This window comes from Bombina bombina, chromosome 2, assembly GCF_027579735.1.
Source record: "Bombina bombina isolate aBomBom1 chromosome 2, aBomBom1.pri, whole genome shotgun sequence".
NCBI lineage: Eukaryota > Metazoa > Chordata > Amphibia > Anura > Bombinatoridae > Bombina > Bombina bombina.
The window spans coordinates 384,147,240-384,219,328 of NC_069500.1; positions in this window are offsets into that span (position 1 = coordinate 384,147,240).

Here is a 72,089-nt window from a genome sequence, read left to right on the forward strand (position 1 = left end):
CATTACAACTCACACACAAGCTTCTAACATGACCAGATCACTAACACCCCTAGAATCCCTCTGCCATAAAAATACTCCGACCAGGCACGCACTGTCCATCACACACACAATCTTGTCACAACAACCACATGGTTCGCTCCCATATTATATAGATAGATGGAATTCCGAATTAGGAACAGAGATCACATACACAGAAGCCCTGCAAATCTTTAACAATATTAAAAAGACTTCAATTTCCTGTAAATTCATCGAACTCAATATCAAAATCCTGCAGTGATGGTATCTGACCCCAGAGAGATGCAAAAAGATTTACAAACTCAAATCAGCACAGTGCTGGAGATGTGGTTCAGCTGAGTGCCACATGTCCCACATATGGTGGCAATGTGACAAATTATCCCCCGCGTGGGCACTGATTGCGAAGGAATCTAGCTCAATCTTAGGTATACCCACCCCCCCCGATCCATGTATGTGGCTTTTTAATAAGATCCCAAACAAACTCCCCACCCCCTCCAAAAAACTATTCCATATTTTAAGCAATAGCTTTAAAATCATACTAGCTAGAAATTGGAAATCAAATAAAGTCCCTTCCCTAGCACAATGGCACCGCACCCTTTCCCTAGAAGAATACCATTACATGAAAAACAAAACTATGGACACATATGCCCAAATGACCTTTATGTGGGAAACTTACATACAGACTAAAACTCCAACTACTCAGGAGGTCCAAAATTAATCGGTTCTTGTAAAATTATGTTAATGTAACATAGAACTGCTTTTTGACCCAGATAATATGCTTATCCTTGTAACCATTGTAACCTTAATTGTTTATTCTCCCATTTCTCCTCCCCCCCCTTCCCTTATACCCCTATATTACTTCAACTGTGAAACGAGTCAACAATGTAACTCATTTTTTATTTCTTACATTTTGAATGTATGTACTTGTTTTACTCTCAATAAACTTTTTGAAAACTAAAAAAAAAAAAAAAAAAATGTTCTCATCATCAATGTAAATTGCAAAAGAAAGCAATTTTTTTTAACTGGAAGTAGCTAATAGTAATAGGTCATTGTCAATTGGATGATAACATTTACAGCTTTGGAAAATCCATTTTTTTTCTCTTAGTTTTTTATTCAAAATCAAAAAAAAAAAAAAATAAATAAAAAAAAAAAATAGCTATATTATTTTTTGCATGTCACCGCCAATATACAAATAGCAGTCTTTGATTTCATGAGTCAATTTATCCACAAATAAATTTGATTTGTTAAATCCAGCTAACTCTGCTGCTTAAGTCGATGATTGCAGGTGACGTATTTTCCACCTTCCAATATGTTATATTAAAAATCTAATTGTAGCATGTCTCAGATGTAAATATATATTAGATGCATCTGTACAAAATTAAAATTTATATAAAAAAGTGCATTGATTAAATGAAAAAACCTCTTTATTCTTTATAAATATGCATTTAATTTATTAAGTCAGATTTTTTTTTAAATCTAATCAGTCGATTTGTTAATTCAACAAACTCTACTGTTAAAGTGGATGATCCCCACTACCTGATGACATGTAACTAATAAATTAGTTATAGCATGTCTCAGGTGTAAATATTTATTAGATACATCTGTACAAGTTACAATGGACATGGAAAAATAAATAATGCATTGATAAAATAAAAAACCCGCCTCTTTTTTTTAAATGGATAGGAAAGTAAAATTAAAACTTGCATGACTCAGATAGAGCATACACATTTAAGATACTTTAACATTTACTTCTATTTTCAAATGTGCTTTGTTCTCGTGGTATCCCTTGTTGAAAAAGAATATGCATATATTCTACACTAGTGGGAGCTAACTGCTGATTGGTGCCTGCACGCATTTGTCTCTTGTGATTGGCTAACTAGGGGCGCGATCCGATATAGATCGCAGTTTGCGGCGCAAGCGAGGGAACCGGCGTCGCCCGCAGTTTCAGCTCGCAACTCGAGCTATCCCATATAAGTCGCCGTCAGATGCTAACGTGCCGTAAGTCTGACAAACCAGCGATGTCCAGAAATCTGCGTAAGTACAAATTTCTGGCGTCGCCAGTGACTTGCGGCACGTTAGAAACTGCCGTCGCCTATAAAACCTGACTAAAGTCTAAAACACCCGCACTGTCTAACACGCCTCCTAAACATAGCCCGACAAGTCTAACACACCTCCCTAACATAGCCCGCACTGTCTAACCCTCTATCCGCTATCCCCCCTCACTATCCTAACAATAAAAAAGCTATTAACCCCTAAACCGCCGCTCCCGTACCCCGCCGCAACCTAATAAAGTTATTAACCCCTAAACTGCCGCTCCCATACCCCGCCGCCAGCTATATTATATCTATAACCCCCTAAAGTGAGCCCCTAACACCGCCGCCATCTATATTAAAATTATTAACCCCCAATGTAAGCCCCTTACACCGCCGCCATCTCTATTAAAATGATTAACTCCTTATTTAATCTACCTACCCCGCCGCCAGCTATATTATCTATATTAACCCTAAGTATATTATAGTTAATATAGGTATTACATTATATATATTAACTATATTAACCCTAATTATATTAGGGTTAATATAGTTAATATAGTTACTATAGTATTTATATTAACTATATTAACTCTATCTAACCCTAACACCCCTAACTAAATTTATATTAAATTAATCTAATTAATTTATAAACTAAAATATTCCTATTTAAATCTAAATACTTACCTATAAAATAAACCCTAAGATAGCTACAATATAATTAATAATTACATTGTAGCTATGTTAGGGTTAATATTTATTTTACAGGTAAATTGTTAATTATTTTAACTAGGTATAATAGCTATTAAATAGTTATTAACTATTTAATATCTACCTAGTTAAAATAATTACCCAATTACCTGTAAAATAAATCCTAACCTAAGTTACAAATACACCTACACTATCAATAAATTAAATAAACTACAAACATCTATCTAAAAATACAATTAAATTAACTAAACTAAATTACAAAAAAAAAAACACTAAATTACAAAAAATAAAAAAAGATTACAAGATTTTTAAGCTAATTACACCTATTCTAAGCCCCCTAATAAAATAATAAACCCCCAAAATAAAAAAAATTCCCTGCCCTATTCTAAATTAAACAAATTTCAAAGCTCTTTACCTTACCAGCCCTTAAAAGGGCCTTTTGTGGGGCATGCCCCAAAGAATTCAGCTCTTTTGCATACAAATACAATACCCCCCCCCATTACAACCCACCACCCACATACCCCTATTCTAAAACCACCCAAACCCCCCTTAAAAAAGCCTAACACTACCCCCCTGAAGATCTCCCTACCTTGTCTTCACCACACCGGGCCGAACTCCTGATCCGATCCGGGCGATGTCTTCCTCCAAGCGGCAAAGAAGAATTCTTCCTCCGGCGATGTCTTCCTCCAAGCGGCAAAGAAGAATTCTTCCTCCGGCGACGTCTTCCTCCAAGCGGCAGCAAAGTCTTCATTCTTCCGGCGGCATCTTCAATCTTCTTTCTTCGCTCCGCCGCTGCGGAGCATCCATCCCGGCCGACTACTGAACTTGGAATGAGGTACCTTTAAATGACGTCATACAAGATGGCGTCCGCCGAATTCCGATTGGCTGATAGGATTCTATCAGCCAATCGGAATTAATTTAAAAAAATCTGATTGGCTGATTGAATCAGCCAATCAGATTCAAGTTCAATCCGATTGGCTGATCCAATCAGCCAATCAGATTGAGCTCGCATTCTATTGGCTGATCGGAACAGCCAATAGAATGCGAGCTCAATCTGATTGGAGGAAGACGTCGCCGGAGGAAGAATTCTTCTTTGCCGCTTGGAGGAAGACATCTCCGGAGGAAGAATTCTTCTTTGCCGCTTGGAGGAAGACATCGCCCGGATCGGATCAGGAGTTCGGCCCGGTGTGGTGAAGACAAGGTAGGGAGATCTTCAGGGGGGTAGTGTTAGGCTTTTTTAAGGGGGGTTTGGGTGGTTTTAGAATAGGGGTATGTGGGTGGTGGGTTGTAATGGGGGGGGTATTGTATTTGTATGCAAAAGAGCTGAATTCTTTGGGGCTGGTAAGGTAAAGAGCTTTGAAATTTGTTTAATTTAGAATAGGGCAGGGAATTTTTTTTATTTTGGGGGTTTATTATTTTATTAGGGGGCTTAGAATAGGTGTAATTAGCTTAAAAATCTTGTAATCTTTTTTTATTTTTTGTAATTTAGTGTTTTGTTTTTTTTGTAATTTAGTTTAGTTAATTTAATTGTATTTTTAGATAGATGTTTGTAGTTTATTTAATTTATTGATAGTGTAGGTGTATTTGTAACTTAGGTTAGGATTTATTTTACAGGTAATTGGGTAATTATTTTAACTAGGTAGATATTAAATAGTTAATAACTATTTAATAGCTATTATACCTAGTTAAAATAATTAACAATTTACCTGTAAAATAAATATTAACCCTAACATAGCTACAATGTAATTATTAATTATATTGTAGCTATCTTAGGGTTTATTTTATAGGTAAGTATTTAGATTTAAATAGGAATATTTTAGTTTATAAATGAATTAGATTAATTTAATATAAATTTAGTTAGGGGTGTTAGGGTTAGATAGAGTTAATATAGTTAATATAAATACTATAGTAACTATATTAACCCTAATATAATTAGGGTTAATATAGTTAATATATATAATGTAATACCTATATTAACTATAATATACTTAGGGTTAACATAGATAATATAGCTGGCGGCGGGGTAGGTAGATTAAATTAGGGGTTAATCATTTTAATAGAGATGGCGGCGGTGTAAGGGGCTTACATTAGGGGTTAATAATATTAATATAGCTGGCGGCGGTATAGGGGGATTAGATTAGGGGTTAATAATTTTTATATAGGTGGCGGCGGTGTAAGGGGTCAGATTAGGGGATAGATAAGGTAGATGACAGCGGTGTAAGGGGTTCTAATTAGGGGATAGATAAGGTAGATGGCGGCGGTTTTAGGGGCTCACAGTAGGGGGTTAGTTTATGTAGATGGCGGCGGGGTCCGGGAGCGGCGGTTTAGGGGTTAATAACTTTATTAGGGATTTCGGGGGGGGGGATCGCGGTTGACAGGTAGATAGACATTGCGCATGCGTTAGGTGTTAGGTTTAGGTTTATTTTTTAGGTTTATTTTAGCAGATCGCGGTTGACAGGGAGATAGACATTGCGCATGCGTTAGGTGTTAGGTTTATTTTAGATGGTCGCGGTTGACAGGGAGATAGACATTGCGCATGCGTTAGGTGTTAGTTTTTTTTTTAGAAGATCGCGGTTGACAGGGAGATAGACATTGCGCATGCGTTAGGTGTTAGGTTTATTTTAGCTGCCAGTTTAGGGAGTTACGGGGCTCCAATAGTCAGCGTAAGGCTTCTTACGGCTGCTTTTAGTGGCGAGGTGAAAATGGAGTAAGTTTTCTCCATTTTCGCCACGTAAGTCCTTACGCTGCATATTGGATACCAAACTGCGCGGGTTTGGTATACCTGCCTATGGCCCAAAAAACTACGGGCGACGGCAGAAATATACGCGCGTAACTTCTAGGTTACGCCGTATATAGGATACCAAACCCGCGCAAATATTGGCGTTGCCGGCTTTTGCGGGCGACGATTTTTATCGGATCGACCCCCAGATGTGTTCAGCCAGTAGTGCAATGTTGTTACTTCAGAAATCGATAACAAGAGAATGAAGCAAGTTCAATAATAGAAGAAAAATGGAAAGTTGTTTGAAATTGCATGCTTTATCCGAATCATTAAATATTTTTGGGGGGTTTCCTGCCCCTTTAATCATGGTTTGAATTTAAATGTATTCAGTCAGCCACTTTTAAAAAAATATAACTGAAAATTAATTTAAAATTTTATCTAGTAGTTTTGAAAACAAAGTCTTCAACATCTAAAATGAACTGACTTTGTACTGCATAAAGTCATTTTAACCAAATTTGCATTGTTTCCAGTAAAGTACAATGTCACTAAAAATGTTCCAGCCAATCAGATCTCATTTTTTGTGATGTATCATAACAAACTGATTAAACCTGCCTTATTGTCCTTTAGTTAATATTAATGGTAGTGTACTCTTAGCAATGATGCATGATATACAGTCTCTCCAATGGTACATTTGATCCCCTAATAAATAATGGTTATTTCTATTACTTGAGAGCTGTCAATAAACACCTATCATTATATTTTTGAGTGGCAGCTGCTAAAGTCGTGAGAACCACACATTTTTGTGGCAGGGTAGTCACTGTGCAGTGATATTGATATCTGCTCCATTGGTATGGTTATTGTGTTGATGACTACCTTACAGAGACACAATTAGGTATTACTGTCATGACCATACCTGGGGTCTCTGCTCACAGCCAAATGTTCTGCCTGCAAGACACTGATGGGCTTTAGCTGCATTTAGGAAATTCTGGTTGCAATCATCCTCTACAGTCTGGCTTGTGTTTCATACCTGATTCTTCAGGTGTGTGCTCTTAGCAAATAGACTTCAAATGGTTGCTTCAGCTTCTGTTCTTTGCTCTGGCATTGTTGTTCAAATAGAGTCTGTTAATGCCTCTGTTCCCTTAATCTGACTTTGAAGATTTCCTATTGCTGACCTAGACTGTGTTTTTGAAATCTATTCTTGCTCATTCCCTGGTACTATTCATGACTGTCTTGTCATGCTGAACTTTTGCCCACCCTTGACCAAGTACTTGAATTCTGATTTTGTTCTTAGTTGTCATTGTTGACCTGTCTGGCCTGCCCCAGCCTGTTCTAGAGGTGCAAGTCTCTGTTGAGCCCAGAAATATAAGTTTCTGCCAAGTTCCAGTGTTCCCAGTCTGTAATTAGTTCTAGTGTTTCAGTCTTTGTCAAGCTCCAATGTTTCCTGCCTCTGCCAAGAGCTCCAGCAATCTCTGTTTCGGCCAAGCTCCAATGCTCTCTGTCTCTGCTGAGCAATGGCATCAGCGCTCCCTGTCTCTACCGAGAACCAGTGATCCCTGACTGTCTCTGATGAGCAACAATGCAAATTATCTTCAACTAGTCTTTGTGTAACCAGCCAATTCTTTCTGTTGCGATTTGTTAAAGTAATCTTTGTCTTCCAATGCCTAAGAAGAGTAAGCCTGTAAACAAGATGTCTATCCCATACCCTCTAAATTTCTTGAACTCTGAAACATCAGTAACCTCAGCACCACAGCTCCTTACACCAGACACCACTCAGCCGAGCATGACAATTACGGAATTTACTCATGTATGGCACTACTATTTACATCCTGAAACTGCTTATGATTTTCTTATTAACATTACATTAAACTAGACATGATGCTGACATTTACGTAAAACATTCTAAAAAATTTCAAATACTCATGCAAAGAGTGTTGTTAATAAGGACCATGATAAGCAATAATTGGGGGCGAGAGTCAATACATCCTGAAGAATAAATGTTTCAATTACATCCAATTCAAGGGCACAAGATTTCTACATAGACTTGTAGGGCAAATAAGGCAGATCATTGTGGTCCAGTACAGAGCCAAAAATGTGGAAATGTAATAAAATAGGCTTCATACAAGTAAGATAAAATCTAGTTAAATTATAGTAATGGTGCTTTTATATATACATTCATGTTTATGGACATATGATTTTATGATTGCAAAATTAATACTTAGTAAATTGGAAATATTAGTAAATACAGTGAATAAAAACTATTGTTAAATGCAAAACTACAAAAAATAAAATTGCCACTAAGTATGCTTATTCCAATCAACAGACCACATTTTCAGATTTCTACACAATTAGGGTTAGATAACAAGTGCAGCTTTAAATTATTACGCTCCCGCAAATGGATCAGCCAATAGGATTGATCTTCAATTCTATTGGCTGATCCAATCAGCCAATAGGATTTTTCCTACCTTAATACCGATTGACTGATAGGATTCTATCAGCCAATCAGAATTGAAGGGGCGCCATCTTGGATGACGTCACTTAAAGAAAGCTTTATTCTTCAGTCGCCGTCCGATGGAAGAGGATGCTCCGCGTCAGATGTCTCCAAGATGGACTCGCTCCGCTCCGGATGGAAGAAGATAGAAGATGCCGCCTGGATGAAGACTTCTGCCAGTCTGGATGTCCTCTTCTGGCCGGATCGGATGAAGACTTCTGCCGGTCTAGAGGAGGTCCACTTGTGCCCGGCTGGATGAAGACGGCTCAAGGTAGGGAGATCTTCAAGGGGTTAGTGTTAGGTTTTATTAAGGGGGGATTGGGTGGGTTTAAGAGTAGGGTTGGGTGTGTGGGTTGTGGATTGTAATGTTGGGGGGGTATTGTATTTTTTTTTACAAGTAAAAGAGCTGATTACTTTGGGGCAATGCCCTGCAAAAGACCCTTTTAAGGGCTATTTGTAATTTAGTATAGGGTAGGGAATTTTTTTATTTTGAGGGGGCTTTTTTATTTTGTTAGGGGGATTAGATTAGGTGTAATTAGTTTCAAATATCTGTAATTTTATTTTTATTTTCTGTAATTTAGTGTTTGTTGTTTTTCGTAATTTAGTTTATTTAATTGTAATTAATTGTATGTATTTTATGTAATTAATTTAATGATAGTGTAGTGTTAGGTGTAATTGTAACTTAGGTTAGGATTTATTTTACAGGTAAATTTGTACTTATTTTAGCTAGGTAGTTATAAAATAGTTAATAACTATTTAACCCCTTAATGACCAACGACGTGCAGGGTACGTCCTCCAAAAAAATGTCCTTAACGACCAAGGACGTACCCTGCACGCCGTTGGTCTTTGAAAGCAGTGGAAGCGATCCTGATCACTTCCAGCTGCTTTCATGTTATTGCAGTGATGCCTCGATATAGAGGCATCCTGCAATAACTTTTTTAAGCAGTCCGATGCAGAGAGAGCCACTCTGTGGCCCTCTCTGCATCGGCTATGATCGTTGGTGGGTGGGAGCGTGTCCAGGGAGGCCATCAGTAGAGGAGGGGGGCGGGATCGCGTGTGCGCGCGCGTGCGCGTGCACGGGCGCGTGTGCGCGCGTGCACGGGCGCGTGTGCGCGTGCACAGGAGCGTGCACGGGAGCGTGCGCGCGTGTGCACGTGTGAAACTGCCAAAAAAATAAATTGAAGTGGAAGAGGCACAAGGTGGGACTCAGTGGGAGAGAGGGTGGGAATAAAAAATATTAATGATCTGGGAGAGGGTGGGGGGTTGGGTGTTAAGGGGGGTAAGCTACACTACAGAAAATCTTAAAATAAACTTTTGATTTCAAACTGGGTACTGGCAGACAGCTGCCAGTACCCACAATGGTGCACAATAAGGCAGAGGAGGGGGGTAGAGAGCTGTTTGGGTGGGATCAGGGAGGTTGGGGCTAAGGGGGGGGGGGTCCTACACAGCAGAATTATTTTATTTTTTTAAACAAAAAAAAAACAAAACTTTTATTTTAGTACTGGCAGACTTTCTGCCAGTACTTAAGATGGCGGGGACAATTGTGGGGTGGGGGAGGGAAGACAGCTGTTTGGGAGGGATCAGGGGGTGTGATGTGTCAGGTGGGAGGCTGATCTCTACACTAAAGCTAAAATTAACCCTGCAAGCTCCTTATAAGCTACCTAATTAACCCCTTCACTGCTAGCCATAATACACGTGTGATGCGCAGCAGCATTTAGCGGCCTTCTAATTACCAAAAAGCAACGCCAAAGTCATATATGTCTGCTATTTCTGAACAAAGGGGATCCTAGAGAAGCATTTACAACCATGTGTGCCATAATTGCACAAGCTGTTAGTAAATAATTTCAGTGAGAAACATATAATTGTGAAAAATGTAGCTTTTTTTTCAATTTGATCGCATTTGGCGGTGAAATGGTGGCATGAAATATACCAAAATGTGCCTAGATCAATACTTGGGGTTGTCTACTGCACTACACTAAAGCTAAAATTAACCCTACAAGCTCCCTACATGCTCCCTAACTAACCCCTTCACTGCTGGGCATAATACACGTGTGGTGCACAGTGGCATTCAGCGGCCTTCTAATTACCAAAAAGCAACGCCAAAGCCATATATGTCTGCTATTTCTGAACAAAGGGGATCCCAGAGAAGCATTTACAACCATTTATGCCATAATTGCACAAGTTGTTTGTAAATAATTTCAGTGAGAAACCTAAAGTTTGTGAAAAAATTTGTGAAAAAGTGAACGATTTTTTTTATTTGATGGCATTTGGCGGTGAAATGGTGGCATCAAATATACCAAAATGGGCCTAGATCAATACTTTGGGATGTCTTCTAAAAAAAAATATATACATGTCAAGGGATATTCAGGGATTCCTGAAAGATATCAGTGTCCCAATGTAACTAGCGCTAATTTTGAAAAAAAGTGGTTTGGAAATAGCAAAGTGCTACTTGTATTTATTGCCCTATAACTTGCAAAAAAAGCAAAGAAGATGTAAACATTGGGTATTTCTAAACTCTGGCCAAAATTTAGAAACTATTTAGCATGGAAGTTTTTTGGTGGTTGTAGATGTGTAACAGATTTTGGGGATCAATGTTAGAAAAAGTGTGTTTTTTCCATTTTTTTCCTCATATTTTATAATTTTTTTATAGTAAATTATAAGATATGATGAAAATAATGGTATCTTTAGAAAGTCCATTTAATGGCGAGAAAAACGATATATAATATGTGTGGGTACAGTAAATAAGTAAGAGGAAAATTACAGCTAAACACAAACACCGCAAAAATGTAAAAATAGCCTTGGTCCCAAACGGACAGAAAATGGAAAAGTGCTGTGGTCATTAAGGGGTTAATAACTATTGTACATAGCTAAAATAAATACAAACTTGCCTGTAAAATAAAAATAAACCCTGAGTTAGCTACAATGTAACTATTAGTTATATTGTAGCTATCTTAGGGTTTATTTTACAGGTAAGTATTTAGTTTTAAATAGGAATAATTTATTTAGATGTATTTAAATTATATTTCAGTTAGGGGGGGTTAGGTTTAGACTTAGGTTTAGGGGTTAATAATACATTTAATATAGTAGCGGCGACATTGGGGGAGGCAGATTAGGGGTTAATAAATGTAGTTAGGTGTCAGCGATGTTAGAGACGGCAGATTAGGGGTTAATAAAATGTAACTAGTGTTTGCGAGGCGGGAGTGTGGCGGTTTACGGGTTAATACATTTATTACAGTGGCGACGATGTCCGGTCGGCAGATTAGGGGGTTAAATAATTTTATTATAGTGTTTGCGATGTGGGCTGGGGGCTCGGTTTAGGGGTTAATAGGTAGATTATGGGTGTTAGTGTACTTTTTAGCACTTTAGTTAAGAGTTTTATGTTACGGCGTTAGCCCATAAAACTCTTAACTACTGACTTTAAAATGCGGTAGGAGTCTTGGAGGTAGAGGCTGTACCGCTCACTTTTTCAAGCGATCGTAATAGGAAAATCCCATTAAAAAGATAGGATACGCAATTGACGTAAGGGGATTTGTGGTATGCTAAAATCGCGGAAAAAAAGTGAGCGGTACACCTGTACCTGCCAGACTCGTAATACCAGCGGGCATTAAAAAGCAGCATTGGGACCCCTCAACACTGCTTTTTAAGGTTAACGCAAGACTCATAATCTAGGTGTATGTAAATCCAATCTCCGTACTTGTGATGAAAAAGATAGCAATGTGTGTATCCTATGAGATTTGTTGCAGGATCCTAACAGATGGGACAGAGTAACTGTACAACACTGTATATACATATTAGTACACTTTTTAACTCTATGATTACCTGTATCTAAGCCCCTACAGACTGCCCCTTATCTTATTGCTTTGCAGAAACTTGAATTTTAGCCAATTAGTGTTGGTTCTTATATAACCATTATTATTCTCCAAGGGAGATAGAGACATATATGGCACACATGAACTAGCACTGCCTGAATGTTTTGAAAGATACCAAGAGAACAATGAAAAATTGATAATAGGAGTAAATTAGAAAATTGCATGAATCTATATGAATCATGAAAGAAAAAATTGGAGAAGAAAGAAAAATTTACCCTGCATGGTTATAATGACCCAACCTGTTTATTATAGTCATTTTTTGTTTTACTTGAATAAAAGAAAGAGCAATTTGCTTACTAGCAATGATACAGAAGCATGCAAGGTAAGACACAAGGTAAAAAGCATGAATGACATTGGTACAAACCAAACATCTATCCTTAATGGCATTAATTTGCCTCAAACCTGTCAAAAGTAAAAGAGTGACAGAGGATATATGTCATGAGCCCTTACAAGGAATGCTGAATAAACATTTATTATGCCCATGAACCATTGAGTAGGAGGAATAGTTTCCAGTAAAGATGTTTATTTGGGCTGATTTTGCTGATTCGTCAAGTTCTCCAACAGCCAAATGCATTATTGAGCCAAATAGACAAATGATTGTTTGATGAAATTGATTTGTTCATTCGTTTGTGCCATTTGGTGTCAAAAAAAGTGCAGGAAGGGGGCGGGGGAACCTCTTTGTTTGTAATGATGCACAGAGGGTCTAGCCATTCATATGTCTTATCCTTCCATAGTAATACTAATGACTGATGTTAGGGACAGCCAGTCAGGCTGAATGTTGAATTTTTGTCCAGTCAAGCTTTAAGCTAGCATAGAGTTTTGGGAGAATAGAGGAGGATCAGACATTTGTAAACACTTTGATTAGAGCTATTGGGACATGCAGCTGTGTGACTTCTGTGACTTCTGTGCCTCTGTGATCTAGTCATTGACTCAAATTCAATCAGAGAGTTGTATGTTCTGTTTATAGCCCGTGCACATGTCAAGTTTGTAGTTTCTGTAATGAGCTTCCATAGCAACATCATACTTTCATTAGACCTCATATCAAAACCCTAGACCAGAGCTTTCCAAACTTTTCATGTTGGTGACACACTTGTTAGACCTACATCATTTCGTGACACAGTAATTTAGTTGTACCAGCAAACAGGACGTTAAACTAACTTGCTTTTAGAGATATGGACACATACATAAATTTTATAATAATGAAATGTATTTACAAGTAACAGTATGTATGCGCAAGAATGGGAAAAAAGTTTAATAACACCAATAACTACTTACTATTTTAATGGGATGTATGAGGTTAATGGGATGAACAGTTTCTGAATATTTGGTGGAATATTATATAAAGACACTCGCATTTCATCATCAAGCATTTTTAAGCTTCCACTTCCTATCCATATATCAAGAGCAGGAGCAGCATTGCACTACTGGGAGCTAGCTGCAAAAAACCCCCACTGACTTCAGCTCAGCGTTTAAGCTGTCGCCCTCAGAGCTCGGTGAGTCCGATTAACTACTGCCCGCACTGCATACACACTGCTGTCCCACTCACTGACTACACATGCAGTCACGAGCCGATTAAGGAGGCTACACATGCAGTCAGGAGCCAATGTGCTGCCAATGGGAATAGTTTCAGTTCCCACTGAGCTGCGCCAATAGGTTAAGATGATCTGTGTCCCCCTAGGTATCAATCACGTGTCAACCATGTGATATGCGTAGCAGGCAGGTGGAAAGTCAGAAACCCAAAAAAATTTAAAAAACAAATTTGTGCTGAAGCAGGGACACACCTACACACTGCTGCCGACACACAGTTTGGAAAGCACTGCCCTAGACCAACTGTTCTATAAACATATCAGTCCTTAGATCAGACATCTGGCTCTGCATCCAATCTGCCAGCCCAATACACACAACAGACCTCAGACCAGAACCCTGGACCTGTAGCCTCAAACCCACATTAAGTCTCAGTTCAAACAACTTACCCACAACCTCATATTTAAAGTGGCATTCCAGTCAAAACTGGAATCTACATGGGTTAATTTCAGTTTTGAATAGAAGCATTTTTGTTATATACATGTATTAGCAAAAATGCTTCTAATTAAAGCTATAGCTGTTTCAAAAGTGTATTTAAGTATGCACCGTGTACCAGCATTTTAAACACAACAGTTGCTCAGAGAGCCTAAGGTGCTTGTACCAACTGGTAATGACTCAATTGGTTAACTGCTGACTTGATACAAGCCCCACTGATGCTCTAAACAACTGCTATATTTGAAATGATGTCACTGTAAATATCTAGCTATGCTTCCTTCACATGCATGTACAGAAACATTTTTTAACACTTAAAAAGTAATAACTTTTACTGCAGGCATTTTTGTCAATACATGTATAATGCAAATATGTTTCTAGTCAAAGATGTAGTCAATCTATGTGCATTTAAATTTTGACTGGAATACCCCTTTAATTGAGAACTCAAATTAGAACTCTGTCCTGTAACCTTATACCCACATTGGTTCTCATATATCAAATCAGAGCTCAGAAGAGACCACTCTGTCAGCGCTTTAAATAAATATGAATTGCATGAAAAGCTTGACTCTGCAACTCTTCTGTCTGCCCCATATACAAATCAGAGATGATAACAGACCCTGGGGTCAGACCTTGTAACAGATTAGCAATTCTGCAAAATAAAGGTAAGTCTTTTAATACAGAACCTCAACTGCTGAGTATATAAATTATGGTTTGTTGCAGTCTGAATCCTGAAGCTTAACATCAATTACTCCCATGAGTAATGTTAAACTTCCAGGGCTCAGGGAGCGGTTGTATTTTGGTATTGATTTATGTTATGATAAGCACTAAAAGTCACAACAGTAATTAACATAAACGATAACCACAGATAATAGGACATGCTAGAGGTAAGAGGTGATCACAACATAAAGTATACCTTAGGTCCTGCTTATGTTATCTTATAGGAACATAGAAACAAATCTGCAGGTTGGAGTATAAGCTGAAGGTCAAGACCGTAATGTCTTAGAGGCTCCATTTACCTTCCATATACCATTAAACTATGACCCACTCCTCGACTGCCCACCATTTACCTTGCCCTTGCCATTATGGCAACCTGAAATAATGACACTAACACAGGAGTTTGGCTAAATATGGAAACGTCAAATTTAATAATTTAATTAAATTTCTCATTGGGTAATAACTTACCCCAAAATCAACACAACAACTCAAAATGCACCAGCATTTGCACAACCTGAACTTGGATCCCACATGTCAGGGGGGGGAGACCACAAACCCCCCCCTGTGGCAGGACAGGAGGGGGAGGAGAGAACCTGCAGCATATACCAGCCATTAGCTAGACCACCGAATCACGACTTAGGATGGGTATGCTACAGGATCCCCTCCACCCCTCGCATGCCCCGCCTACATGCCAGATCCCAATTTCACCGCAACATCTACAAAACTTTTTTAGCATTTATAGCTGCCTGTTTCATCTTAACGCCTTCGACTAGCTTAGACCACTCGAGTCACCCACTAGCTTCCAGCAGGAGCTTCTTTCATTCCCTTTATTAGGGGGCACGGGCGGTCTTACTGCAATCCAACTAAGTAGCTAACATCGTGCACATAACCGTGCCAAATTTCTTCAACATCTCTGGTTGTGACCTCTCCGCGTAGTTGTCTCTACTTGCTTGTTTGAATCTAGGGAGGGTGGGAGGGAAACAAAAAAGATTAGTAATGATCCATTTCCTGTTGTCCTAACTATATATACCCTTTCCCCACCCCCTCTTATCTGCTATCCTTGTAACCCTCCTCCAACTCTTATCTATCTCTTTCCCTATTCTTTTTCTAAATCCTAACCCCCTTTTCTCCCCCCCCCCCCCCATTCCGGTTAGGAGCCCAGCCCTTAGGCCACTCCAGTCATAGGCATTCCTTTTGCTCATTTAGTTTTCAATGTGAAAAGGTAGGAACTAGTGTACCTAGCAAGCAGTATAACTGACAGGTTGAACACACACAAATCTGACTTGTTAAGAAAGATTATGATTATGCAGGCAAGTAATGTAAACTTAAGTGTAGAACACGGTATATCTTACTGTGAGTGTGAGAGCCGGGGAAGATTCCTCTAACAGCGAGATGAGCATGTGGAGCTGGAGCGGCTTGAACTGATGCTTCAGCGTGTGACGTCACCACTGCGTGGAGGAGCTCTGAGTAAACAGCTGTTCGTCAGAGACTTGGACGGAGGATTCCTTCGGTTAGTGGAAGGCACTGCAGAGGATCCGAATGGAGGCTACTTGGAAGTGGTTAGAAGGCGATATCAGACTGATATCCCTGGAAAGGTAGTTAGGCTTAGGAACTCCAGAAGTAGTTTCAGGCACAATACCAAGTATTGATGTGAGAAACTGGACAAGCTTTATACGGGAACTTGTATGGAGGGACCTGCCCATTTAAAGGGGAAGCGTATGAATAGTGATTACAGGATCTGACATGACAGCCCTATACACAAATCACACATCTTGCCTTGCAACCCCAATGTCAGTCCCATATCCACATCTGGCCTCAACCTGATACCCAATACAGATTTCAGGTTAAACTGCTTGAACTACAGCCCCATACCCTTATCAAGCTCTCAGATCCGACTCATGAGCCTGCAGGTAATAGACACATCAGATCTTACAACAGACCCTTGACCCCACAAACGCCTACAAAAATAAGACCACAGATCAGTACCCAGGCCCTAAAACCATTTTTCAAACCTTATACCCTAGGGTCAGCCTCATACCCAAATCCAACCGCCTGACAAAGCAGCCCTGTATCCAAATAAGATCTCAAATCAGACCATTGACCCTGCCAAATCATACACACATGTACTCATACTTCCCATCCTACAAGCTCATGCCAAAATGAGGCCTAAGGTCAATTTCCTGACTTTGCAGTCCCTCAGCCCCATAAACAAATAAGATATCACACCAGAACTCTGCCCATGCAACTTCTTGGACTTCCCCATACCCAAATCATATCTCAGATCATTCCACAGGGAAATAACCATAGGGGTCTCAGAGCAGAGGTCTCAGCTGAAACCAGACCCCAAAACAGGAGTAACTCCCCTGCAAAACAAGTTCACAGTGTAAGGAAAGTGTATGGATTGCCTTTACAAATATGATGGCAGAGTCTTCAACATGGCCACCACTGTATTGCTGTAGAGAAAAAAAACTGCCACCACATTTGTGCACAAAGGCTGTGCTAGTGCATATCATCTGGCACAGGCTTACCTACAGGATGACTCACAGTAACGGAGAAAAATCTCCAATCTGTGGAATATCCTATTAGGAGTTTGTGTTGCTTTGGGAAAGGTATGCTGTTCAAATGAGGGGCCATATAACAGATTTTGCCCTAGGGCCAAATAAGATCCAGTTAAGGCCTGGTAAACCCTATAACCAAGTTATACCCCTCTTGCCTTCAAACCACTGTGTCAGCCCCATACTTCATCAGACCCCTGATCCTGCAACATCATAACTGCAATAGGCCTCAAAATGGATTAGCCAAGAACAAAATGTAGCTTGAGGTGTTCACCTTCCCGTTTCCTTTCTTTCTCCCACATTAATAATACTCTTTTTTTTCATTTTCATCTTGTTTTTAGGATCTTACTCATAGAAATAAAAAATGAAGGACCAGATTACAAGTGGAGCAGTATTTACCAATCCTGCTCTCACTCTAACTCCACTAGAAGTAAGCTTTGTGTGTGCATCAGGTAGCTCTCATTTTGCAAGTGGAAAGTAAAAAGTTTTCGCTTGCATGCTAGGCTGATGCACGCAAAAAACCTGTTAGAATCTCACGACCAGATTAATGTATTACCCCATAGAAGTCAATTGAGCAATAAAAGTGGTAAATAAAAACCCTTAGCCCGATTGCATGTTCTCAAGTACCCTAACCCAAGATGAAATTATTATTTCACATTCCAATGTTTTTCACATAGCAGAAAAAGTTATATTTATTCATATAAAGATTTCACTACAATGCTCCTTTTTCTCTTATTACTTTTGCACCTCACACAATGTTCCTGGCCCTCAAATCCCTCAGTCTGCCCCATACCCAAATCAGACCACAGATCAGATACCAGGGTAAGCCCTATCTAAATCACAGTTCCTAGTTTTGCAACCCTCAATCAGAGAGGTTATCTTTGTTCCTTTGCCAATTAGAGACAGATATAAATTATCCCTAGCATATATCAAATAATCATTGTGCAATATGTAAGAAGGTCAAGATTATGAAGGTATACGCTGTTTAGATTTCAAATACAGGAGAAACTGGAATAATTAATTAAAAAAATTCAATTACAAAGTTTATTTTTAACTATACACAATTAAGGATATAAAACAATGATGCTGAGGATACAAGTAAAGTAGGTTCCCTAGAATGCTCCTCAGGGCCACACCCGTCATCATCATCCAACACAGGAGACAGAGGAGGAAGACTTTGAAGAGGGAAAGGATTTGGAGACCAAGGGGCCGATTTATCATCCTCCGAATGCTGCCTAATGCAACATGAGTTAAGAAGCATCGGTCTTAAGACCGCTGCTCCTTAACTCATACACCACCTCTGAGGCGGCGTACAGCAATCAGCCCGATCGGATACGATCGGTTGATTAACACCCCCTTCTAGCTGCCGATTGGCTGGGAATCTGCAGGGGGAGGCATTGCACAAGCAGTTCACCAGAACTGTTTATGCAATGTTAAATGCCGACAGCATATGCTGTCGGCATTCAGCAAAATTGGGCAGACATGATTGCTACAGCGGATCATGTCCGTCCGACACTTAATAAATCAGCCACCTAGGCTTAAGAAGTTAAAGGGACAGTCAACACAAAAATTGTTATTGTTTAAAAAAGATAGATAATGGCTTTATTACCCATTACCCAGCTTTGCACAAAAAAACATGGTTATATTTACATACTTTATAACCTTTAAACATCTAAATTTCTGTCTGTTTCTAAGTCCCAAAAGACAGCCCCATGATCACATGCCTTTGTATTTGTTTTTCACATCAGGGGAAGCGAGTTCATGTGAGCCATATAGATAACATTGCGCTGACGCCCGTAGATTCTTATAACACAGCACTAATTGGCTTAAATCCAAGTCAATAGATAAAGTCATGTGATCAGGGGGCAGTCAGAAGATGCTTAAATACAAGGTAATACTAATCACAGAGGTAAAAAGTTTATTAATATATAACCATGTTTTCTTTGCAAAACTGGGGAATGGGTAATAAAGGGATTATCTATCTTTTAAAAAAATAATAAAAAAAATGACTGTCCCTTTAAGTATGCAATACTGGAGGAATCTTGAGAGATAAAGGAAGAGCAAGATGAACTAGTCCAGGATTAACTGTGTGATGCAATAAAGGCCAAATCTTCACAGAAGGACAGGGCAAGTGTAAATATGTTGTAGACAGCTAGGCCTTATCACCACAAGCATAGACAGGATCAACAGTACTTATCAGATTGAGTCTTCTAGCAATCCATAGCTGATTTGCTCAGACGATGTCATACCAAAGAGTAGACGCAACTTCTACAGAAGCAATGCTTGCAGAAAAGGCCTTTCAATGAAAGGTTACCGATTTCATGCCCATGTGGTTTCTAAAAAATGTACTATACTCTCAGGGAATAGTAGTGTATTTGGCTATAGCGAATATCATCATCTGCCACTGTAAAAGTTTCCAAAAGCTCTATATCAAAAGTAGGGATGAGCGAATGTTTCGCAACATTCGAAAAACGGCATGAATTTTAACTCATTCGTTCGTTTAAATCGAATTTTGAATGTATACATAACATTCTAACATTCGATTTTCGAATGTTCGGTTTCGAATTTTATGATTACATTCGAAAATATTATTTTCGAAAAATTTGAATTTAGATTGTAATAGTATTTCTAATGTTTTTTCTTTAAATGTAATATTCGAATTATGCAATATTCGAATTCGAAAAATTCAAATTTATATGTTTGTAATAGTATTTCTAATGCTTTCTTTAAATGTAATATTCAAATTATGCAATATTCTATATAGAAACATTCAAAGTGATATATTTGTATCTACTATTAATCAATTTACTAGATTCCCGCCCTACAACATGAACTATTGAACTTCTAAATAGTATTTATTAAATAGAATGTTAAATTCGAAATTTCGTATGTGGACATTCGATATAATTATAAACATTAGAATTTGAAAGTGACATTCGAAAACTGTAAATAAGATTAGATTATAGAATTTTTAAGAATATTCGTTCTTATCAACATTCGGATTTATAATTTGAATTTCGGTAATAACATTCGTTCTACATTCGAAATTCGAAAATTTACACATTCGCCCATCCCTAATCAAAAGTCTGTAAAGGAAACATCTTTTTAAGTTTAGAGGACAGTATAAAAGAGAAAATCAGGCTTGTTTCACTCTCTGAAAATTATTTTATTAAGAGCCTCAGAAAAAAGGGAAAAAACACCTTTTAAAAAATTTAAAAATCAAATCTAATTGTTTGGAAGCTTTTCCTCAGAGTATTTAGGGACAACTTTCAGTATGCTCCATTAAACAATACGCAAACAAACAAATAAAATAAAGGCAAATACAATTTGTTGTGCATTTTTTTTACTGTAAATACATGTAAAAACTGTAAATAAAATGTTTTAAAACAATGTAACTGGGACCTTATAGATAAAGTCAGAGACATATGAGACAGGCAGCCTTGGACAATAAGTATTAAAGGGAAACCCTTCTTGTGTAATAAAACAAATAATAATAAAGCACAGCATAAACAACATTTTATATGACCATAGATTTATTAAGGCCAGAGCTTCATATAGTCTATATGATCTAGATAAAAGGTACCAAAATCTTGGTCCATCTATAGGAGTGCCAATTGTCATCTATTTTTAGCATGTTTAAAATTAAGAACATTTATCAGCTACTTTATTGACAGCCCTAAAGATAGACAGTCTTGTACTTCAATATCTTATATTTTTAATACAATAAATATTAACCTTAATAACCAGCCCCATGGTGCTAACCATTTGCCCATAAGGTAGATAGTCATCTTGGTTGAACAAAACAGCAGGAATCTAAGAAATGAAAGTGCCATTCTCCCCTCAACTGCACATTTAAAAGATACTCAGAATTCTAAGTGGGTATAGAATTTGCTTTTTCAGTCTAGGCCATAGTGTCAGCATAAAGGCCTCTTGTTTCTTCATGAAGGAGGCCGTTCTGTCTTGTATATCACGTGGGACATCAATTTGTTCATAAAGTAATTGTTGCAACAATGAATGTTTTACCTTTGCTAAAATTGGGACTCTCCTATCTAACCATACTTGAAAAATGAGTCTTATAGCTAACAACACAATATTTTGGATGAAAAGTTTTTTAAATTTTGGCACATGCTCTATCTGAAGGCGCACAATCACTTTAGGTGAGAGCATCACCCGAGAATAATATACACTCATTCCCAAAAATGTATACAGTCTAGACCATCCCTAGATATGGAGAATATCTGCCTCTGCTGAAGAACATTTTGGGTACCTCCCTGAGGATATGAGACTCCACTTATAAAAAAGCTTAGGCATAATGTATGCGTTCTGGAGAAGTTTAGTATGAGCTTCTCTAATGTCTGTAAATAGAGTAGCCTTTCTAGCCTTTTGTATATATTTTCATACAGCTTTTCTGTCCATATTTGGCTAATGTGTTAATATTAGGCCATTAGTTACTTCTAAAAGAAATTAAAACAATGATGCTGAGGATACAAGTAAAGTAGGTTCCCTAGAATGCTCCTCAGGGCCACACCCGTCATCATCATCCAACACAGGAGACAGAGGAGGAAGACTTTGAAGAGGGAAAGGATTTGGAGACCAAGGGGCCGATTTATCATCCTCCGAATGCTGCCTAATGCAACATGAGTTAAGAAGCATCGGTCTTAAGACCGCTGCTCCTTAACTCATACACCACCTCTGAGGCGGCGTACAGCAATCAGCCCGATCGGATACGATCGGTTGATTAACACCCCCTTCTAGCTGCCGATTGGCTGGGAATCTGCAGGGGGAGGCATTGCACAAGCAGTTCACCAGAACTGTTTATGCAATGTTAAATGCCGACAGCATATGCTGTCGGCATTCAGCAAAATTGGGCAGACATGATTGCTACAGCGGATCATGTCCGTCCGACACTTAATAAATCAGCCACCTAGGCTTAAGAAGTTAAAGGGACAGTCAACACAAAAATTGTTATTGTTTAAAAAAGATAGATAATGGCTTTATTACCCATTACCCAGCTTTGCACAAAAAAACATGGTTATATTTACATACTTTATAACCTTTAAACATCTAAATTTCTGTCTGTTTCTAAGTCCCAAAAGACAGCCCCATGATCACATGCCTTTGTATTTGTTTTTCACATCAGGGGAAGCGAGTTCATGTGAGCCATATAGATAACATTGCGCTGACGCCCGTAGATTCTTATAACACAGCACTAATTGGCTTAAATCCGAGTCAATAGATAAAGTCATATGATCAGGGGGCAGTCAGAAGATGCTTAAATACAAGGTAATACTAATCACAGAGGTAAAAAGTTTATTAATATATAACCATGTTTTCTTTGCAAAACTGGGGAATGGGTAATAAAGGGATTATCTATCTTTTAAAATAATAATAAAAAAAATGACTGTCCCTTTAAGTATGCAATACTGGAGGAATCTTGAGAGATAAAGGAAGAGCAAGATGAACTAGTCTAGGATTAACTGTGTGATGCAATAAAGGCCAAATCTTCACAGAAGGACAGGGCAAGTGTAAATATGTTGTAGACAGCTAGGCCTTATCACCACAAGCATAGACAGGATCAACAGTACTTATCAGATTGAGTCTTCTAGCAATCCATAGCTGATTTGCTCAGACGATGTCATACCAAAGAGTAGACGCAACTTCTACAGAAGCAATGCTTGCAGAAAAGGCCTTTCAATGAAAGGTTACCGATTTCATGCCCATGTGGTTTCTAAAAAATGTACTATGCTCTCAGGGAATAGTAGTGTATTTGGCTATAGCGAATATCATCATCTGCCACTGTAAAAGTTTCCAAAAGCTCTATATCAAAAGTAGGGATGAGCGAATGTTTCGCAACATTCGAAAAACGGCATGAATTTTAACTCATTCGTTCGTTTAAATCGAATTTTGAATGTATACATAACATTCTAACATTCGATTTTCGAATGTTCGGTTTCGAATTTTATGATTACATTCGAAAATATTATTTTCGAAAAATTTGAATTTAGATTGTAATAGTATTTCTAATGTTTTTTCTTTAAATGTAATATTCGAATTATGCAATATTCGAATTCGAAAAATTCAAATTTATATGTTTGTAATAGTATTTCTAATGCTTTCTTTAAATGTAATATTCAAATTATGCAATATTCTATATAGAAACATTCAAAGTGATATATTTGTATCTACTATTAATCAATTTACTAGATTCCCGCCCTACAACATGAACTATTGAACTTCTAAATAGTATTTATTAAATAGAATGTTAAATTCGAAATTTCGTATGTGGACATTCGATATAATTATAAACATTAGAATTTGAAAGTGACATTCGAAAACTGTAAATAAGATTAGATTATAGAATTTTTAAGAATATTCGTTCTTATCAACATTCGGATTTATAATTTGAATTTCGGTAATAACATTCGTTCTACATTCGAAATTCGAAAATTTACACATTCGCCCATCCCTAATCAAAAGTCTGTAAAGGAAACATCTTTTTAAGTTTAGAGGACAGTATAAAAGAGAAAATCAGGCTTGTTTCACTCTCTGAAAATTATTTTATTAAGAGCCTCAGAAAAAAGGGAAAAAACACCTTTTAAAAAATTTAAAAATCAAATCTAATTGTTTGGAAGCTTTTCCTCAGAGTATTTAGGGACAACTTTCAGTATGCTCCATTAAACAATACGCAAACAAACAAATAAAATAAAGGCAAATACAATTTGTTGTGCATTTTTTTTACTGTAAATACATGTAAAAACTGTAAATAAAATGTTTTAAAACAATGTAACTGGGACCTTATAGATAAAGTCAGAGACATATGAGACAGGCAGCCTTGGACAATAAGTATTAAAGGGAAACCCTTCTTGTGTAATAAAACAAATAATAATAAAGCACAGCATAAACATCTAGCCCAGCATAATATTTAATTTAAAAATATCTTACCCTTCAGTAATAAGATATTTGAAAAATGGCCGGTGCACTAAAAAAAAAAAAAGGTGCATTTAAGGAATTAAATTTATAAAAAAAGAAGGCAATAGCCCAGTTACTAACTATAGCTACTGTGCTAAGTCAGTATACAAAAAACATACAATACTCAAAGAACCCCCCCCCCCCAACATTGCCAAACAGTTAAATCCAAGGTTACATTGAGATGTAACCAGGTGAATTAGATGTATAGTAAATAGCAGCTACATAATAAAGTTTCCACAACTACTAGACTAATTACAAAAACTCCAAGTAATAATGACGGAATTAGCATGTTATATGTGTATGTCTCCTGGATACCTCTAAATTGATGTACCAAATAATAGCCTTTGGGCTATGTGAGTGCAAGAAATGGCTTCACTTATCTCAGATCCATCCACTCTACCGTGCATACTGGCTGCAGAAAAGGCTGCTTCCAGTAGAGAGTCAAAGCTGTGTGCAGGTAACTCCAAAGGATCTATGTGGGGATTATATTGACGACCCAACAGAAGGAGGCTAAGGGACTGGACCCCTCAACATCTGTGGCATGCCTGTGAACGCATCACTGGGTGTAATTGTGCCACTGCCCAATACTCCAATATCCCACCTGTCTCTCAGGAGCAGCTCTCTGATGGCAAAATGTACCCCAAATTGAAGATTCTGAAGCACATACATTCTTCCCCTTCCTCCTGTGGAGGAAAAGAAAAGACTAGAATACCAGAGAGTTGTGAGGGATTAAGTGCTCTTAGAGGTCTGAGAGTCTTTGCCTCCTTCTAGTGGCCAGTAGTTGAATCCCAGGAGTAATGACTCATGGACTCTTACCACCTTAGGAAGAAATATTGTTAAGGAAATGTTGAAAAGTGTCCGGGTCATTAAACATAGTCAAATACTCAAAATGTACAATGGGACCATAAAGCAATTTTTCATTCATCCACTTTTTTTTAAAACTTAATTTATACAGTTGACATTACAAATGATTAACAAATAGGTAACATAACAATGAGTGGACTGCAGATTATTTTATATGACCATAGATTTATTAAGGCCAGAGCTTCATATAGTCTATATGATCTAGATAAAAGGTACCAAAATCTTGGTCCATCTATAGGAGTGCCAATTGTCATCTATTTTTAGCATGTTTAAAATTAAGAACATTTATCAGCTACTTTATTGACAGCCCTAAAGATAGACAGTCTTGTACTTCAATATCTTATATTTTTAATACAATAAATATTAACCTTAATAACCAGCCCCATGGTGCTAACCATTTGCCCATAAGGTAGATAGTCATCTTGGTTGAACAAAACAGCAGGAATCTAAGAAATGAAAGTGCCATTCTCCCCTCAACTGCACATTTAAAAGATACTCAGAATTCTAAGTGGGTATAGAATTTGCTTTTTCAGTCTAGGCCATAGTGTCAGCATAAAGGCCTCTTGTTTCTTCATGAAGGAGGCCGTTCTGTCTTGTATATCACGTGGGACATCAATTTGTTCATAAAGTAATTGTTGCAACAATGAATGTTTTACCTTTGCTAAAATTGGGACTCTCCTATCTAACCATACTTGAAAAATGAGTCTTATAGCTAACAACACAATATTTTGGATGAAAAGTTTTTTAAATTTTGGCACATGCTCTATCTGAAGGCGCACAATCACTTTAGGTGAGAGCATCACCCGAGAATAATATACACTCATTCCCAAAAATGTATACAGTCTAGACCATCCCTAGATATGGAGAATATCTGCCTCTGCTGAAGAACATTTTGGGTACCTCCCTGAGGATATGAGACTCCACTTATAAAAAAGCTTAGGCATAATGTATGCGTTCTGGAGAAGTTTAGTATGAGCTTCTCTAATGTCTGTAAATAGAGTAGCCTTTCTAGCCTTTTGTATATATTTTCATACAGCTTTTCTGTCCATATTTGGCTAATGTGTTAATATTAGGCCATTAGTTACTTCTAAAAGAAATTTGTATATTGGAGAAATTGAGGTTAAACCATTTTTAGCCAGGACAATCATTCTGTAGATACTATTTTTAGCTGCCGGTAAAGACTGTGTTCTAATTAACCTATTAACATAATGCCTCATTTGAAGATACACAAAATGATGTGAATGTGGTATGCCAAATTGCTCTTGTAAATCCCTAAATGTACATATTGAGGTGTTATCCTCTGTCAAGACCTGTGAAACAAAGCATAATCCTAACCTTTTCCATATTCTAAATACCTTAGTAGTGAATCCTGCTAGGAAGTCTGTATTCCCTTAGAGATGGAGATATTTAGTAACCTCACTTGTGACTCCCACCCTTCTGTAGATATTGTGCCAAGCTTGCAATGGCGTACTCAGTAATGATTACCTCCTGACCTTGGATTCAGCCTGTAGTGATGCCACTTGCATCCATTCATCTACTTTTAAAATCTGAACTAGATGATAAGCCATATAAAGATCAAGTTTAGTAAATATTATAGCATGCTTCACTCAATCAAAAAGTATGGGAATTAAACACAGGAAACAGGAATGTCAGGTAACTGTTACAGGGAACCATAATAGTCAAGGAAACAAGTTTCACCAACTCAAACAAGTGAGAAGTATTGGATCCAGATGAACACAAATACAACAGTGCATACATAATCCAGACTACATAAGAATCCAAATAGCACAATAGGTAAAGCAGTAGCCTACAAACTCAAATACTGTAGTTCCACTGTTCAAATCCACCCAAAGCTATCATGATTGACCTTAGTGAGTAGTCTGTGTTTGCCTTCTAACAGCTTGCATATGCCTATAAAAAGCTCTATGCAATGGAAGAGTAAGACCTGTAAGTATACCATGCTTAGATAGTACAGTAAGAAAATGTTAGACACGCCCAAGAAATCCCCCTGTGAAACTTGTTTTCCAACAGAAAAAAAAAACTAAGGATTGCATTAACCTACTGATATAAAGGTGCTTTATAGCTTAAAGTGACTCACGGGCAGGGCCCTCTACCTTTATGATTTATGTAAGTGTCTTCTGATTATTATACGCCACAAATGTATAAAAAAATGTTATAGCCCTTTAAAATATGTCAGCATTTTATATATTAACAAAAATAATGAAATATTTGCATATAAAATATTGTTATTAAATTATGCATTGTTCTGCAGGCATAGGACACGCCTCTTGAAAAGTCTCTAAAATGTTGATTATCTTACTTATATTGCTGTGGCAAATTCGGAACAGAAATAAACGAGCTCATGCTAAAAACTGTGCAACACGTAGAAGTTTCAGGATTCTGCATGCCACAGAATGCACTTCCGCGTCTCTAGGTTAGTAGAAACACTACAATATTCCAAGTAAAATTACAGAACAATCAATCACTTTAATAATGAATTTCACTGCAAAGTTATTTCATTATGTATATTTAGCACTTTTTTAGACCTAAAATTAACTATTATTAATAGTATAGCACAGGACTACATGAAGAACTCCAATATATAACTTTCATTTTAATAATAACTTTGTGCTTGTAATAATATGAATAGTAAAATTGAAGCGTAATTGACTGCACGCAGGAATATTAATGCATAATAGAGCTAATATTTATTTTTATGATCCAATTTTAACGTACATATTTATGGTGAATAATATATTAAGTCTAATATCCCTTTTAAATATTATTTTTACTGTGTACATTGGAGACAGGGGCAGAACTACCGGTGGAGCAAGCAGTGCCACCGCACCAAGTCCCGAGGACTGGGGGGGGGCAACCACACAGGGGTTTTTTAAGGAGTGAAAGCTGAAGAGGATTCTGTCAAGGAAAGAAGCTTCACAGGCACGCTAAACAGGATGTACCATGTGTGTTGCTGGAGCACAGGGCCAGCTAGGAGGCATCGGGTTAATGCACTGGTAAATAAAGAGCGCTAAACTAATACCTCTTAGCGCAGCCCCATCTCTGGCACCACACAGTACATCCAGTTTAGCATGCCTATGAAGCTTCCCTGCTTGACTCAAGCTTAGCGCGCCCAGCCTTTTTATATTTACCACCTCACAAAGGGGAAGGAAGGACTTCTGCAGGTCCTCACATGGTGTCAGGAGCTGAGGAGCACAGTAAGCTGAGGAGTGGTCATTTTGTGTGACAGCAGGCTCCAAGCCACAAGAGGGATGAGGTAAGGGGGGCTGTCATCATTAGGTCCACCACTGCTTAACACATTTTGCTTCTAAATGTGATTTGGGGACAATGTGTAGAGATATAAGGACATCCTTATGTATATGTATAAATTAATTTTATATATGATTCTTATATAGCACTATTTTTTAACATTTTCTTTTTGCCTCTCATATTTGTAGGTTGGCTCTTTCTAACATTTTTTTCTTCTAATTAGAAGCGCTATAGGGATGCGCTCACATTCTCAGGGTAGGACTAAGCTTTTGCTTAGAGCAGATGGCTGCTACATATTGCGCTGGCAGTGCATTCATTTTTTTTTAACTCTGTGCTCTTCCTGCCTTTTCTGCCCTGCATTTATTTTTTTGGCAGCCATTTTATTAATTACTTCTATGTCGCTTCAGCTGCTACTTAAGTGGGCGTATATAATGTATATAACAACACAATGCAGAAGTTACTGGGCAGTGTGACTATGTAAGCTTATGCTAAACTACTCTGTATATAATGTATATGTGTATAACAACACAATGCAGAAGTTACTGGGCAGTGTGACTATGTAGGCTTGTGCTAAAGTACTCCGTATATAATGTATTTGTATATAACAACACAATGCAGAAGTTACTGGGCAGTGTGACTATGTAGGCTTGTGCTAAAGTACTCCATATATAATGTATATGTATATAACAACACAATGCAGGAGTTACTAGGTAGTGTGGCTATGTAGGCTTGTGCTAAACTACTCCGTATATAATGTATATGTGTATAACAACACAATGCAGAAGTTACTGGGCAGTGTGACTATGTAGGCTTGTGCTAAACTGCTCAGTATATAATGCATTTGTATATAACAACACAATGCAGAAGTTACTGGGCAGTGTGACTATGTAGGCTTGTGCTAAACTGCTCAGTATATAATGTATAACAACACAATGCAGGAGTTACTGGGTAGTGTGACTATGTAGGCTTGTGCTAAACTGCTCAGTATATAATGTATATGCATAACAACACAATGCAGGAGTTACTGGGTAGTGTGACTATATAGGATTGTGCTAAACTACTCCGTATATAATGTATATGTATATAACAACACAATGCAGGAGTTACTGGGTAGTGTGACTATGTAGGCTCGTGCTAAACTGCTCAGTATATAATGTATATGTGTATAACAACACAATGCAGGAGTTACTGGGTAGTGTAACTATGTAGGCTCGTGCTAAACTGCTCAGTATATAATATATATGTGTATAACAACACAATGCAGAAGTTACTGGGTAGTGTGACTATGTAGGCTCGTGCTAAACTGCTCAGTATATAATGTATATGTGTATAACAACACAATGCAGGTTACTGGGTAGTGTGACTATGTAAGCTTGTGCTAAACCTCTCAGTATATAATGTATATGTGTATAGCAACACAATGCAGGAGTTACTGTGTAGTGTGGCTATGTAGGCTTGTGCTAAACTGCTCAGTATATAATGTATATGTGTATAGCAACACAATGCAGGAGTTACTGGGTAGTGTGGCTATGTAGGCTTGTGCTAGACTGCTCAGTATATAATGTATATAACAACACAATGCAGGAGTTACTAGGTAGTGTGGCTATGTAGGCTTGTGCTAAACTACTCCGTATATAATGTATATGTATATAACAACACAATGCAGAAGATACTGGGCAGTGTGACTATGTATAAGCACTATAAATGATTGAAGCAGCACCAGGATCCAATTGCTTGTAAAAACTGCTTTATTTTCAGTAGTGTGCAATCTTCAAACAAAGCAGGAGAACTTTCGTGACAAACAGTGCCTAGACGAACTCACATGAAGTGACAACTTGCTGACATGTTTCGGCCCTTATGGCCGTAATCTTAGCTAAAGTGTCTATCCTCCCTTTACCTTTTAAACACCTGTGCTCATTGTGATTGGTTTAAAATTTAATTCAGTGGGTTGATCTATTGTGGCACCTGCATTAACTGTTTCCTTACTCTACTCAAGACCGTCAGCTTCGTATTGCTTGAACCTCAATGAACCATAAACCATAAACATGTAACTCTATTAGGAGAACAGGGAAAGATACACACAAAAGTGTATAGAAAACCAATTACAGGGAACACACTTCTTCACGCGAAGAGTAGTCACCCCAAAAGGGTATTCTATTCCGTGATGAAGGGTCAGTTCATACGCTTAAAGCGCAACTGCTCAACCCAGATAGAATACGAAAGACAATCTTTGGATCTAGAGAACCGCCTCTGCAGTAGGGGTTATGAGAGAAAGGAGGTTGCAAGAGTAAGAGAAACCATCTCTAGAAGGGAAAGGAAAGAGTTCCTTACCCATAAAGATTCAGATTTGAAGAAATCAAATTTTGGAGAAATAACTTTTGTAACGAAGTATAGTGCACAGTACCATCAGGTTTGCAATATTATACGCAAACATTTTCGCAGATGAGGGACTCGTAAAAATAGTGTCCAAAGGGTGCAGGTTTGCATATAGGAAGGGCATGACCATTGGCAACATGGTTGCGCCGACACAACTGAGGGCGAACCAAAGTTCCAGTTCATCTTGGCTAAGACACACTGGTGTCTATAGATGTAACTATGGCCCATGCATAGCATGTGGCTGTTTACAAGCAGGTGAGGGTTTCACCAGCACAGCCACAGGAGAACATTTCAGACACCATTCTTGTCTGAATTGCAGGTCAACGTATGTAATTTACTTACTAACATGCGAATCCTGTAAAATTCAATACACAGGTCTTACTACCAGGGAAGCAAGAGAGAGGATTCGGGAGCACATTACCCACATAAAAGCAGGCAAGCTCACAACCCCCCTAGTACAACACTTCAAAATCAAACATAACAAAAATGTAAGTTCATTAAAATGGACGGTTATTGAACAAGTGAGGTGCAAAAAAAGAGGGGGCAATAGAGATAATTTGCTAGCTAAGAGAGAGGTGTTCTGGATACACAGGCTGAAAACCAGGGTTCCCTTAGGGTTGAATTCTGAATTTGATTTGATAAACTTTTGGGAATAAGCCAAATGGTTCCTGTGTGTCCAGAGCGCCTCTCTCATTTTTCTCTTTTTTCTTTTTTCTTTTGTCTTTTGTCTCTCTACTTTTTGTGTTCAATACAAATATTACTACATCCTCTGTATACTTTGTTTGGATTGAACTTGTAGAATGAAATAGAATATTGTAATAGAAACTGTTACTCATCTTACCAATATAGCAACTTTTATTATCTATTCCAGTTTTAAGTTCAACATAGGATCCAAACTCTCTTTTTGTCACATCATTTAATTATAAATATAAATGAAGTTACTTTAGACTATTAGTGATGTAACAGAGGAAAAGTATGTTTATGGTTTATGGTTCATTGAGGTTCAAGCAATACGAAGCTGACGGTCTTGAGTAGAGTAAGGAAACAGTTAATGCAGGTGCCACAATAGATCAACCCACTGAATTAAATTTTAAACCAATCACAATGAGCACAGGTGTTTAAAAGGTAAAGGGAGGATAGACACTTTAGCTAAGATTACGGCCATAAGGGCCGAAACATGTCAGCAAGTTGTCACTTCATGTGAGTTCGTCTAGGCACTGTTTGTCACGAAAGTTCTCCTGCTTTGTTTGAAGATTGCACACTACTGAAAATAAAGCAGTTTTTACAAGCAATTGGATCCTGGTGCTGCTTCAATCATTTATAGTGCTTATTTATCTGGAGATCGAGCAGGCACAGAGTATCCGGTTGAAAGTTAACCGCAATCACACTCACCTACACTGCAGTAACAGCCGTGGGGAGATCCGACTCACAGCAGAGGGCTAACCGGAAGCGGAGTCCCGGGTGACGTCAGACGCTACACAGCCGCAACTGGAGAGAGCCCAGGAGGGGAGCGGACACTCGACGGAGGCCATGAAAGGAGTTAAAGGGGTTACCCACAATGCTTAACTGTTGGCAACAAGCAGGAGTGCTCCCTGTGGACGGGCCAATACAGTATTACAGGCAGAGGAGAACCGGATAGCCCTCAGGAGTCGGTGAGTAAAGCGGGATAAAATCCCTATATGCAAGATATTTATCCAGCACAGAAGTATATTTTGTTACATATCTCTACTCTGGTGCTCACACACAAGTGACTATTTAGTGTGACTATGTAGGCTTGTGCTAAAGTACTCCATATATAATGTATATGTATATAACACCACAATGCAGGAGTTACTGGGTAGTGTGACTATATAGGATTGTGCTAACCTACTCCGTATATAATGTATATGTATATAACAACACAATGCAGGAGTTACTGGGTAGTGTGACTATGTAGGCTCGTGCTAATCTGCTCAGTATATAATGTATATGTGTATAGCAACACAATGCAGGAGTTACTGGGTAGTGTGGCTATGTAGGCTCGTGCTAATCTGCTCAGTATATAATGTATATGTGTATAGCAACACAATGCAGGAGTTACTGGGTAGTGTGGCTATGTAGGCTCGTGCTAAACTGCTCAGTATATAATGTATATGTGTATAGCAACACAATGCAGGAGCTACTGGGTAGTGTGGCTATGTAGGCTCGTGCTAAACTGCTTAGTATATAATGTATATGTATAACAAAACAATGCAGGAGTTACTGGGTAGTGTGACTATGCAGGCTAGTGCTAAACTGCTTAGTATATAATGTATATGTGTATAGCAACACAATGCAGAAGTTACTGGGTAGTGTGACTATGTAGGCTTGTGCTAAACTGCTCGGTTTATATTATGTATATGTAATAAGAACACAATGCAGAAGTTACTGGGTAGTGTGACTATGCAGGCTAGTGCTAAACTGCTTAGTATATAATGTATATGTGTATAGCAACACAATGCAGGAGTTACTGTGTAGTGTGACTATGTAGGCTTGTGCTAAAGTACTCCATATATAATGTATATGTATATAACACCACAATGCAGGAGTTACTGGGTAGTGTGAATATATAGGATTGTGCTAAACTACTCCGTATATAATGTATATGTATATAACAACACAATGCAGGAGTTACTGGGTAGTGTGACTATGTAGGCTTGTGCTAAACTGCTCAGTATATAATGTATATGTGTATAACAACACAATGCAGAAGTTACTGGGTAGTGTGACTATGTAAGCTTGTGCTAAACCTCTCAGTATATAATGTATATGTGTATAGCAACACAATGCAGGAGTTACTGTGTAGTGTGGCTATGTAGGCTTGTGCTAAACCTATCAGTATATAATGTATATGTGTATAGCAACACAATGCAGGAGTTACTGGGTAGTGTGGCTATGTAGGCTTGTGCTAAACTGCTCAGTATATAATGTATATGTGTATAGCAACACAATGCAGGAGTTACTGTGTAGTGTGGCTATGTAGGCTTGTGATAAACTGCTCAGTATATAATTTATATAACAACACAATGCAGGAGTTACTAGGTAGTGTGGCTATGTAGGCTTGTGCTAAACTACTCCATATATAATGTATATGTATATAACAACACAATGCAGAAGTTACTGGGCAGTGTGACTATGTAGGCTTGTGCTAAAGTACTCCATATATAATGTATATGTATATAACACCCCAATGCAGGAGTTACTGGGTAGTGTGACTATATAGGATTGTGCTAAACTACTCCGTATATAATGTATATGTATATAACAACACAATGCAGGAGTTACTGGGTAGTGTGACTATGTAGGCTTGTGCTAATCTGCTCAGTATATAATGTATATGTGTATAGCAACACAATGCAGGAGTTACTGGGTAGTGTGGCTATGTAGGCTCGTGCTAATCTGCTCAGTATATAATGTATATGTGTATAGCAACACAATGCAGGAGTTACTGGGTAGTGTGGCTATGTAGGCTCGTGCTAAACTGTTCAGTATATAATGTATATGTGTATAACAACACAATGCAGGAGTTACTGTGTAGTGTGACTATGTAGGCTTGTGCTAAACTGCTCAGTATATAATGTATATGTGTATAGCAACACAATGCAGAAGTTACTGGGTAGTGTGACTATGTAGGCTCGTGCTAAACTGCTCGGTATATAATGTATATGTATAAGAACACAATGCAGAAGTTACTGGGTAGTGTGACTATGCAGGCTAGTGCTAAACTGCTTAGTATATAATGTATATGTGTATAACAACACAATGCAGGAGTTACTGGGTAGTGTGACTATGCAGGCTAGTGCTAAACTGCTCAGTATATAATGTATATGTGTATAACAACACAATGCAGGAGTTACTGGGTAGTGTGACTATGTAGGCTCATGCTAAACTGCTCAGTATATAATGTATATGTGTATAGCAACACAAAGGAGGAGTTACTGGGTAGTGTGGCTATGTAGGCTTGTGCTAAACTGCTCAGTATATAATGTATACTGTATGTGTACAACACAATGCAGGAGTTACAGGGTAGTGTGACTATGTAGGCTTGTGCTAAACTGCTCAGTATATAATGTATATGTGTATAGCAACACAATGCAGGAGTTACTGGGTAGTGTGGCTATGTAGGCTTGTGCTAAACTGCTCAGTATATAATGTATATGTATAACAACATAATGCAGGAGTTACTGTTTAGTGTGGCTATGTAGGCTTGTGCTAAACTGCTCAGTATATAATGTATATGTGTATAACAAGACAATGCAGGAGTTACTGCGTAGTGTGGCTATATAGGCTTGTGGTAAACTGCTCAGTATATAATGTATATGCATAACAACACAATGCAGGAGTTACTGGATAGTGTGACTATGTAGGCTTGTGCTAAACTGCTCAGTATATAATTTATATGTGGATAACAATACAATGCAGGAGTTACTGTGTAGTGTGGCTATGTAGGCTTGTGCTAAACTGCTCAGTATATAATGTATATGTGTATAACAACACAATGCAGGAGTTACTGGGTAGTGTGACTATGTAGGCTTGTGCTAAACTGCTCAGTATATAATGTATATGTGTATAGCAACACAATGCAGAAGTTACTGGGTAGTGTGACTTTGTAGGCTTGTGCTAAACTTCTCAGTATATAATGTATATGTATAACAACACAATGCAGGAGTTACTGGGTAGTGTGGCTATGTAGGCTTGTGCTAGACTGCTCAGTATATAACGTATATGTATATAACAATACAATGCAGGAGTTACTGTGTAGTGTGGCTATGTAGGCTTGTGCTAAACTGCTCAGTATATAATGTATATGTGTATAGCAACACAATGCAGGAGTTACTGTGTAGTGTGGCTATGTAGGCTTGTGCTAAACTGCTCAGTATATAATGTATATGTTTATAACAACACAATGCAGGAGTTACTGGGTAGTGTGACTATGTAGGCTTGTGCTAAACTGCTCAGTATATAATGTATATGTGTATAGCAACACAATGCAGAAGTTACTGGACAGTGTGACTATGTAGGCTTGTGCTAAACTGCTCAGTATATAATGTATAACAACACAATGCAGGAGTTACTGGGTAGTGTGACTATATAGGAATGTGCTAAACTACTCCATATATAATGTATATGTATATAACAACACAATGCAGGAGTTACTGGGTAGTGTGACTATGTAGGCTGGTGCTAAACTGCTCAGTATATAATCTATATGTGTATAACAACACAATGCAGGAGTTACTGGGCAGTGTGACTTTGTAGGCTTGTGCTAAACTGCTCAGTATATAATGTATATGTGTATAACAACACAATGCAGAAGTTTCTGGGTAGTGTGACTATGTAAGCTTGTGCTAAACCTCTCAGTATATAATGTATATGTGTATAGCAACACAATGCAGGAGTTACTGTGTAGTGTGGCTATGTAGGCTTGTGCTAAACTGCTCAGTATATAATGTATATGTGTATAGCAACACAATGCAGGAGTTACTGTGTCGTGTGGCTATGTAGGCTTGTGCTAAACTGCTCAGTATATAATGTATATAACAACACAATGCAGGAGTTACTAGGTAGTGTGGCTATGTAGGCTTGTGCTAAACTACTCCGTATATAATGTATATGTATATAACAACACAATGCAGAAGTTACTGGGCAGTGTGACTATGTAGGCTTGTGCTAAAGTACTCCATATATAATGTATATGTATATAACACCACAATGCAGGAGTTACTGGGTAGTGTGACTATATAGGATTGTTCTAAACTACTCTGTATATAATGTATATGTATATAACAACACAATGCAGGATTTACTGGGTAGTGTGACTATGTAGGCTCGTGCTAATCTGCTCAGTATATAATGTATATGTGTATAGCAACACAATGCAGGAGTTACTGGGTAGTGTGGCTATGTAGGCTCGTGCTAATCTGCTCAGTATATAATGTATATGTGTATAGCAACACAATGCAGGAGTTACTGGGTAGTGTGACTATGCAGGCTTGTGCTAAACTGCTTAGTATATAATGTATATGTGTATAACAACACAATGCAGGAGTTACTGTGTAGTGTGACTATGTAGGCTTGTGCTAAACTGCTTAGTATATAATGTATATGTGTATAACAACACAATGCAGGAGTTACTGTGTAGTGTGACTATGTAGGCTTGTGCTAAACTGCTCAGTATATAATGTATATGTGTATAGCAACACAATGCAGAAGTGACTGGGTAGTGTGACTATGTAGGCTCGTGCTAAACTGCTCGGTATAGAATGTATATGTGTATAACAACACAATGCAGGAGTTACTGGGTAGTGTGACTATGCAGGCTGGTGCTAAACTGCTTAGTATATAATGTATATGTGTATAACAATACAATGCAGGAGTTAAAGTGTAGTGTGACTATGTAGGCTTGTGCTAAACCGCTCAGTATATAATGTATAACAACACAATGCAGGAGTTACTGGGTAGTATGGCTATGTAGGCTTGTGCTAAACTGCTCAGTATATAATGTATATGTGTATAGCAACACAATGCAGGAGTTACTGTGTAGTGTGGCTATGTAGGCTCGTGCTAAACTGCTCAGTATATAATGTATAACAACACAATGCAGGAGTTACTGTGTAGTGTGGCTATGTAGACTTGTGCTAAACTGCTCAGTATATAATTTATTTGTGTATAGCAACACAATGCAGGAGTTACTGGGTAGTGTGGCTATGTAGGCTTGTGCTAAACTGCTCAGTATATAATGTATATGTGTATAACAACACAATGCAGGAGTTACTGGGTAGTGTGACTATGTAGGCTGGTGCTAAACTGCTTAGTATATAATGTATATGTGTATAACAACACAATGCAGAAGTTACTGGGTAATGTGACTATGTAAGCTTGTGCTAAACCACTCAGTATATAATGTATATGTGTATAGCAACACAATGCAGGAGTTACTGTATAGTGTGGCTATGTAGGCTTGTGCTAAACCTCTCAGTATAAAATGTATATGTGTATAGCAACACAATGCAGGAGTTACTGGGTAGTGTGGCTATGTAGGCTTGTGCTAAACTGCTCAGTATATAATGTATATGTGTATAGCAACACAATGCAGGAGTTACTGTGTAGTGTGGCTATGTAGGCTTGTGCTAAACCTCTCAGTATAAAATGTATATGTGTATAGCAACACAATGCAGGAGTTACTGGGTAGTGTGGCTATGTAGGCTTGTGCTAAACTGCTCAGTATATAATGTATATGTGTATAGCAACACAATGCAGGAGTTACTGTGTAGTGTGGCTATGTAGGCTTGTGCTAAACTGCTCAGTATATAATGTATATAACAACACAATGCAGGAGTTACTAGGTAGTGTGGCTATGTAGGCTTGTGCTAAACTACTCCGTATATAATGTATATGTATATAACAACACAATGCAGAAGTTACTGGGCAGTGTGGCTATGTAGGCTTGTGCTAAACTACTCCGTATATAATGTATATGTGTATAACAACACATTGCAGAAGTTACTGGGCAGTGTGACTATGTAGGCTTGTGCTAAAGTACTCCGTATATAATGTATTTGTATATAACAACACAATGCAGAAGTTACTGGGCAGTGTGACTATGTAGGCTTGTGCTAAACTGCTCAGTATATAATGTATAACAACACAATGCAGGAGTTACTGGGTAGTGTGACTATATAGGATTGTGCTAAACTACTCCGTATATAATGTATATGTATATAACAACACAATGCAGGAGTTACTGGGTAGTGTGACTATGTAGGCTCATGCTAAACTGCTCAATATATAATGTATATGTGTATAACAACACAATGCAGGAGTTACTGGGTAGTGTGACTATGTAGGCTGGTGCTAAACTGCTCAGTATATAATGTATATGTGTATAACAACACAATGCAGAAGTTACTGGGTAGTGTGACTATGTAAGCTTGTGCTAAACCTCTCAGTATATAATGTATATGTGTATAGCAACACAATGCAGGAGTTACTGTGTAGTGTGGCTATGTAGGCTTGTGCTAAACCTCTCAGTATAAAATGTATATGTGTATAGCAACACAATGCAGGAGTTACTGGGTAGTGTGGCTATGTAGGCTTGTGCTAAACTGCTCAGTATATAATGTATATGTGTATAACAACACAATGCAGAAGTTACTGGGTAGTGTGACTATGTAAGCTTGTGCTAAACCTCTCAGTATATAATGTATATGTGTATAGCAACACAATGCAGGAGTTACTGTGTAGTGTGGCTATGTAGGCTTGTGCTAAACCTCTCAGTATATAATGTATATGTGTATAGCAACACAATGCAGGAGTTACTGGGTAGTGTGGCTATGTAGGCTTGTGCTAAACTGCTCAGTATATAATGTATATGTGTATAGCAACACAATGCAGGAGTTACTGTGTAGTGTGGCTATGTAGGCTTGTGATAAACTGCTCAGTATATAATTTATATAACAACACAATGCAGGAGTTACTAGGTAGTGTGGCTATGTAGGCTTGTGCTAAACTACTCCGTATATAATGTATATGTATATAACAACACAATGCAGAAGTTACTGGGCAGTGTGACTATGTAGGCTTGTGCTAAAGTACTCCATATATAATGTATATGTATATAACACCACAATGCAGGAGTTACTGGGTAGTGTGACTATATAGGATTGTGCTAAACTACTCCGTATATAATGTATATGTATATAACAACACAATGCAGGAGTTACTGGGTAGTGTGACTATGTAGGCTCGTGCTAATCTGCTCAGTATATAATGTATATGTGTATAGCAACACAATGCAGGAGTTACTGGGTAGTGTGGCTATGTAGGCTCGTGCTAATCTGCTCAGTATATAATGTATATGTGTATAGCAACACAATGCAGGAGTTACTGGGTAGTGTGGCTATGTAGGCTCGTGCTAAACTGTTCAGTATATAATGTATATGTGTATAACAACACAATGCAGGAGTTACTGTGTAGTGTGACTATGTAGGCTTGTGCTAAACTGCTCAGTATATAATGTATATGTGTATAGCAACACAATGCAGAAGTTACTGGGTAGTGTGACTATGTAGGCTCGTGCTAAACTGCTCGGTATATAATGTATATGTATAAGAACACAATGCAGAAGTTACTGGGTAGTGTGACTATGCAGGCTAGTGCTAAACTGCTTAGTATATAATGTATATGTGTATAACAACACAATGCAGGAGTTACTGGGTAGTGTGACTATGCAGGCTAGTGCTAAACTGCTCAGTATATAATGTATATGTGTATAACAACACAATGCAGGAGTTACTGGGTAGTGTGACTATGTAGGCTCATGCTAAACTGCTCAGTATATAATGTATATGTGTATAGCAACACAAAGGAGGAGTTACTGGGTAGTGTGGCTATGTAGGCTTGTGCTAAACTGCTCAGTATATAATGTATACTGTATGTGTACAACACAATGCAGGAGTTACTGGGTAGTGTGACTATGTAGGCTTGTGCTAAACTGCTCAGTATATAATGTATATGTGTATAGCAACACAATGCAGGAGTTACTGGGTAGTGTGGCTATGTAGGCTTGTGCTAAACTGCTCAGTATATAATGTATATGTATAACAACATAATGCAGGAGTTACTGTTTAGTGTGGCTATGTAGGCTTGTGCTAAACTGCTCAGTATATAATGTATATGTATAAGAACACAATGCAGAAGTTACTGGGTAGTGTGACTATGCAGGCTAGTGCTAAACTGCTTAGTATATAATGTATATGTGTATAACAACACAATGCAGGAGTTACTGGGTAGTGTGACTATGCAGGCTAGTGCTAAACTGCTCAGTATATAATGTATATGTGTATAACAACACAATGCAGGAGTTACTGGGTAGTGTGACTATGTAGGCTCATGCTAAACTGCTCAGTATATAATGTATATGTGTATAGCAACACAAAGGAGGAGTTACTGGGTAGTGTGGCTATGTAGGCTTGTGCTAAACTGCTCAGTATATAATGTATACTGTATGTGTACAACACAATGCAGGAGTTACTGGGTAGTGTGACTATGTAGGCTTGTGCTAAACTGCTCAGTATATAATGTATATGTGTATAGCAACACAATGCAGGAGTTACTGGGTAGTGTGGCTATGTAGGCTTGTGCTAAACTGCTCAGTATATAATGTATATGTATAACAACATAATGCAGGAGTTACTGTTTAGTGTGGCTATGTAGGCTTGTGCTAAACTGCTCAGTATATAATGTATATGTGTATAACAAGACAATGCAGGAGTTACTGCGTAGTGTGGCTATATAGGCTTGTGGTAAACTGCTCAGTATATAATGTATATGCATAACAACACAATGCAGGAGTTACTGGATAGTGTGACTATGTAGGCTTGTGCTAAACTGCTCAGTATATAATTTATATGTGGATAACAATACAATGCAGGAGTTACTGTGTAGTGTGGCTATGTAGGCTTGTGCTAAACTGCTCAGTATATAATGTATATGTGTATAACAACACAATGCAGGAGTTACTGGGTAGTGTGACTATGTAGGCTTGTGCTAAACTGCTCAGTATATAATGTATATGTGTATAGCAACACAATGCAGAAGTTACTGGGTAGTGTGACTTTGTAGGCTTGTGCTAAACTTCTCAGTATATAATGTATATGTGTGTAGCAACACAATGCAGGAGTTACTGTGTAGTGTGGCTTTGTAGGCTTGTGCTAAACTGCTCAGTATATAATGTATATGTATATAACAATACAATGCAGGAGTTACTGTGTAGTGTGGCTATGTAGGCTTGTGCTAAACTGCTCAGTATATAATGTATATGTGTATAGCAACACAATGCAGGAGTTACTGTGTAGTGTGGCTATGTAGGCTTGTGCTAAACTGCTCAGTATATAATGTATATGTTTATAACAACACAATGCAGGAGTTACTGGGTAGTGTGACTATGTAGGCTTGTGCTAAACTGCTCAGTATATAATGTATATGTGTATAGCAACACAATGCAGAAGTTACTGGGCAGTGTGACTATGTAGGCTTGTGCTAAACTGCTCAGTATATAATGTATAACAACACAATGCAGGAGTTACTGGGTAGTGTGACTATATAGGAATGTGCTAAACTACTCCATATATAATGTATATGTGTATAACAACACAATGCAGGAGTTACTGGGCAGTGTGACTATGTAGGCTTGTGCTAAACTGCTCAGTATATAATGTATATGTGTATAACAACACAATGCAGAAGTTTCTGGGTAGTGTGACTATGTAAGCTTGTGCTAAACCTCTCAGTATATAATGTATATGTGTATAGCAACACAATGCAGGAGTTACTGTGTAGTGTGGCTATGTAGGCTTGTGCTAAACTGCTCAGTATATAATGTATATGTGTATAGCAACACAATGCAGGAGTTACTGTGTAGTGTGGCTATGTAGGCTTGTGCTAAACTGCTCAGTATATAATGTATATAACAACACAATGCAGGAGTTACTAGGTAGTGTGGCTATGTAGGCTTGTGCTAAACTGCTCCGTATATAATGTATATGTATATAACAACACAATGCAGAAGTTACTGGGCAGTGTGACTATGTAGGCTTGTGCTAAAGTACTCCATATATAATGTATATGTATATAACACCACAATGCAGGAGTTACTGGGTAGTGTGACTATATAGGATTGTTCTAAACTACTCTGTATATAATGTATATGTATATAACAACACAATGCAGGATTTACTGGGTAGTGTGACTATGTAGGCTCGTGCTAATCTGCTCAGTATATAATGTATATGTGTATAGCAACACAATGCAGGAGTTACTGGGTAGCGTGGCTATGTAGGCTCGTGCTAATCTGCTCAGTATATAATGTATATGTGTATAGCAACACAATGCAGGAGTTACTGGGTAGTGTGACTATGCAGGCTTGTGCTAAACTGCTTAGTATATAATGTATATGTGTATAACAACACAATGCAGGAGTTACTGTGTAGTGTGACTATGTAGGCTTGTGCTAAACTGCTTAGTATATAATGTATATGTGTATAACAACACAATGCAGGAGTTACTGTGTAGTGTGACTATGTAGGCTTGTGCTAAACTGCTCAGTATATAATGTATATGTGTATAGCAACACAATGCAGAAGTGACTGGGTAGTGTGACTATGTAGGCTCGTGCTAAACTGCTCGGTATAGAATGTATATGTGTATAACAACACAATGCAGGAGTTACTGGGTAGTGTGACTATGCAGGCTGGTGCTAAACTGCTTAGTATATAATGTATATGTGTATAACAATACAATGCAGGAGTTAAAGTGTAGTGTGACTATGTAGGCTTGTGCTAAACCGCTCAGTATATAATGTATAACAACACAATGCAGGAGTTACTGGGTAGTATGGCTATGTAGGCTTGTGCTAAACTGCTCAGTATATAATGTATATGTGTATAGCAACACAATGCAGGAGTTACTGTGTAGTGTGGCTATGTAGGCTCGTGCTAAACTGCTCAGTATATAATGTATAACAACACAATGCAGGAGTTACTGTGTAGTGTGGCTATGTAGGCTTGTGCTAAACTGCTCAGTATATAATTTATATGTGTATAGCAACACAATGCAGGAGTTACTGGGTAGTGTGGCTATGTAGGCTTGTGCTAAACTGCTCAGTATATAATGTATATGTGTATAACAACACAATGCAGGAGTTACTGGGTAGTGTGACTATGTAGGCTGGTGCTAAACTGCTTAGTATATAATGTATATGTGTATAACAACACAATGCAGAAGTTACTGGGTAATGTGACTATGTAAGCTTGTGCTAAACCACTCAGTATATAATGTATATGTGTACAGCAACACAATGCAGGAGTTACTGTATAGTGTGGCTATGTAGGCTTGTGCTAAACCTCTCAGTATAAAATGTATATGTGTATAGCAACACAATGCAGGAGTTACTGGGTAGTGTGGCTATGTAGGCTTGTGCTAAACTGCTCAGTATATAATGTATATGTGTATAGCAACACAATGCAGGAGTTACTGTGTAGTGTGGCTATGTAGGCTTGTGCTAAACCTCTCAGTATAAAATGTATATGTGTATAGCAACACAATGCAGGAGTTACTGGGTAGTGTGGCTATGTAGGCTTGTGCTAAACTGCTCAGTATATAATGTATATGTGTATAGCAACACAATGCAGGAGTTACTGTGTAGTGTGGCTATGTAGGCTTGTGCTAAACTGCTCAGTATATAATGTATATAACAACACAATGCAGGAGTTACTAGGTAGTGTGGCTATGTAGGCTTGTGCTAAACTACTCCGTATATAATGTATATGTATATAACAACACAATGCAGAAGTTACTGGGCAGTGTGGCTATGTAGGCTTGTGCTAAACTACTCCGTATATAATGTATATGTGTATAACAACACATTGCAGAAGTTACTGGGCAGTGTGACTATGTAGGCTTGTGCTAAAGTACTCCGTATATAATGTATTTGTATATAACAACACAATGCAGAAGTTACTGGGCAGTGTGACTATGTAGGCTTGTGCTAAACTGCTCAGTATATAATGTATAACAACACAATGCAGGAGTTACTGGGTAGTGTGACTATATAGGATTGTGCTAAACTACTCCGTATATAATGTATATGTATATAACAACACAATGCAGGAGTTACTGGGTAGTGTGACTATGTAGGCTCATGCTAAACTGCTCAATATATAATGTATATGTGTATAACAACACAATGCAGGAGTTACTGGGTAGTGTGACTATGTAGGCTGGTGCTAAACTGCTCAGTATATAATGTATATGTGTATAACAACACAATGCAGAAGTTACTGGGTAGTGTGACTATGTAAGCTTGTGCTAAACCTCTCAGTATATAATGTATATGTGTATAGCAACACAATGCAGGAGTTACTGTGTAGTGTGGCTATGTAGGCTTGTGCTAAACTACTCCGTATATAATGTATATGTATATAACAACACAATGCAGAAGTTACTGGGCAGTGTGACTATGTAGGCTTGTGCTAAAGTACTCCATATATAATGTATATGTATATAACACCACAATGCAGGAGATACTGGGTAGTGTGACTATATAGGATTGTGCTAAACTACTCCGTATATAATGTATATGTATATAACAACACAATGCAGGAGTTACTGGGTAGTGTGGCTATGTAGGCTCGTGCTAATCTGCTCAGTATATAATGTATATGTGTATAGCAACACAATGCAGGAGTTACTGGGTAGTGTGGCTATGTAGGCTCGTGCTAAACTGTTCAGTATATAATGTATATGTGTATAACAACACAATGCAGGAGTTACTGTGTAGTGTGACTATGTAGGCTTGTGCTAAACTGCTCAGTATATAATGTATATGTGTATAGCAACACAATGCAGAAGTTACTGGGTAGTGTGACTATGTAGGCTCGTGCTAAACTGCTCGGTATATAATGTATATGTATAAGAACACAATGCAGAAGTTACTGGGTAGTGTGACTATGCAGGCTAGTGCTAAACTGCTTAGTATATAATGTATATGTGTATAACAACACAATGCAGGAGTTACTGGGTAGTGTGACTATGCAGGCTAGTGCTAAACTGCTCAGTATATAATGTATATGTGTATAACAACACAATGCAGGAGTTACTGGGTAGTGTGACTATGTAGGCTCATGCTAAACTGCTCAGTATATAATGTATATGTGTATAGCAACACAAAGGAGGAGTTACTGGGTAGTGTGGCTATGTAGGCTTGTGCTAAACTGCTCAGTATATAATGTATACTGTATGTGTACAACACAATGCAGGAGTTACTGGGTAGTGTGACTATGTAGGCTTGTGCTAAACTGCTCAGTATATAATGTATATGTGTATAACAACACAATGCAGGAGTTACTGGGTAGTGTGGCTATGTAGGCTTGTGCTAAACTGCTCAGTATATAATGTATATGTATAACAACATAATGCAGGAGTTACTGTTTAGTGTGGCTATGTAGGCTTGTGCTCAACTGCTAAGTATATAATGTATATGTGTATAACAAGACAATGCAGGAGTTACTGTGTAGTGTGGCTAAGTATATAGGCTTGTGGTAAACTGCTCAGTATATAATGTATATGCATAACAACACAATGCAGGAGTTACTGGATAGTGTGACTATGTAGGCTTGTGCTAAACTGCTCAGTATATAATTTATATGTGTATAACAATACAATGCAGGAGTTACTGTGTAGTGTGGCTATGTAGGCTTGTGCTAAACTGCTCAGTATATAATGTATATGTGTATAACAACACAATGCAGGAGTTACTGGGTAGTGTGACTATGTAGGCTTGTGCTAAACTGCTCAGTATATAATGTATATGTGTATAGCAACACAATGCAGAAGTTACTGGGTAGTGTGACTTTGTAGGCTTGTGCTAAACTTCTCAGTATATAATGTATATGTGTGTAGCAACACAATGCAGGAGTTACTGTGTAGTGTGGCTTTGTAGGCTTGTGCTAAACTGCTCAGTATATAATGTATATGTATAACAACACAATGCAGGAGTTACTGGGTAGTGTGGCTATATAGGCTTGTGCTAGACTGCTCAGTATATAATGTATATGTATATAACAATACAATGCAGGAGTTACTGTGTAGTGTGGCTATGTAGGCTTGTGCTAAACTGCTCAGTATATAATGTATATGTGTATAGCAACACAATGCAGGAGTTACTGTGTAGTGTGGCTATGTAGGCTTGTGCTAAACTGCTCAGTATATAATGTATATGTGTATAACAACATAATGCAGGAGTTACTGGGTAGTGTGACTATGTAGGCTTGTGCTAAACTGCTCAGTATATAATGTATATGTGTATAGCAACACAATGCAGAAGTTAGTGGGCAGTGTGACTATGTAGGCTTGTGCTAAACTGCTCAGTATATAATGTATAACAACACAATGCAGGAGTTACTGGGTAGTGTGACTATATAGGAATGTGCTAAACTACTCCATATATAATGTATATGTATATAACAATACAATGCAGGAGTTACTGTGTAGTGTGGCTATGTAGGCTTGTGCTAAACTGCTCAGTATATAATGTATATGTGTATAGCAACACAATGCAGGAGTTACTGTGTAGTGTGGCTATGTAGGCTTGTGCTAAACTGCTCAGTATATAATGTATATGTGTATAGCAACACAATGCAGGAGTTACTGTGTAGTGTGGCTATGTAGGCTTGTGCTAAACTGCTCAGTATATAATGTATATAACAACACAATGCAGGAGTTACTAGGTAGTGTGGCTATGTAGGCTTGTGCTAAACTACTCCGAATATAATGTATATGTATATAACAACACAATGCAGAAGTTACTGGGCAGTGTGACTATGTAGGCTTGTGCTAAAGTACTCCATATATAATGTATATGTATATAACACCACAATGCAGGAGTTACTGGGTAGTGTGACTATATAGGATTGTGCTAAACTACTCTGTATATAATGTATATGTATATAACAACACAATGCAGGATTTACTGGGTAGTGTGACTATGTAGGCTTGTGCTAATCTGCTCAGTATATAATGTATATGTGTATAGCAACACAATGCAGGAGTTACTGGGTAGTGTGGCTATGTAGGCTCGTGCTAATCTGCTCAGTATATAATGTATATGTGTATAGCAACACAATGCAGGAGTTACTGGGTAGTGTGACTATGCAGGCTTGTGCTAAACTGCTTAGTATATAATGTATATGTGTATAACAACACAATGCAGGAGTTACTGTGTAGTGTGACTATGTAGGCTTGTGCTAAACTGCTTAGTATATAATGTATATGTGTATAACAACACAATGCAGGAGATACTGTGTAGTGTGACTATGTAGGCTTGTGCTAAACTGCTCAGTATATAATGTATATGTGTATAGCAACACAATGCAGAAGTTACTGGGTAGTGTGACTATGTAGGCTCGTGCTAAACTGCTCGGTATATAATGTATATGTATAAGAACACAATGCAGAAGTTACTGGGTAGTGTGACTATGCAGGCTAGTGCTAAACTGCTTAGTATATAATGTATATGTGTATAACAACACAATGCAGGAGTTACTGGGTAGTGTGACTATGTAGGCTTGTGCTAAACTGCTCAGTATATAATTTATATGTGTATAACAACACAATGCAGGAGTTACTGTGTAGTGTGGCTATGTAGGCTTGTGCTAAACTGCTCAGTATATAATTTATATGTGTATAACAACACAATGCAGGAGTTACTGGGTAGTGTGACTATGTAGGCTTGTGCTAAACCGCTCAGTATATAATGTATATGTGTATAGCAACACAATGCAGGAGTTACTGTGTAGTGTGGCTATGTAGGCTCGTGCTAAACTGCTCAGTATATAATGTATAACAACACAATGCAGGAGTTACTGTGTAGTGTGGCTATGTAGGCTTGTGCTAAACTACTCAGTATATAATTTATATGTGTATAGGAACACAATGCAGGAGTTACTGGGTAGTGTGGCTATGTAGGCTTGTGCTAAACTGCTCAGTATAGAATGTATATGTGTATAACAACACAATGCAGGAGTTACTGGGTAGTGTGACTATGTAGGCTGGTGCTAAACTGCTTAGTATATAATGTATATGTGTATAACAATACAATGCAGGAGTTACTGGGTAATGTGACTATGTAAGCTTGTTGTAAACCACTCAGTATATAATGTATATGTGTATAGCAACACAATGCAGGAGTTACTGTATAGTGTGGCTATGTAGGCTTGTGCTAAACTACTCCGTATATAATGTATATGTGTATAACAACACAATGCAGAAGTTACTGGGCAGTGTGACTATGTAGGCTTGTGCTAAACTGCTCAGTATATAATGTATAACAACACAATGCAGGAGTTACTGGGTAGTGTGACTATATAGGATTGTGCTAAACTACTCCGTATATAATGTATATGTATATAACAACACAATGCAGGAGTTACTGTTTAGTGTGGCTATGTAGGCTTGTGCTAAACTGCTCAATATATAATGTATATGTATAACAACACAATGCAGATGTTACTGGGTAGTGTGACTATGTAAGCTTGTGCTAAACCTCTCAGTATATAATGTATATGTGTATAGCAACACAATGCAGGAGTTACTGTGTAGTGTGGCTATGTAGGCTTGTGCTAAACTGCTCAGTATATAATGTATATGTGTATAGCAACACAATGCAGGAGTTACTGTGTAGTGTGGCTATGTAGGATTGTGCTAAACTGCTCAGTATATAATGTATATAACAACACAATGCAGGAGTTACTAGGTAGTGTGGCTATGTAGGCTTGTGCTAAACCAGTGACGTGCAGTGAGGTCAGAGACTGGTGAGGCACTAGATATGATACGCCGGAGAAACACATGTACAGAGGGCCGCAAGTACCCCCAACAGGGCAGGTTTGAATGATAGCTGACCCAGTGCACAGGTGACATAATTAGGTGATGGGAGAGAGCAAGTAAGTAACCACTGAGTTACTGATCAGCTGATTACTTCACCTGTGCACTGATTCAGCTATAATGAAAACCTGGCCTGTTGGGGGTACTTGAGGACCATTGTTGAGAAACACTGCACTAAAGCACCAGCTCATTGGAAATGTATTGATTACCTGGAGAATAAAGCACACATACTCTGCTCACTGACACCCACACACACTCTGCTCACAAATACACTCACACAATTCTATGGCACAGTGCCAGTTACTAAGCAATTAGAATGATACACAATCTCTTCTCTACTCACTACTGTATTGTAAAAATAGAAATAATTTACCATACAAGTTTTACACAAAGGACAATTTATTAATACTGCCAACACAGCTGCTGCTGCAATATGGTGTTCAAGAAATGCATGTGCACATCCCACTTAGGTATGCTCTTTAACAAAGGACACCAAAGGATACCAAAAGAATGAAGTACATAATAATAAAAGTAAAATAGAAAGTTTATTTATTTATTTTGTGCAATTTCCATCTGAATGATGGAAATGTAATTATGACTTTCATGTTCCTTTCAAAAACTAATTTGATTTGCTGACCTGGGGCCAGTAACAGTTGATGCTAATTCTCAAAATATAAATAACTAGAAAAGTCTATTAAAATAGCATGCTCTACCTCAATCATGAAAGTTTAATTTTAAATATCTCCCTTTGACTATGTGTTTAACCAGTTACTTTACAGTGGCATTATTTCTAAAAACATTTAACTGCAATAATTACATATATTTTTTAAATGACTCATTATCTCCTTTTTATTAATATAAACTTGTATAAAAGCAGCACATATTAAAAACACAATGCAACAACTTTCAATTGATTTGTGAATTACAAGTTAACAGCAGTCTTTAAATAAATGGAGACATAGAGAAAAATAAAAATAGATACTGCATCCTCTGACTGAACAGACATAACATATATGGAGTTTGTACCTAATTAAATCAAATAACCATGAAAAAGGGAGGCTTAGCAATATTCAATGTAAAAAAACTTTAATTTAAATAATGTGGACACTGCACACTTAACTTCAAACTCTGGGTTTTAAATTATGGATTTAAATTTGAATTGACCCTTTGACTTCCTGTCAGTATTGGGTTATGCTCACTTACTGCCCCCCCCCCCTCCCCCTGTTAATGAGCTGTATATGAACACAATTTGTGAATCACAAGAGATGTAGAATACTACTTTACTCTTCTGCTTGGGTTATGCTCACTTACTGCCCCCCCCCCCCTGTTAATGAGCTGCATCTGAACACAATTTGTGAATCACAAGAGATGTAGAATACTACTTTACTCTTCTGCTTGGTGTCATCTGTTCTTAGGTTACCTCAGCTTCCAGTTGTGTCACATGACCCTGCTCACTACATCCTCCTTCTGATTAATCTATATATCCTTCACTTGCTAGGAGGCATCAAGAGGGTTGCCTCCTATTGGTACCAATTTCTGCTGCTAATATATTGACAGAGCACAGGTGGCGCTGCAGCACAGCTTTTCCTTTGACCCATGTACTGCAATGGAGAGAAGCGTTCCTGTACCTGCCTCTCCATAGCATTACATGGGGGGGAAATATTTTTTTGGGGACTTTTTTTTGTTTTAATTAAAATTTAATTAAGCTTTGGCCACATATGGCAGGGTAGGCACTGCCTCCCCTGCCTCCTATGAGTGCACGTCCCTGTGCTAAACTACTCTGTATATAATGTATATGTATATAAGAACACAATGCAGAAGTTACTGGGCAGTGTGACTATGTAGGCTTGTGCTAAAGTACTCCATATATAATGTATATGTATATAACACCACAATGCAGGAGTTACTGGATAGTGTGACTATATAGGATTGTGCTAAACTACTCCGTATATAATGTATATGTATATAACAACACAATGCAGGAGTTACTGGGTAGTGTGACTATGTAGGCTCGTGCTAATCTGCTCAGTATATAATGTATATGTGTAGAGCAACACAATGCAGGAGTTACTGGGTAGTGTGGCTATGTAGGCTCGTGCTAATCTGCTCAGTATATAATGTATATGTGTATAGCAACACAATGCAGGAGTTACTGGGTAGTGTGGCTATGTAGGCTCGTGCTAAACTGCTCAGTATATAATGTATATGTGTATAACAAAACAATGCAGGAGTTACTGGGTAGTGTGACTATGCAGGCTTGTGCTAAACTGCTTAGTATATAATGTATATGTGTATAACAACACAATGCAGGAGTTACTGGGTAGTGTGACTATGCAGGCTTGTGCTAAACTGCTCAGTATATAATGTATATGTGTATAGCAACACAATGCAGGAGTTACTGGGTAGTGTGACTATGTAGGCTAGTGCTAAACTGCTTAGTATATAATGTATATGTGTATAACAACACAATGCAGGAGTTACTGGGTAGTGTGACTATGCAGGCTAGTGCTAAACTGCTTAGTATATAATGTATATGTGTATAGCAACACAATGCAGAAGTTACTGGGTAGTGTGGCTATGTAGGCTCGTGCTAAACTGCTCGGTATATAATGTATATGTATAAGAACACAATGCAGAAGTTACTGGGTAGTGTGACTATGCAGGCTAGTGCTAAACTGCTTAGTATATAAAGTATATGTGTATAACAACACAATGCAGGAGTTACTGGGTAGTGTGACTATGTAGGCTTGTGCTAAACTGCTCAGTATATAATGTATATGTGTATAGCAACACAAAGGAGGAGTTACTGGGTAGTGTGGCTATGTAGGCTTGTGCTAAACTGCTCAGTATATAATGTATACTGTATGTGTACAACACAATGCAGGAGTTACTGGGTAGTGTGACTATGTAGGCTTGTGCTAAACTGCTCAGTATATAATGTATATGTGTATAGCAACACAATGCAGGAGTTACTGGGTAGTGTGGCTATGTAGGCTTGTGCTAAACTGCTCAGTATATAATGTATATGTATAACAACACAATGCAGGAGTTACTGTTTTGTGTGGCTATGTAGGCTTGTGCTAAACTGCTCAGTATATAATGTATATGTGTATAACAAGACAATGCAGGAGTTACTGTGTAGTGTGGCTATATAGGCTTGTGCTAAACTGCTCAGTATATAATGTATATGCATAACAACACAATGCAGGAGTTACTGGATAGTGTGACTATGTAGGCTTGTGCTAAACTGCTCAGTATATAATTTATATGTATAACAACACAATGCAGGAGTTACTGGATAGTGTGACTATGTAGGCTCATGCTAAACTGCTCAGTATATAATGTATATGTGTATAACAACACAATGCAGGAGTTACTGGGTAGTGTGACTATGTAGGCTAGTGCTAAGCTGCTCAGTATATAATGTATATGTGTATAACAACACAATGCAGGAGTTACTGGGTAGTGTGACTATGTAGGCTTGTGCTAAACTGCTCAGTATATAATGTATATGTGTATAACAACACAATGCAGGAGTTACTGGGTAGTGTGACTATGGAGGCTTGTGCTAAACCGCTCAGTATATAATGTATATGTGTATAGCAACACAATGCAGGAGTTACTGTGTAGTGTGGCTATGTAGGCTCGTGCTAAACTGCTCAGTATATAATGTATAACAATACAATGCAGGAGTTACTGTGTAGTGTGGCTATGCAGGCTTGTGCTAAACTGCTCAGTATATAATTTATATGTGTATAGCAACACAATGCAGGAGTTACTGGGTAGTGTGGCTATGTAGGCTTGTGCTAAACTGCTCAGTATATAATGTATATGTGTATAACAACACAATGCAGAAGTTACTGGGTAATGTGACTATGTAAGCTTGTGCTAAACCACTCAGTATATAATGTATATGTGTATAGCAACACAATGCAGAAGTTACTGGGCAGTGTGACTATGTAGGCTTGTGCTAAACTGCTCAGTATATAATGTATAACAACACAATGCAGGAGTTACTGGGTAGTGTGACTATATAGGATTGTGCTAAACTTCTCCGTATATAATGTATATGTATATAACAACACAATGCAGGAGTTACTGGGTAGTGTGACTATGTAGGCTCATGCTAAACTGCTCAGTATATAATGTATATGTGTATAACAACACAATGCAGAAGTTACTGGGTAGTGTGACTATATAGGATTGTGCTAAACGTCTCCGTATATAATGTATATGTATATAACAACACAATGCAGGAGTTACTGGGTAGTGTGACTATGTAGGCTCATGCTAAACTGCTCAGTATATAATGTATATGTGTATAACAACACTATGCAGGAGTTACTGGGTAGTGTGACTACGTAGGCTGGTGCTAAACTGCTCAGTATATAATGTATATGTGTATAACAACACAATGCAGAAGTTACTGGGTAGTGTGACTATGTAAGCTTGTGCTAAACCTCTCAGTATATAATGTATATGTGTATAGCAACACAATGCAGGAGTTACTGTGTAGTGTGGCTATGTAGGCTTGTGCTAAACTGCTCAGTATATAATGTATATGTGTATAGCAACACAATGCAGGAGTTACTGTGTAGTGTGGCTATGTAGGCTTGTGCTAAACTGCTCAGTATATAATGTATATAACAACACAATGCATTAGTTACTAGGTAGTGTGGCTATGTAGGCTTGTGCTAAACTACTCCGTATATAATGTATATGTATATAACAACACAATGCAGAAGTTACTGGGCAGTGTGACTATGTAGGCTTGTGCTAAAGGACTCCATATATAATGTATATGTATATAACACCACAATGCAGGAGTTACTGGGTAGTGTGAATATATAGGATTGTGCTAAACTACTCCGTATATAATGTATATGTATAGAACAACACAATGCAGGAGTTACTGGGGAGTGTGACTATGTAGGCTCGTGCTAATCTGCTCAGTATATAATGTATATGTGTATAGCAACACAATGCAAGAGTTACTGGGTAGTGTGGCTATGTAGGCTTGTGCTAATCTGCTCAGTATATAATGTATATGTGTATAGCAGCACAATGCAGGAGTTACTGGGTAGTGTGGCTATGTAGGCTCGTGCTAAACTGCTCAGTATATAATGTATATGTGTATAACAAAACAATGCAGGAGTTACTGGGTAGTGTGACTATGCAGGCTAGTGCTAAACTGCTTAGTATATAATGTATATGTGTATAACAACACAATGCAGGAGTTACTGTGTAGTGTGACTATGTAGGCTTGTGCTAAACTGCTCAGTATATAATGTATATGTGTATAGCAACACAATGCAGAAGTTACTGGGTAGTGTGACTATATAGGATTGTGCTAAGCTACTCTGTATATAATGTATATGTATATAACAACACAATGCAGGATTTACTGGGTAGTGTGACTATGTAGGCTCGTGCTGATCTGCTCAGTATATAATGTATATGTGTATAGCAACACAATGCAGGAGTTACTGGGTAGTGTGGCTATGTAGGCTCGTGCTAATCTGCTCAGTATATAATGTATATGTGTATAGCAACACAATGCAGGAGTTACTGGGTAGTGTGACTATGCAGGCTTGTGCTAAACTGCTTAGTATATAATGTATATGTGTATAACAACACAATGCAGGAGTTACTGTGTAGTGTGACTATGTAGGCTTGTGCTAAACTGCTTAGTATATAATGTATATGTGTATAACAACACAATGCAGGAGTTACTGTGTAGTGTGACTATGTAGGCTTGTGCTAAACTGCTCAGTATATAATGTATATGTGTATAGCAACACAATGCAGAAGTTACTGGGCAGTGTGACTATGTAGGCTTGTGCTAAACTGCTCAGTATATAATGTATAACAACACAATGCAGGAGTTACTGGGTAGTGCGACTATGCAGGCTAGTGCTAAACTGCTTAGTATATAATGTATATGTGTATAGCAACACAATGCAGAAGTTACTGGGTAGTGTGGCTATGTAGGCTCGTGCTAAACTGCTCGGTATATAATGTATATGTATAAGAACACAATGCAGGAGTTACTGTTTTGTGTGGCTATGTAGGCTTGTGCTAAACTGCTCAGTATATAATGTATATGTGTATAACAAGACAATGCAGGAGTTACTGGGTAGTGTGACTATGTAGGCTTGTGCTAAACTGCTCAGTATATAATGTATATGTGTATAGCAACACAAAGGAGGAGTTACTGGGTAGTGTGGCTATGTAGGCTTGTGCTAAACTGCTCAGTATATAATGTATACTGTATGTGTACAACACAATGCAGGAGTTACTGGGTAGTGTGACTATGTAGGCTTGTGCTAAACTGCTCAGTATATAATGTATATGTGTATAGCAACACAATGCAGGAGTTACTGGGTAGTGTTGCTATGTAGGCTTGTGCTAAACTGCTCAGTATATAATGTATATGTATAACAACACAATGCAGGAGTTACTGTTTTGTGTGGCTATGTAGGCTTGTGCTAAACTGCTCAGTATATAATGTATATGTGTATAACAAGACAATGCAGGAGTTACTGTGTAGTGTGGCTATATAGGCTTGTGCTAAACTGCTCAGTATATAATGTATATGCATAACAACACAATGCAGGAGTTACTGGATAGTGTGACTATGTAGGCTTGTGCTAAACTGCTCAGTATATAATTTATATGTATAACAACACAATGCAGGAGTTACTGGATAGTATGACTATGTAGGCTCATGCTAAACTGCTCAGTATATAATGTATATGTGTATAACAACACAATGCAGGAGTTACTGGGTAGTGTGACTATGTAGGCTAGTGCTAAACTGCTCAGTATATAATGTATATGTGTATAACAACACAATGCAGTAGTTACTGGGTAGTGTGACTATGTAGGCTTGTGCTACACTGCTCAGTATATAATGTATATGTGTATAACAACACAATGCAGGAGTTACTGGGTAGTGTGACTATGCAGGCTAGTGCTAAACTGCTTAGTATATAATGTATATGTGTATAGCAACACAATGCAGAAGTTACTGGGTAGTGTGGCTATGTAGGCTCGTGCTAAACTGCTCGGTATATAATGTATATGTATAAGAACACAATGCAGAAGTTACTGGGTAGTGTGACTATGCAGGCTAGTGCTAAACTGCTTAGTATATAAAGTATATGTGTATAACAACACAATGCAGGAGTTACTGGGTAGTGTGACTATGTAGGCTTGTGCTAAACTGCTCAGTATATAATGTATATGTGTATAGCAACACAAAGGAGGAGTTACTGGGTAGTGTGGCTATGTAGGCTTGTGCTAAACTGCTCAGTATATAATGTATATGTGTACAACACAATGCAGGAGTTACTGGGTAGTGTGACTATGTAGGCTTGTGCTAAACTGCTCAGTATATAATGTATATGTGTATAGCAACACAATGCAGGAGTTACTGGGTAGTGTGGCTATGTAGGCTTGTGCTAAACTGCTCAGTATATAATGTATATGTATAACAACACAATGCAGGAGTTACTGTTTTGTGTGGCTATGTAGGCTTGTGCTAAACTGCTCAGTATATAATGTATATGTGTATAACAAGACAATGCAGGAGTTACTGTGTAGTGTGGCTATATAGGCTTGTGCTAAACTGCTCAGTATATAATGTATATGCATAACAACACAATGCAGGAGTTACTGGATAGTGTGACTATGTAGGCTTGTGCTAAACTGCTCAGTATATAATTTATATGTATAACAACACAATGCAGGAGTTACTGGATAGTGTGACTATGTAGGCTCATGCTATACTGCTCAGTATATAATGTATATGTGTATAACAACACAATGCAGGAGTTACTGGGTAGTGTGACTATGTAGGCTAGTGCTAAACTGCTCAGTATATAATGTATATGTGTATAACAACACAATGCAGGAGTTACTGGGTAGTGTGACTATGTAGGCTTGTGCTAAACTGCTCTGTATATAATGTATATGTGTATAACAACACAATGCAGGAGTTACTGGGTAGTGTGACTATGGAGGCTTGTGCTAAACCGCTCAGTATATAATGTATATGTGTATAGCAACACAATGCAGGAGTTACTGTGTAGTGTGGCTATGTAGGCTTGTGCTAAACTGCTCAGTATATAATGTATAACAATACAATGCAGGAGTTACTGTGTAGTGTGGCTATGCAGGCTTGTGCTAAACTGCTCAGTATATAATTTATATGTGTATAGCAACACAATGCAGGAGTTACTGGGTAGTGTGGCTATGTAGGCTTGTGCTAAACTGCTCAGTATATAATGTACATGTGTATAACAACACAATGCAGAAGTTACTGGGTAATGTGACTATGTAAGCTTGTGCTAAACCACTCAGTATATAATGTATATGTGTATAGCAACACAATGCAGAAGTTACTGGGCAGTGTGACTATGTAGGCTTGTGCTAAACTGCTCAGTATATAATGTATAACAACACAATGCAGGAGTTACTGGGTAGTGTGACTATATAGGATTGTGCTAAACTTCTCCGTATATAATGTATATGTATATAACAACACAATGCAGGAGTTACTGGGTAGTGTGACTATGTAGGCTCATGCTAAACTGCTCAGTATATAATGTATATGTGTATAACAACACAATGCAGAAGTTACTGGGTAGTGTGACTATATAGGATTGTGCTAAACGTCTCCGTATATAATGTATATGTATATAACAACACAATGCAGGAGTTACTGGGTAGTGTGACTATGTAGGCTCATGCTAAACTGCTCAGTATATAATGTATATGTGTATAACAACACTATGCAGGAGTTACTGGGTAGTGTGACTATGTAGGCTGGTGCTAAACTGCTCAGTATATAATGTATATGTGTATAACAACACAATGCAGAAGTTACTGGGTAGTGTGACTATGTAAGCTTGTGCTAAACCTCTCAGTATATAATGTATATGTGTATAGCAACACAATGCAGGAGTTACTGTGTAGTGTGGCTATGTAGGCTTGTGCTAAACTGCTCAGTATATAATGTATATGTGTATAGCAACACAATGCAGGAGTTACTGTGTAGTGTGGCTATGTAGGCTTGTGCTAAACTGCTCAGTATATAATGTATATAACAACACAATGCATTAGTTACTAGGTAGTGTGGCTATGTAGGCTTGTGCTAAACTACTCCGTATATAATGTATATGTATATAACAACACAATGCAGAAGTTACTGGGCAGTGTGACTATGTAGGCTTGTGCTAAAGGACTCCATATATAATGTATATGTATATAACACCACAATGCAGGAGTTACTGGGTAGTGTGAATATATAGGATTGTGCTAAACTACTCCGTATATAATGTATATGTATAGAACAACACAATGCAGGAGTTACTGGGTAGTGTGACTATGTAGGCTCGTGCTAATCTGCTCAGTATATAATGTATATGTGTATAGCAACACAATGCAAGAGTTACTGGGTAGTGTGGCTATGTAGGCTTGTGCTAATCTGCTCAGTATATAATGTATATGTGTATAGCAACACAATGCAGGAGTTACTGGGTAGTGTGGCTATGTAGGCTCGTGCTAAACTGCTCAGTATATAATGTATATGTGTATAACAAAACAATGCAGGAGTTACTGGGTAGTGTGACTATGCAGGCTAGTGCTAAACTGCTTAGTATATAATGTATATGTGTATAACAACACAATGCAGGAGTTACTGTGTAGTGTGACTATGTAGGCTTGTGCTAAACTGCTCAGTATATAATGTATATGTGTATAGCAACACAATGCAGAAGTTACTGGGTAGTGTGACTATATAGGATTGTGCTAAACTACTCTGTATATAATGTATATGTATATAACAACACAATGCAGGATTTACTGGGTAGTGTGACTATGTAGGCTCGTGCTGATCTGCTCAGTATATAATGTATATGTGTATAGCAACACAATGCAGGAGTTACTGGGTACTGTGGCTATGTAGGCTCGTGCTAATCTGCTCAGTATATAATGTATATGTGTATAGCAACACAATGCAGGAGTTACTGGGTAGTGTGACTATGCAGGCTTGTGCTAAACTGCTTAGTATATAATGTATATGTGTATAACAACACAATTCAGGAGTTACTGTGTAGTGTGACTATGTAGGCTTGTGCTAAACTGCTTAGTATATAATGTATATGTGTATAACAACACAATGCAGGAGTTACTGGGCAGTGTGACTATGTAGGCTTGTGCTAAACTGCTCAGTATATAATGTATATGTGTATAGCAACACAATGCAGAAGTTACTGGGCAGTGTGACTATGTAGGCTTGTGCTAAACTGCTCAGTATATAATGTATAACAACACAATGCAGGAGTTACTGGGTAGTGTGACTATGCAGGCTAGTGCTAAACTGCTTAGTATAAAATGTATATGTGTATAACAACACAATGCAGGAGTTACTGGGTAGTGTGACTATGTAGGCTTGTGCTAAACTGCTCAGTATATAATGTATATGTGTATAGCAACACAAAGGAGGAGTTACTGGGTAGTGTGGCTATGTAGGCTTGTGCTAAACTGCTCAGTATATAATGTATACTGTATGTGTACAACACAATGCAGGAGTTACTGGGTAGTGTGACTATGTAGGCTTGTGCTAAACTGCTCAGTATATAATGTATATGTGTATAGCAACACAATGCAGGAGTTACTGGGTAGTGTGGCTATGTAGGCTTGTGCTAAACTGCTCAGTATATAATGTATATGTATAACAACACAATGCAGGAGTTACTGTTTTGTGTGGCTATGTAGGCTTGTGCTAAACTGCTCAGTATATAATGTATATGTGTATAACAAGACAATGCAGGAGTTACTGTGTAGTGTGGCTATATAGGCTTGTGCTAAACTGCTCAGTATATAATGTATATGCATAACAACACAATGCAGGAGTTACTGGATAGTGTGACTATGTAGGCTTGTGCTAAACTGCTCAGTATATAATTTATATGTATAACAACACAATGCAGGAGTTACTGGATAGTGTGACTATGTAGGCTCATGCTAAACTGCTCAGTATATAATGTATATGTGTATAACAACACAATGCAGGAGTTACTGGGTAGTGTGACTATGTAGGCTAGTGCTAAACTGCTCAGTATATAATGTATATGTGTATAACAACACAATGCAGGAGTTACTGGGTAGTGTGACTATGTAGGCTTGTGCTAAACTGCTCAGTATATAATGTATATGTGTATAACAACACAATGCAGGAGTTACTGGGTAGTGTGACTATGGAGGCTTGTGCTAAACCGCTCAGTATATAATGTATATGTGTATAGCAACACAATGCAGGAGTTACTGTGTAGTGTGGCTATGTAGGCTCGTGCTAAACTGCTCAGTATATAATGTATAACAATACAATGCAGGAGTTACTGTGTAGTGTGGCTATGCAGGCTTGTGCTAAACTGCTCAGTATATAATTTATATGTGTATAGCAACACAATGCAGGAGTTACTGGGTAGTGTGGCTATGTAGGCTTGTGCTAAACCACTCAGTATATAATGTATATGTGTATAACAACACAATGCAGAAGTTACTGGGTAATGTGACTATGTAAGCTTGTGCTAAACCACTCAGTATATAATGTATATGTGTATAGCAACACAATGCAGAAGTTACTGGGCAGTGTGACTATGTAGGCTTGTGCTAAACTGCTCAGTATATAATGTATAACAACACAATGCAGGAGTTACTGGGTAGTGTGACTATATAGGATTGTGCTAAACTTCTCCGTATATAATGTATATGTATATAACAACACAATGCAGGAGTTACTGGGTAGTGTGACTATGTAGGCTCATGCTAAACTGCTCAGTATATAATGTATATGTGTATAACAACACTATGCAGGAGTTACTGGGTAGTGTGACTATGTAGGCTGGTGCTAAACTGCTCAGTATATAATGTATATGTGTATAACAACACAATGCAGAAGTTACTGGGTAGTGTGACTATGTAAGCTTGTGCTAAACCTCTCAGTATATAATGTATATGTGTATTGCAACACAATGCAGGAGTTACTGTGTAGTGTGGCTATGTAGGCTTGTGCTAAACTGCTCAGTATATAATGTATATGTGTATAGCAACACAATGCAGGAGTTACTGTGTAGTGTGGCTATGTAGGCTTGTGCTAAACTGCTCAGTATATAATGTATATAACAACACAATGCATTAGTTACTAGGTAGTGTGACTATGGAGGCTTGTGCTAAACCGCTCAGTATATAATGTATATGTGTATAGCAACACAATGCAGGAGTTACTGTGTAGTGTGGCTATGTAGGCTCGTGCTAAACTGCTCAGTATATAATGTATAACAATACAATGCAGGAGTTACTGTGTAGTGTGGCTATGCAGGCTTGTGCTAAACTGCTCAGTATATAATTTATATGTGTATAGCAACACAATGCAGGAGTTACTGGGCAGTGTGGCTATGTAGGCTCGTGCTAAACTGCTCAGTATATAATGTATATGTGTATAACAACACAATGCAGAAGTTACTGGGTAATGTGACTATGTAAGCTTGTGCTAAACCACTCAGTATATAATGTATATGTGTATAGCAACACAATGCAGAAGTTACTGGGCAGTGTGACTATGTAGGCTTGTGCTAAACTGCTCAGTATATAATGTATAACAACACAATGCAGGAGTTACTGGGTAGTGTGACTATATAGGATTGTGCTAAACTTCTCCGTATATAATGTATATGTATATAACAACACAATGCAGGAGTTACTGGGTAGTGTGACTATGTAGGCTCATGCTAAACTGCTCAGTATATAATGTATATGTGTATAACAACACTATGCAGGAGTTACTGGGTAGTGTGACTATGTAGGCTGGTGCTAAACTGCTCAGTATATAATGTATATGTGTATAACAACACAATGCAGAAGTTACTGGGTAGTGTGACTATGTAAGCTTGTGCTAAACCTCTCAGTATATAATGTATATGTGTATAGCAACACAATGCAGGAGTTACTGTGTAGTGTGGCTATGTAGGCTTGTGCTAAACTGCTCAGTATATAATGTATATGTGTATAGCAACACAATGCAGGAGTTACTGTGTAGTGTGGCTATGTAGGCTTGTGCTAAACTGCTCAGTATATAATGTATATAACAACACAATGCATTAGTTACTAGGTAGTGTGGCTATGTAGGCTTGTGCTAAACTACTCTGTATATAATGTATATGCATATAACAACACAATGCAGAAGTTACTGGGCAGTGTGACTATGTAGGCTTGTGCTAAAGGACTCCATATATAATGTATATGTATATAACACCACAATGCAGGAGTTACTGGGTAGTGTGAATATATAGGATTGTGCTAAACTACTCCGTATATAATGTATATGTATAGAACAACACAATGCAGGAGTTACTGGGTAGTGTGACTATGTAGGCTCGTGCTAATCTGCTCAGTATATAATGTATATGTGTATAGCAACACAATGCAAGAGTTACTGGGTAGTGTGGCTATGTAGGCTTGTGCTAATCTGCTCAGTATATAATGTATATGTGTATAGCAACACAATGCAGGAGTTACTGGGTAGTGTGGCTATGTAGGCTCGTGCTAAACTGCTCAGTATATAATGTATATGTGTATAACAAAACAATGCAGGAGTTACTGGGTAGTGTGACTATGCAGGCTAGTGCTAAACTGCTTAGTATATAATGTATATGTGTATAACAACACAAAGAAAGTGCAGGGCAAATAGCCCGGAGCGTAGCTAAGGGTTAAGGCCTGTAGGAGTGAGTGCTGCTGTGTGTGTGTGTTTTAGTTACAATGTTGCACAATGTTGGGAGGGGTCTACTAACCTTATAAGAAGGATGTACAGGAATTCCACTTCCTCTTTGTTCCTGTGGACTCCCAGAAGAATTTTCAGCTTAGCAGTTTGCAGCATTTTCCAATGGAAGGCGAATCTGGAGAATGGGAAGAAATGGAGTTAGAGGACGTGGAGTGGGTCGCACCATCCCCATCTGGAACTGTCACGGTGGGTCTGGGCCATGGGTCTGGGCTGTGTCTGCCGGTTTCTCCCTTAGGGGGGGGGGTAGCCCATTGTTGTTCCATTCTCCTGCGCGGGAGAATTTAGAGGGGGATGGTGGCCCCGGTATAGCCTATCCGTCGTGTGAGACAGACTGTAGGCCCTCGGGGGAGATTGGGCCTGGGGGGCAAGTAGGAGCGCCCGGCGGGTCGGTCTTTGAGCTTAGGGGGTCCCAGGGGAGCTCCGGTTTCGGCTCCGGAGGTCCCGGTTCTGTAACCGGGGGTTCCGGTGTCGGCCTTAGACAGGGGCCTGTGGTGGCAGGGCCCAGCGAGGCCTTAGCAAGTGCGGGCACCTCGGGGGTGAGCGTCGTTGGCGCGGTTAGTGGGAGCAGTGCGGCCTCACCTGCGGCAGTGGTCCTCTCCGGGGAATCGGTGGCGGCGGCGGTGGCTCTCCTCCAGTCCTTGGCGTCGGTCCTCGCGGGTACGTCGTCGGGTCCGGCGGTACTTCAGGCCCCGGCTTTGGCCTACGGCGTGGTACAGACCTCCGGTCCGTCGTCCCTCGTGGCTTCTAAAATGGCCGCCGCGTCGACTTCCGGCGGCGTTGCACGCTCCCGCGTCACTTCCGGTGACGTCATTTCCGCTCGCGGCAGTCGCAATCTGGACAGCGAGCAGAGCGGATCGTTCCCCCCGGGCTCCGAAGGTAAGAAGGGAGCACCTCGGGGGGGGACACCCGCTCTTGGGGGCAAGAACAATGGGGCCCAGGAGGCCGGGGGGGCACATGATAGGCCGGATAGAGGGGCAGAGGTGCTGAATCATGGGGCAACTGTGAGCGTGGCACCGGGGCAGCAGGGGCCTCCGGAGGGCGCTCCGGGGGCGTCACAACAGGGTGTGCGCACTAGAGCCGCAGCTGGACACAGTAATAAGGGGGGGGATGCCGACAGGGCACCCGCCTCGCGCTCGCGGCCTACGTTAGGAGGGGGAAAAGCTAAGGCGGCCCCCGCACGTGCCGCGGCCCAAAGTAAAGGAAAGGCCCCTGCGGCTAAGACCGCGAATAAGGGGGCCATCCTGGCACACAGCGCAAGGGGCGAGGCCGCAATAGCGGAGCCCCAGGGGCAAGGCCTGCAGGGTATCATGACGCCCAGCAGGACTTCGCCAGCACGATCTGAGCAAATAGCCACAAGGGGGGCTGTCAAAAGGGGGCATGCTAGCATTAGCGTTGGCACTGGGGAAGGCTTAGAGAGCCCCGGGAGGGGACAGGCGAGACAGGCTAGGGGATCGAAGTCTCAGGGTCGGAGTAGGACCGTGAGATTTCAAGAGGATTCGACTAGCGGGTTGGCCACCAGTACGGATGATGATGTGAGTGTGGCATGTGGTGTGAGTGACAGTGACCGGGAGGGCTATTTAGAATTTGAGGAAAGGGGGGATAGGGAAGAGATGGCTGGTCCTTCCTGAGGTACTCCCCTCTTGGCTTCTATTTTGCAGGTACCCAGGACTTCCTCATCCAGCAGGGATATGGCGACTCAGAGTTCCGGAGCTCTCGTGCCTAGAGGAGTCAGCAGTGCTTCTGGACAAGGCCAAGCCGCATCGGGCGCTTCCTCTGGTGAGATGCAACTTGGTTTACCTAGGGGGCGGTGTAATTCTTCCAGCTCTAGTGGGTCAGGGTCAGGATCTGAGATAGATGGGTCCCTGGGTTTGCACACGAAAGGGCATAGGAGGATGTATAGAATGTTGAGGAAGATGAGTAAGGGCAATCACAGGGATGACATTGCCAGTAGTGGGGCGCAGTCATCTCAACTCTTAGGGGTTGCTGGGGGGTCACCACAGGCGGTGAACAGAAAGGCAGCGGTACACGGGGATACTTATTCGTGCCAGGTACACAGTTTGCATGCACACCTTAAAACTAAAACTGTGAAACGTATCCAGGACGGTAAGTATGTTAATATGTTTGAGCTGTCTGCAGAGGCCTTTAAGTTTAAGGAGATGGCGGAGGATGGTACGGGCCCTAAGAAATTTAGGCGGCCTGATACCCTTGAGGAATGGCATCGGTGTTTCCGGGTATACGCCACTTGCTACTTAGAGAGGTTTCCCGATCAGGGGACTGCACTCTTTAAGTACGTTGACACCATCGATGCAATACACAGAAAGTTTGCCGATGGGGCTTGGAGGGAGTATGATATGTTGTACCGGAAAAAGAAAGTGGGCAACCCACTGCTTGATTTTGGTACGATGGATTTACACCTCTGGGCGCATCTTGATGCGGAAAGGAGGGCGCAAGGAGGCGCCATAGCGACATCGCCCGGGGCTAGGCAGACTTTGCGCTTTCGACGGCGACAAGGGGGTGTATGCTGGCGATACCAGGACAAGGCGTGTGAGCGGGGCACTTCGTGCACGTTCAAGCACGTCTGCAAGTTTTGCAGCGGGCATCACCCCGGGGCTGATTGCTCCAAAAAGCGAGACACCCAAACTGATCGGTTTGGGAGCAAAGGAGGCGCTGGCGCTAAGGGCGGATTCACCACTTAGAGTCCAGGTCATTTGTAAATGGCTGCGTAGGTACCCAGATAGGGCGACTGCTCAGCTTCTGGATAGCGGGTTGCATGAGGGCTTTGTGATCCCGGTAGTAGGCCGGGTGGGGGGAGCACGAGACAGGAAAAACCTGAAATCTGCTTCCCAATACCCTGAGGCAGTCAGGGAAAAACTGGGCAAAGAAGTGGCCTTGGGTAGGGTCGTAGGCCCTTTTAGGGACCGGCCGCTACCGGATTTAGTTGTCTCCCCACTAGGGGTGGTCCCCAAGAAGGAGACAGGTAAGTTCAGGCTTATACAACACCTCTCTTATCCGAAAGGGCGGTCGGTAAACGACGCTATACCGGAGGAATTGAGCTCGGTCCGTTACCAGTCGTTTGACGACGCGCTGGCTCTGGTTAAGGAATGGGGCCCGGGAGCATTAATGGCGAAACTAGACGTGGAATCCGCGTTTAGGCTACTCCCGATTCACCCATCATCCTTTGGGCTGATGGGGTGTTGGTTTGAAGGGGGTTACTATGTTGACCGTTGTCTGCCCATGGGCTGTTCGATATCCTGCGCGTACTTTGAGGCATTCAGCACTTTCCTGCACTGGGCGGTGGTCTCGGTGGCGGGGAGTGATAGAGTGGCGCACTACTTGGATGACTTTCTCCTGGTAGGGGAGGCCAACTCGCAAGAATGTGCCTCCTTAATGAAAGTCATGAGGTTCATGATGGCCAGGTTTGGGGTTCCTTTGGCAGAGGATAAGACGGAGGGGCCGTGCACGTGCTTGACGTTCCTTGGTATCGAGATCGATTCAGTGGCAGGTGAATGCAGGCTGCCTAAGGAAAAGGTCGCCAAGATGTTGGCGGCGGTGCGGGCCATGGTAGCAACGCAGACATGTTCGCTGCGGGAACTGCAATCGCTCCTTGGCCTCCTTAATTTTGCGGGGAGAGTGATCCCGTGGGGGAAGGTGTTTAGCAAGCGACTAGAGCGGTGTTTGGGCGGAGGTAGAGCTCCGGCATCGCGTATTCGCATCACGAGGGACCTCGTGGCGGATTTGCAGGTCTGGGAGAGGTTTCTCCAGGACTTTAACGGCGTCTGCATGTGGCGAAGGGAGCCGATATCTAACCAAGCGCTACATCTGTTCACGGACGCTGCAGGAGCATCCGGGTATGGGGCTTACTTTGAAGGCGCCTGGAGTGCGGAGCCCTGGCCGACCGAATGGGCGACCAGAGGGCTTACACGCAATCTTTGTCTTCTGGAATTGTTTCCCATCTTGGTTGCGGTAGAATTGTGGGGTCACCTGTTTAGTAACAGGGCTGTGATTTTCTGGACGGATAATCTCAGCGTGGTGTTTGCAGTTAACAGGCTTTCTGCTTCATCGCCTGTGGTCGTACATTATTTGCGACACCTGGTGTTGAGATGTTTGCAACTGAACATTGACTTTAGGGCACGGCATGTGCCAGGGGTGCAGAATATAGTTGCGGATGCGCTGTCGCGCTTCCAGTGGGGGGCATTTAGGGCTGCGGCGCCTGCCGCGGCTCCTAATGGTCTTTCTTGCCCTCTCTTTTTGTGGCAGATGGCGAAGGACTACAGCAACTGATCCCGGTTTTGCGGGCTTCGTTGGCACCCAGCACATGGTCGGCATACGTGAGGTACTGGAGTGAATGGGTAGGTTTTTGCGACCTCCGTGAGTTCCCCTCTTGCGAGGGTGAACAAGGGTTTTTGTTGCGCTGGCTGGCGGAGCTGAGAGGTAAGCGAGCAACGAAGGGGGCGGTGGTAGCAAGACTATCGGCTGTGGCTTTTTTCTGCAGGCTATACGCCTTTAAAGACGAGTCGCGATCCTTTCTCGTTAAACAGCTGTTGAGGGGCTGGGGCCGTCTCGAAGTTCCACGACGAGACACAAGGGAGCCCATTACGGCAGAACGGCTAGTAAAATTATTGGACGTGTTGCCAGAGATATGTTCCTCACCTTTTGAGGCCTGCCTCTTTGGGGCGGCCTTTGGCTTAGCGTTTCACGGCGCATTAAGGGTGGGTGAGTTGGTACCGCGAGCCAGAACGGCGGCCACAGGGGGGGTCATGCACAGCCATGTTCGGCTGGTGGAGGACTCCGTGCTATTGTTCATTCCCAGGTCCAAAACGGACCAGGAGGGCCGGGGAGCCTGGCTTTCACTGCCGGGGCAGCAGGGTGTTGCCTGTTGCCCGGTGCGGCTAGTGTCATCTTACCTGGGAGTACGGCCAGGAGGCTCCTCCAGGTTTTTGATACATGCTAATGGAGACCCACTGACCAGATACCAGTTTGGCAAGGTATTGGAGAAGGCAGCGCAAAGGGCTGGCCTAGACGGGTCTCGGATCGCCCCACACTCCTTCAGGGTGGGGGCAGCGACGACAGCAGCAGAGCTGGGTTGGTCCTCGGATCGGATCCGCTCATTGGGGCGGTGGAGGTTGCAGCGGTATAAATCTTACGTTAGGCCGCTGTATGTTTGAGATCGGGGATCAAGGGTCATGCATGCAAGAGTTGGGGGGCTTGCGGGGGTGATACCAGAAGGTTATGGGCCAAGGTTGTGGACCTGGTCTACTGCAAGCGGGCTAACTCTTGTTTCCTTTGTTTCAGAAATACATCCAGGTCCTGTACGGGTGTGGATCGTCGGCCATTCATATGTGCACTGGGCCGCAATTAGAGCTGCAGCCATGCCAGGAGGACAGCAGCTAGGAATTGAATCGTCCAGGGCTGTGTTACGTTGGCTAGGGCGCAGAGGCTTGTCTTGGTCAGACCTGCCTGCATTGCTCCAGACCGCAGCGAAAAGGTGGGAGAAACCTCACATTTTGATAATTCATGCTGGCGGCAATGATGTGGGGGCCATTCCCACATTGGATCTGATCCGGGCAATGCAGTCAGACCTGAGGCAGTTCAAACTCTGGTTTCCAGGTGTGAGAATCGGGTGGTCGAATGTGATCCCTAGATTAAGATGGAGGCACATGGTGTGTCCTAAGGCAGCTTTCCAGGTCAGGAAAAAGATCAATAGGGACCTGAGGAAGCAGGTAGTGGAACTCGAGGGTTTTGTGGTAGAGCACGGGAACATCTCGGCAGCCCATAAGGGTTTGTATAGGCAGGATGGGGTTCATTTAGAACCGGCAGGAGTAGATTTGTTCTTGCAGAACATCAGGCAGGAGTTACTCCTAAGAGTATAGGGTGGCGGCAAGAGTCAGGACCATTGTATATGCAGGTCAGTCTCTTGTGGCGGGTGGTCAGGATCACGGCTGCAGACTGGAAGGAGGTTTGGTAATGGCCATTGCGGTCAGGGTGACGTCACAGGCTTGGTATGCTTGGGCGTGCTCGGGCTGAGTATTGTTAGGCCGGAAAACCCCTAATTATGTAAGCTGCGTTGAGTATCTCCGCCTTGTGGTCTGCAGCTGTGTCCCTTGGCCATTTTCTAGAAGGGGTTATTCATAGTTAGATGTAGGCCCCGATTGCCGCCACCCGTGGATAAGTTAACTGCCAGTTCCACGGCTGGTACCAATAAATGCGACCCACGGGTCTTTCACCCACAGAACTGTGTTGTGTTTTATTTATTAGTTGTTAAGTTATATTAAGTGTTAAGTTAAGTTAAGTTACAAGCAGACACTCAGGAGATGTAGGGCATTTAATCCCTTAAGAAAGTGCAGGGCAAATAGCCCGGAGCGTAGCTAAGGGTTAAGGCCTGTAGGAGTGAGTGCTGCTGTGTGTGTGTGTTTTAGTTACAATGTTGCACTATGTTGGGAGGGGTCTACTAACCTTATAAGAAGGATGTACAGGAATTCCACTTCCTCTTTGTTCCTGTGGACTCCCAGAAGAATTTTCCCCACCCTCCCAGCCCTGTTATGCACTGTTGTTGAATTTGTTATGCTCTGTTGTTTTGTCTTGTCATCCAACCGGATGGATTTGTTATGCATTACGGATTGGCACTTGTAATGCATTATGGATTTGGTGATAGGCATTACTGATTGGCACTGGTAATGCTCTATTGATTCAGTCAAAGAAATAACAGGCGGCAATCGGTCTGTCATTAGGTCTCTATCGAGACTAGGTGTCTGAGGCAAGAAGAGGGTTACTCGAACTACTTCTCTAAGACCAAGGACGGTAATTTTGAACTCCCCAGTTATTGACATGCTGTTCGTCAAGTCAAGGCTGGACCTACAGGTTTGGAGTTAATAATGCTTGCACCCTACTCTGGCGGGTGGTCAGGATCACGGCTGCAGACTGGAAGGAGGTTTGGTAATGGCCATTGCGGTCAGGGTGACGTCACAGGCTTGGTATGCTTGGGCGTGCTCGGGCTGAGTATTGTTAGGCCGGAAAACCCCTAATTATGTAAGCTGCGTTGAGTATCTCCGCCTTGTGGTCTGCAGCTGTGTCCCTTGGCCATTTTCTAGAAGGGGTTATTCATAGTTAGATGTAGGCCCCGATTGCCGCCACCCGTGGATAAGTTAACTGCCAGTTCCACGGCTGGTACCAATAAATGCGACCCACGGGTCTTTCACCCACAGAACTGTGTTGTGTTTTATTTATTAGTTGTTAAGTTATATTAAGTGTTAAGTTAAGTTAAGTTACAAGCAGACACTCAGGAGATGTAGGGCATTTAATCCCTTATGCAGGAGTTACTGTGTAGTGTGACTATGTAGGATTGTGCTAAACTGCTCAGTATATAATGTATATGTGTATAGCAACACAATGCAGAAGTTACTGGGTAGTGTGACTATATAGGATTGTGCTAAACTACTCTGTATATAATGTATATGTATATAACAACACAATGCAGGATTTACTGGGTAGTGTGACTATGTAGGCTCGTGCTAATCTGCTCAGTATATAATGTATATGTGTATAGCAACACAATGCAGGAGTTACTGGGTAGTGTGGCTATGTAGGCTCGTGCTAATCTGCTCAGTATATAATGTATATGTGTATAGCAACACAATGCAGGAGTTACTGGGTAGTGTGACTATGCAGGCTTGTGCTAAACTGCTTAGTATATAATGTATATGTGTATAACAACACAATGCAGGAGTTACTGTGTAGTGTGACTATGTAGGCTTGTGCTAAACTGCTTAGTATATAATGTATATGTGTATAACAACACAATGCAGGAGTTACTGTGTAGTGTGACTATGTAGGCTTGTGCTAAACTGCTCAGTATATAATGTATATGTGTATAGCAACACAATGCAGAAGTTACTGGGCAGTGTGACTATGTAGGCTTGTGCTAAACTGCTCAGTATATAATGTATAACAACACAATGCAGGAGTTACTGGGTAGTGTGACTATATAGGAATGTGCTAAACTACTCCATATATAATGTATATGTATATAACAACACAATGCAGGAGTTACTGGGTAGTGTGACTATGTAGGCTCGTGCTAAACTGCTCAGTATATAATGTATATGTGTATAACAACACAATGCAGGAGTTACTGGGCAGTGTAACTATGTAGGCTGGTGCTAAACTGCTCAGTATATAATGTATATGTGTATAACAACACAATGCAGGAGTTACTGGGCAGTGTGACTATGTAGGCTTGTGCTAAACTGCTCAGTATATAATGTATATGTGTATAACAACACAATGCAGAAGTTTCTGGGTAGTGTGACTATGTAAGCTTGTGCTAAACCTCTCAGTATATAATGTATATGTGTATAGCAACACAATGCAGGAGTTACTGTGTAGTGTGGCTATGTAGGCTTGTGCTAAACTGCTCAGTATATAATGTATATGTGTATAGCAACACAATGCAGGAGTTACTGTGTAGTGTGGCTATGTAGGCTTGTGCTAAACTGCTCAGTATATAATGTATATAATAACACAATGCAGGAGTTACTGGGTAGTGTGACTATATAGGATTGTGCTAAACTACTCTGTATATAATGTATATGTATATAACAACACAATGAAGGATTTACTGGGTAGTGTGACTATGTAGGCTCGTGCTAATCTGCTCAGTATATAATGTATATGTGTATAGCAACACAATGCAGGAGTTACTGGGTAGTGTGGCTATGTAGGCTCGTGCTAATCTGCTCAGTATATAATGTATATGTGTATAGCAACACAATGCAGGAGTTACTGGGTAGTGTGACTATGCAGGCTTGTGCTAAACTGCTTAGTATATAATGTATATGTGTATAACAACACAATGCAGGAGTTACTGTGTAGTGTGACTATGTAGGCTTGTGCTAAACTGCTCAGTATATAATGTATATGTGTATAGCAACACAATGCAGAAGTTACTGGGTAGTGTGACTATGTAGGCTCGTGCTAAACTGCTCGGTATATAATGTATATTTATAAGAACACAATGCAGAAGTTACTGGGTAGTGTGACTATGCAGGCTAGTGCTAAACTGCTTAGTATATAATGTATATGTGTATAACAACACAATGCAGGAGTTACTGGGTAGTGTGACTATGTAGGCTTGTGCTAAACTGCTCAGTATATAATTTATATGTGTATAACAACACAATGCAGGAGTTACTGTGTAG